This window comes from Myodes glareolus, chromosome 24 (assembly GCF_982192425.1).
Source record: "Myodes glareolus chromosome 24, mMyoGla1.1, whole genome shotgun sequence".
In the NCBI taxonomy this organism is placed as follows: Eukaryota; Metazoa; Chordata; class Mammalia; order Rodentia; family Cricetidae; genus Myodes; species Myodes glareolus.
The window spans coordinates 37,088,747-37,160,835 of NC_142049.1; the positions used below are offsets into that span (position 1 = coordinate 37,088,747).

General features: G+C 37.0%; 1 pseudogene; it reads right to left on the reverse strand.

Annotated features, from left to right (window-relative positions):
- Nucleotides 1-14,553: 14,553 nt before the first annotated feature.
- On the reverse strand, nt 14,554-15,500 carry LOC148118167 (guanosine-3',5'-bis(diphosphate) 3'-pyrophosphohydrolase MESH1-like; annotated as a pseudogene).
- Nucleotides 15,501-72,089: the final 56,589 nt, after the last annotated feature.

Sequence of the window (72,089 nt, forward strand, 5' to 3'; positions counted from 1 at the left end):
GTAAGAGTGGGAGACTTCCACACCCCAGTCTCACTGTTAGATATGTCTGACAGACAGAAAACTAATAGGGAAATAAGACAACTAACAACTTTCTTTTAAATCAAAAGAAAAGAATGTCGGCTCAACAGGTTAAGTAGATGTGCCTGTCACGTTCTCTACTACTTCCTACTGGTTTTTGGACATTGCAGTCTTAGGAGACCTGAGAAAGCTGGGAATTGTTCACATCCTGGGGTAACTTATTGCTTTGCTCCTGTCCTGGATTTGTGATATGGAACTGCTTAGTGTTCTTTTGACCCTGAGGCTGTTGGCAAAGCAGAGGACGTTATTAAGTTTAGGAAGAAAAAACTTTTCTCTAGGTCCTGGTAATTGAGGAAAAGGAGGATGTCAGGACTTGTGAAATAAGCAAGGTGTATATCTGATCTAGTTCTAGAGAGAGAGCTGTATATCTGACTTGTTCAAGGTGAATGCTTCAATTAAAAGTTCCATGGAACGCACAAGAATTCTTTGAGTTTGTACAAACAGCAGCATATTTAGGCCAGAATGACTGTGACTGATGTTTTTGCCCAATGAAAAGTATCTTTAGAAAACGATCAAAGAGAACTTACGATCTTGATAAGACTGTGAAAAACAGCATGAGAGAGAAATTTGATAGCTTGTTTTTGTCCTCAGACCTTTAAAACTTGCAGGTACATACTTTAATAACCTGCATTTGTATATCTTAAAACACCTTTTATTTTGAACATGGTAAGAAACAATACTGAAATTTGTTAGGTGAGATTGTTCTTTAAAACTGGCAAAGTGTTCCATCCATCAAATTGAAACAGAGATCTTTGAGAAGGATAGAAATTTGCTTGATTATTGAATTAAAAATGACCGAGTACTTACTGAATTGACTACCTAGAGCCACGTCTCAGGTTCCTCCATGGTAGTCAAGGGCAGAAGCTTCGGGGTTATATTTGTCTTCTCATGGTGTTGCACCTGCCAGGCTTTAGAAGACCTCATGTATTAGCAAATGCATAGGAAGACAAGTCTACCTTTGCTGAGCAGCTAGGATGTTGATTCTACATAATTTGATCCATTGTCTGGAGATCTTCCAGAGATTAGATGAAAGGCATTGAAATGGTTGAAATGAATCACTGATGGATGTTGTTCTTTGCACAACTGTCTTCTGTCTTCTTTGGAGAAAATGGGGTGCTGCTGCTAGGAGATAACCTCTCTCTCTGTTATGAAATGATTTTTAATGATTAAATATTTAAATACCATATTTCCTAGATCGATGAGAACTCGAGGACTGTTTATTGGGTATGTATTTAAAGTTATGACTACACTATCGAATCTGCCTGGAGAGCTATGTCTAAGCTTGACTGTACTGGATTTTAACTTAACATGAGAGATTTGTCTGAGTCACAGTCCCAATGAAGGATTTACCAGTGGCATGACCCTGACAGATCCCCTGGTGGATGGGAGGCCACAGCAGGTTGGAGGCAAATAGATATGCCATGCAGATAAATCTAGGGTATAAAGTTTATTTAGTAGGTTTTGAAAGGAATATTAGGTTAAGGGAATAATGGAGGAGGAGGTAAAGGAGGAGGAGGAGGAGAAGGAGGGGAAGGAGGAGGAGGAGGAGGAGGGAAAGGAGGAGGAGGAGGAGATAGAGAGAGAGAGAGATACAAGAGGCAAGTTTGTGTTGCTTTGGTGAGCAGAAGAAGTAGGGTGAGTAGAATTTGTCTCTTAAAGGAACAGGGCACGGATTTCAGAGGGATGGTCAGAAGAATTATAACATTTCCATTTTTCTTTTATTATAAAAAGAAATGGAAGTAGGCTCAACAGGTTAAGGCGATGGTGCAATTAATTTTTTGACAATTTCCTGTTGGATTTTGGTCATCGGAGTTTTAGCAGACTTGAGAAAGCTGGGTGTTGGTCACATCCTGGGGTAGCTGATTGCTTTGCTGCAGTCCAGAATTTGTGATGTGGAACTGTTCAGTGTCTCTTTGACCACACTGGATGTTGGCAGAGCAGAGGACAAGATTAAGTTTAGGGAAAAAAATCTCCCCTGGTGTTTGGGAGACCACAGCCAATAAGAGACAGGCAGATTCACCTTGTGGAGAGAGCTTGGGTACACAGTTTATTTAGTGATTATTGGGAAGGATATAAGAGAAAGGGGATTACGAGATAAGAGGAAGAGAGAGAGAGAGAGAGAGAGAGAGAGAGAGAGAGAGAGAGAAGTGGAGAAGAAAGGAGAGGTGAGGAGGCAGATTAACTTGCCTTGGCATGAATGGAGAGATTGAGGGTAGGTGGAGCTTGTCTCTTAATGAGAAAGGGTATTCAGGTGACAGGGAAGGACAGCAGAATTCTGACATTTACTAGCTGTGGGCATCTAACATCTCATGAAATATATGTTTGCACCTTTAAGGGCAAACACATAAATTTGCACATGGTTTCTTGACTTAATGGTAGGTTATAGTCTGTGTTCAATCAATCCTGCCTCACGAACTTGTCCGCAGTCAATTAAACTATCCTTACTAATCATGAAAATCAGAAAAAAAGATTCATTCAATAGAGTTAACATCACCATATCTCTCCTGTACACCACGTGATTGACATAATGACACTGACCAGGGTTTGTTTTTAAAATCAACCAAACTGTGTTCAGGTTTTTGATCATGATTCAGGACCCATCTATTTACTATCCTATAAATTCCAGAGTTATTAGGAACATAGATAAACAGTTTTTAGGAAGAACCATTGACTTGACAATACACTATTTTTTTGTCTTGTCAGGTATAGAACTAGGTTCCCTTTCTATTCGTTTGACTTTAATGTAATGATTACTGCTAGCCCTTAGCATCATCAAAAATTTATGTTTGGAAACTTTTACCTTCTGGAGTAAATTGTTGGTGATTTTGAGTCTACTGATACACAGGCCATGCTTGCCTAAAATTTGCACAATTATTATTTCACAGAATTATTATTCTGTGAAAATAGATTTTCATTCCCTCATTAATCTGAAATGTGTAAATATTTTTTATGAATGTAAATTTACAAAGAAAACCTATAAGGGAAATTGCAACAACAGTATACTTTTAAAAGAATATTCATATGAATATTCACAATCATATAAATACTTAAACACTCATTTTTGCATATGCCCCTTTGAAGACAAGAAGTAATATAAAATATCTCAAGGGTCTATTAAGACAGTTCAAGAAGCACAGGGACTGGGATTTAAACACTTCTCTTCTACTGAACTGAATGCAACTATCAGGACTCAAATGGTAGAATCAGAGAACTTTAACACTTTTTTTCTCATTTCCATGCATTCCAGGAAGCACACTTGTATGTATGGCATGTATGGCAACTCAAACAGAAACAACTGAATAAATGAACAAATACATATTTAGAAAGGTAAAAGTATATTTAAATGGATAAATGGGGTAATCATTGCTACTCAAAAACAAATGTTTTCACATTGCTGTTTAATTATTTGAATATTTTTTATAAACCAAGTATTTTTAAGATTTGATTACTGAACCTTGTGCAGTATCATCATGAACACAGAATATCTGATTACCAGGATCCTGATATCTTTGGTGATGATGATATCATATCTCTTTCCACTTTTTCAGTATCAGTACATAAGTAAAAACTAACACAGAAGCCCTTCTCTCACATTGTCCATTGTTTTGATCTGAAGAGCAGTCACAGTTAGCTCCTTCAACATTCTGTCATTTGGAAGTTGGTACCTTCTCCTCATGGAAGACTAGAGGGTCAAGGACATGATACCCTTAGATTTCAAACTATTTGTTTTTGCTTTGGAATTAAAGACAGGAATGTTTATCACCTTAAATGGATCATGATCACAACGAGCATCACCTCTTCTAAAAAATGACTGATTTAGGAGAAGGGGCGAAAGATGAATTACATATTGTTAAGGCAGAGACAAAGAATTATGAACAAAGTCAAATTACAGGATCATTTCCAAACACCAAAGTGGCTGTACATTCAGTTTTCAGTTTGAGCTTTGACAGGATATTACCAGCAATATTCAGGTTGAATTCTTTTGCACGGTGCAGAAGTGAACAGCATCTAGTAGCTGTGGAAGAAAAGGCAGAAACTGCAGAGTAATACATGGAAGGTTAAAATGCTCAGATATATTTGGAAAGAGTTATGTACCAGAAAGTGACATTAAAACTAGGTGATGATTATGATGATTATGAGGACGATGATGAATTTTGATGATAAGAAAATGAAATTAAGAAAATATAAACTAATTATGAAATCTGTAAGTACTAATCCAGGATTAAACCAGAAAAAAATCAAAACTATTGACAATATTTTGATATCTCAAGACAATTAAAAAATAGAAGGGAACAAAGCTCTCCATATGCTCAATTGACCTAGTTCTGTAGACTTTGAAGTAAAAATGAAAGTATTGAAAGACTCAGACCTTCAACCAGCCCCATGGTCTGGCAGCCATGGAGACCTACAGAAATGACACAGCAAAATGTAGGCCCCTGACTCAGAAGAATGTCCTGAGCCCCAAACCTTGCTCTAATTACCAGAGAGAAACTGTCAGATAGCCACCATCCTGAAGACCTTATCTTGCTGGACCTTGCCTTAATTACTGGGAAGAAACTGCCAGATATTCTCTATCCTGAGGCCCAGGCCTTGCCTGGTTTGCCTTAATAACTGGAAGAAACTTCCAGAGATTGTCCATATGGTAAGGAACCAATCAGAAGTCACAGAAGATAGCTGGCAGGCTCTGGACTTAATTTACTGATAATGGTGGAATCTAGGAACAGTGGTAAGAGACCCAGAATTGGCCTCCAGGCATAGCAACCATTCTGCAGCTGCAACTGACTAATGAACTCAGGACAGGTTTCCTCAGCCCAATCCTGAAACTGTTACTATGCAACTTCCAGACCACGTGTACCCCTTGACTCTATCTCTAATAAGTGCCCAACCCAATGCAGCAAGGGGGTCCCTTGGAATCTACCCTCTGTTTTGGATGACAGAGAACCCAAGTTAACTTGTAGTTCAAACGAGTCTTTGCTTTTCCATTGAATCTGATATATTTTGGTTTTGGGTGGTCCAGTCTCTGAGCACATGAGTAAAGACTAAAGTAGATTTCTTACCAAAGAAGTCATGTCACCATTTATATAAGAATTAATTCTCATTGAATGAACAGAAATCTATTGAAGATATGAGCCTCGGGGGTTAAGACCTTGTCTTGTTCTTATAGAAATTTTTTTCAGGGGAAAATATGCAATCAATATGAAATTAAGAAAAAATCGAGGGGCAAAAGATTAAAAGTGAAAGGAAAGAAAAGTTTTGAGAATTTTATCTAGCAGTTACTTGTTGAAAGACTTGGCAGCATGTTTAAGAACTGAAGAATATTTCCAGATGCTCATTTAAATAGACTCATGATGAGATGAAGGAAAAGAGAGGAAGATCTTCATCACTAACCTTTTCATCATGACCTCACAGTGGGAAACCAATGACTGCACCTTCTATGCCGCTGTCCAGTCTCCCCACTAGACCCCAGGACCTCCGAGTTCCAACACAGCAGCAGAAACACTGAAAACAGGGACCCCCCTCTGCATCTGTCCAGTGCACCTGGTTTCCACATGGTGTCAGGGGCCTTCGACATCCCTGGATATTCAGACCATTCTCACATACACATTAATTTCTCATCTCATAGTGAAATTTCAACTGAATTAAGAGTCATACTGTGGAGATGATTATGATTACTGGTGATGACGATTTTGATGATGAGACAATTGAAGTGAAGAAAATAAAAACTAAAGAAGTAGTTTGTAAGTGCTACTCCAGATTTAAACCAGAGAAATCTCTAAACTATTAACACTGGAATCAACAGTTCAAGAACTTACAAAATAGAGGGGAAAAACTCTCAAAATGATCAAAGGACCTAGTTCTCTTGACATTGAAGTAGATATGAAAGTATTGAAAGGCCCACATCCTCAGCTAGCCTGCCAATTTCTCAGCAATGACAGCCTACACAAAGACTCATCAAGATATAGGGTCCTGACTCAGTAGAATGGAATGGGTCTCCAATTTTGCACTAATTACTGGAGAGAAACTGCCAGACATCCTCTCTCCTGAGGCGCAGAATTTGCCTGACTTTGTCTTATTTGCTGCCAGAAAACTACCAGCCATACTTCTTCTGGTAAGAAACCAATCATAAGTTACAGAAGTTAGCTTGTAGGCTCTGGTTGAATGTAGCAACAGCAATAATAGCCCCAGAAGTGGCATCCAGGTACAGCAACCTTTCTACAGCTGCTAATGACCAATTAACTCATGAGAGGTTCCCCCAGCTCAATCCTGAGTCTGTTACTATGCAACTTCCAGACCAATAGACACATCCCCTGGCTGTAACTTTAATGAATGCCGAACCTCACTGCAGCTAGGGGGTCTCTCCCCTCTACCTGCAGTGTTGGATGCATGGAGCATTTAAATGACTCATAACTTAGTAAACTCTTTGCTTTTCCATTGTATATGGACTCTTGTCGGTTTTGGATGTTCCAGACTCTGACCAGAGCGGTACAATTTGCAGTTGTTTTCTTATCAAAAGGTCATGTCACCACTTACATGAAAAATTATTTCTGCTGAATGAACAGGAATCTGTTCAATATATATGCCTCAGTGATTAAGAACATTTATTTTTCTTGTAGAAAACATGCTGTCCATTCCCATAATCAATATTGAAGCACAAAACTTTCTGTAATTCAGTTACAGAGATCTGACACCCACATCTCAATTCCATGGGAACCAGGCCCACATGTAGTTCAAATAATACACTCAAGCAAAAAATTACACTCATGAGACAAAATAATTAGTCTAAATACAATTTTACATAACAAAACTTGTCAGATAGACATACTCTGTCTTCCTTCATTTCTTCAACATTGGATAACTGGTTGTCCTTACTATACAAAAGTGGTAGCATTCCATAAGTATACTTGGTTAATCTGTCTAGTATTCATTGCCATGAATTGGGTCTATAAAACTTGTGCTTTCTTTTTAAAAATAGAGCTCCACATTTTGACATTTTTTAGATATGCATAGAACGTTACTAAACCTACTGTAATAACTTGGTCAGTTATTTTCATATTTCTATTGACAAATACATGAGTAAGTAAACTCTGTGTTTTAATAAAGTAAAAAAAAAAGTAGAGCACTCATAGAAGAAAACAATGATACCCTGAAATATAAGCAGTTCTATGAGGCAAAAACCAACAGACATCTAATGTGGGTTTTGCACTGGCTGTGCAGAGGAAGAATACAATGGCACAGAAAGAGTTGGCATCACTGTTTCCCCCCATCTTTGGTTTTTGTCATCATTACTTTACTTTTATCCCATAAAGATAGGGTTGTTTACATGGATAACCCTGGAAGAACTTATGGATAACAGATGGTTGAGACAATCAGGGTAGCAGGTCTTAGTGATATGTTTGTTAACATTACCCATTTCATCTTGCTTTCTCAAATACCATTGCAACTCTTCCTTCCTATATCAGATATTTGAGGTAAAATAAAAACTTTTAAAATATTTTAAGACTCATTACTTTTTGTTACACATTCCATTATCTGTTTTGCACATTTAATTTTTTTACAAGATAAAGTATTAACACGGTTCTTCATGGATTTTCTTTAACTTAAAAGATCTTTTTATATTTGTGCAACACAGAGCAAGTGAAGTGAAAAAATATTTATGGAAATATACCACATAATTAATTATATAGAATCAATATGACAGCCAAGATCACCTGAGTGAATGTCACTGACAACTTTGAACTACATATTTGCCTTTTTAACATACTTTTGTTTATCCATTTTATAAACAAAGTAAGTACATCATGTGAGTGTTAACACTCAGAGTTTGTGGAAGAAATGGCAGGAAAAAAAGAGACATGAGGCAAGTATTGGTTCCTTCTTTATAAGGAAGCTTGAATAGGATCCCTCTGCTCCAGGAAGTATCTATTACAATTCTCATTGAAATGAACCTTTAAAACTTCTGATCTACACTGAACACATAATGATTTTCATTTCCCACCCTGTGTTAAGTTCTTCTGTATATATGTTCATTTTATTGGTGAATGAATAAAGAGGCCATGATGGCTTCTGATAGCACAGATTAAAACTAGGCAGGAAAACTAAACTGAATGATGGGAGAAAGAAGGTAGAGCCTGTGAGAGTCCATTTAACCACTGCAGGAGACTGATGTGCAGGAACCTTGCTGGCAGACCAGAATTTCCTTATTGATTTTCAATCACTGTATCTTTATATTGTGCATAATCACAAGATTTGAATGAAGCTTGTATTTTTTCAATAAGTGAAGAATTAGACTTGAAGGATAAGACTTCTTGAATTACACATATCTAAATAACACTCACATATTCTGATTTGAGTCATAAAGAGTGGAGTAAAAGTCAGTTGTTTTGCTCACTCCAAATCTCAAGTTCTTATTATGTTTTCACATTTTTACTTTTTTAAAAAACTTTTTTTTATTGAGCTATATATTTTTTTCACTTTCCTCCCTATTCTCCCCTCCTCATCAGCCCTCTCCATGAGTTCTGTACTCCCAGTTACTCAGGAGATGTCTTTTTCCTAATACCATGAAGATTGAATCCGTGTATACCTCTCCTATGGTCTTTTTTGTTTTGTAGTTACTCTGGAATGTGATTTGTAGGCAGGATATTATTTGCTTTATGTCTAAATGCCAAGTATGAGTGAATACTCTCATTATTACTTCAGTTGTGATGAAGTATATATTTTTATGTCTCTAAATCACAATCCACAGAAGAGCCTTGACACAGTACTATCCTTGGGGTGAAAGAATCATCTCATTTCATATAAGACTGTAGATATGTCATTAAATAAATCTTCCTTGTTAAGACATGAAGAAAAGAAATTCTTAATGACTGTTGGCAATAGCATTATGAATTATTGAAAAATATTAATACAGAATTTTATGTGGGACTTATGAATCTATAAAGCAAAAGCTATCTTGAGAAAAGGATATTTATATAACTCTATTTCAAAATTTATCTCAATATGAGTGCATCAGGAGTTTGTGGTACTTGTATAGAAGGCTGGATGAATCAATTAACTATGTTGTATCAAACAATATATTCAAATGAAGTGTCTACTTATTTTGAAATATTGACAAGGCAATGAATTATAAAAATTCTTTTTTATTTTCCCACAATTATACCTTGGAGAATTAGGTGTACACATAAAAATTCATGTTCATCTCACAGTAAAATTTCAACTGACTTAAGAGTTTATACTCTCAGTGATGATTATGATGATGATGATGATGATGATTTCATCATGAGAAAATAAAGTTAAGAAAATAAAGATTAATTAACAATTATGTAAGTGCTACTTCAGGTTCAAGTCGAAAAAAAACCTATAAATGTTTAACACTAGATTAATAGCATATGAAACTTACAAAATTGAGGGGAAAATTTCTCAAAACGCTAAAGGACTTTGGTGTGTTACCACTGAACAAATATGAAAGAATCAAAAGGCTCACACCCTCACCTAGTCTCCCACTTTGACAGCCATGATTGTCTACTGAAAAGACACAGCAAAATGTAAGACCCTGACTCAGTAGGATGTGCTGAGTCTCTGACCTTACCTGAATCACTGGGGAGAAACTGTCACATAACCTCTATCCTGAGGCCCTGATCTTAACTTGTTTTTCCCTAATACTGTGAAGAAACTGGCAGACATCCTCCTTATGGTAAGGAACCAATCAAAAGTCAGAGAAGTTAGCTTCTGGGCTCAGGAAGTGCTTTCCTGATATTGATCAAATGTAGCAACAGCAGTAGTGGTCTCAGGGATGGTCTCCAGTTTTATTATCCTTTCTACGGCTGTAACTGAGCAATTAACTCATAGCAGGGTCCCCTAGTCAATCTTGATACTGTTACTATGCAAATTCCAGATCACCAGATGCACCCCTGGCTCTTCCTCTAATAAATGCCCAAACCACTGCAGCTAGAGGGTCTGCTCTACTCTACCTGATTTGTTGGATGGGTAGAAAACCGAAGTTAACTTGTAATTAAAAGACTCTTTGCTTTAGCATTTGATCAGGACTCTTGGAGATTTTGGGGATTCCAGACTCTAGGCAAGAGATGACAGACTAATTCTGTTACAGAGATCTAGCATGCACAACATAATTTCATGGGCACAAGGTCCATATATAGTGCAAAAACATACTCTCAAGGACAACACTTATAACACAAAATACATTAATGTAAAAAAGCTTTCAGATAAAAAAGCTCATTAGGTAGAAATACTTTGTCTTCATTTATTTCTTCAACATTGGATAACTGTTTGTCATTACTGTCCTTCAAAATGGTAACATTCCCTACCTGTTCCTAGTAAAATTTTCTAGATCTCATAGCCAAGAATGGGGCCTCTATATTTCCAGCAATATTCTTAATTGTAGATCTCCACTCTTTGACACTTTATTTAGATATGTATAGAATAGAATTAACCACTCAGTAATATCTGTTGTCAGCTTTGAAATAATTGAGAAATGCATGAGTAAGTAAAATCTGTGTTTTAATAAAGCAAAAAAAATTGAGCAATCATAGGAGAACACACTATGATACACTGCAATATTAACACGTATATGAGGAGAAAGCACCAGACACCTAACAAGGGGACAGCTCCGGCTGTCCACTGGTAGGCGTCAATGGCACAAAAAGAGTTTCCCTCACCATGTTTCCTGTCTTTGTCTTTCCTTATTATTACCTTATCTTATCCCATAAAGATAGCATCGTTCACATGGATAACCATGGAAGAACTTACAGACAAATGATAGCTCAGGCAATCAAGGTAGCAGATCTGAGTGATTTATTTGTTAACATCTGCCATTTCATCTTGCCTTCTCCAATAACATTGCAACTCTTCCTTTTTATATCAGATATTTGAGGTAAAATAAAAGCTATTAAAATATATAAGAGTCATTACTTTTTGGTTACACATTCTACCATCTCTTGCACATTTAATATTCTACAAGATTAAGTATTAAGTTAGATCTTCATGAATGCTTTACTTTAAGGTCCTTTTCGGTCTTGTGAACCATAGAGCATCTGAAGAGATAAACGTATTTATGGGAAAATACCACATATGTGATAAACAAGAATAAATATGGTAGCACAAGATCACCTGAATAAATTTCACTGACAACTCTGAACTACATATTTGCCATTTTCATATACTTTAGATCCTCAATTTTGTAAATAATGTAATTACAGCATAATATTATTCATGTGAGTATTATCTCTAACAGAATGTATAAGAAATGGTAGGAAAATATCACAAGGGTAAGCAACCCTTCCTTCTGTATAAGGAAACATGAATTGGATCACTCTACTATAGGAATTATCTATTACAATTCTCCTTGAAAAGAACCTTTAAAACAGCTGATCTACACTGACAAATTTATGTTTTTCATTTCCCACCTGATATGAGAAGTCCTTCTGTATAGGTATTGCTTTTATTGGTGAATGAATATAGAAGCATTGGTGGTCTCAGACAGAACCAAGTAGTGAAAGGCAGGAAAACTAACGGACTTGGAGAAAGAAGTCAGGGAGAGGCCTTTTAGCTACTGCAGGAAACAGATGCACAGGAACCTTGCTGATAAACTGTGAGCTTCATGGTAAAAGATAAAATAACAGCATGGGTTCATTTGAGATATAAGAACTGGCTAGCAATACGCTTAAGCAGTGTTAATATAATACAGTTTCTGTGTGGTTATTATGGGTTAGGGCAGCCAGGAAACAAACAAACATCCCATGGCTGAATCCCTCATGTTTCTTTTCTTTCTTTTTTTCTATCTTTCTTTTTTCATTTCTTTTAGATTCTTGAGATAGTGTTTCTTTGTGTAACCACTGTGGCTGTCCTGTAACTTACTTTGTAGACCATATTGGCCTAGAAAACACAAAGATCCTTCTGCCTCTGCCTCAAAAGAACTGGGATTAAAGGTATGTGGTGTGTGCTAGCACCACCTGGTGTATCCCTTAAGTTTCTTCATTTAATTGAATGGTAGTTCAGTCTTAGAGCACAGGTATCATTGATTACTCAGTGTTAATGGGACATGGGATTCTGAAAAGTGGGAAAGACCTGAAGTTCTACCAGAATTTCCTAATTGATTTTTCAGTCATATTCTTAATATTGTGCACAATCCAAAGATTTAAAGAAATCATGTATTTTCTCAATATGTGAAGGACTAGAATGGAAAGATAAAGCTTCTTGATTTATTTAAATATACACTTACATATTCTGATTTGAGTAGTAAAGGGTGGAGTAAAAGTCAGTTGTCTGCTCACTCCAAATCTCAAGATCATGCTTACTATGTTTTCTTATTTTCACTTTTTAAAAACTGTTTTTATGGAGCTATAAATGCTTTCCTCTCTCCTCCCTTTTTCCCTCTCCCCCTCTACCATCTCCCTGAGTTCCATGCTTCCACTTACTCAGGAGATCTTTTCTTTTTCTACTTCCCATGAGGATTGGATCCATGTATGTCTCTCTTCGGGTCTTCTTTGTTCTCTAGTTTCTCTGGCATTGTTCATTGTATGTAGGATTTTCTTTGCTTTATGTCTAAAAGCCACTTTTGAGTGATTACTCTTTTTTTTTGCTTTTAATGTGATGAGGTATATATCCCTCTGACTCTAAATAACAATTCAGAGAAGAGCCTTGACATAGTGCTACCCTTGGGGTGAAAGTGTCATCTCATTTCAATGACGAGAGTAGATAAAGTAACTGCAAAAAACTTCCATTTATGACACAAAGACTGGAAAATTAATGACTGTTGGCAATAGCATTAGAGATGATTCAAAAAATTAACACAAACACTTATATGGGACCATATGAATTTGCAAAGCACAAAATATCTTGTCAAAAGGATATCTATATAACTTTATTTCAAAATTTATCTCAATGTGAGAGTATCAGAAGGTTTTGGTAGTTGTATAAAGACTGTATGAATCATTTGACTATGTTGTGTCTAACAAATATTCAAATAAAGTGTCAACTTATTTTGAAAGAATGACAAGGCAAGGAATTATAAATTATTTTTTCAATGTGTTCACAAGAATAATTGGAGAATTTGATTTCCACATACAATTTATTTCTTATCTTTCAATGAAATCTTAATGATGATGATGATGATTTTTATGATGAGAAATTGAAGTTAAGAAAATGAAATAAATGAAGAATTCTTAAAATGCTAACACAGGTTCAAACCAGAAATAAAATCAAATCGATTAACACTCTGTTTAATATCTCATGATACTTTTGAAATATAGGGAAAAAACTCTCAAAATGCCCAAGGGATCTAGTTCTGTTGACATTGAAGCAAATATGAAAGCATTGAAAGGCCCATAGCCTCACCAAGCCCCCCACTTTGACAGCCATGACTGCCTACAGAGAAGATACAGCAAGATGTAAGACTCTGACTTCACAGGATGTGGTGAGACTCTGACCTTACCCTAATCACTGGAGAGAGACTGTCACGTAGCCTGTATCCTGAGGGTCTAACCTTTTCTTGTTTTTTCCTTATACTGGGAAGAAACTGCCAGACATCCGCGATGTGGTAAGTAACCAATCAGAAGTCACAGAAGTTAGCTGGCGGCTCTAGATGTACTTTCCTGATTATGGTCAAATGGAGCAAAAGCTTTAGTAGTCCCAGGCATTATCTCCAATTATAGTCAACGTTCTGCAGACATTGCCATATGGTAAGGAACCAATCAGAAGTCACAGAAGTTACCTGGTAGGCTCTAGAGGTACTTTACTGATTATGGTCAAATGCATCAACAGCATTAGCAGTCCCTGTGATTGTTTCCAATTATAGTAAACTTTGTGCAGCTGTAACTGACCAATTAACTCATGACAGATTCCTCCAGCCCAATCTGAGACTGTTACTATGCAACTTTCAGAACCCCAGATGCAACCCCTGACTCCGCCTCTAATGAATGCCTCACCCTACTGTGGCTAGAGAGTCTGTTCAGCTGCACCCGATTTGTTTAATGGATAGAGAACCCAAGTTAACTTGCAATTCAAAAGACTCTTTGCTTTTTCATTGGATCTGGTCTCTTTGGTAAATTTTGGGGTTACAGACTCTAGGTTTGAAAAAAGTAATTCTTTAATGACTGTTGGCAATAGCACTAGGAATGATGGACAAATTAACACAGAAATTTATATGGGATCATATGAATCTACAAAGCATGAATTGTCTTGAGAAAAGCATGTTCATATAACTCTATTTCAAAATACATCTCATCGTGAGGGCATCAGGAAGTTATGGTACTTGTTTAAAAACTCTCTACAAGAATGACTATGTCGTTTCAAATAAATATTAAAATAATGTGCAAACTTAAATTGAAAGATTGAAAAGGCAAAGAATTATAAAGAATATTTTTATTGTCTCATAACTATAGATTGGAGAATATGATTTCCACATCCAAATTTATGTCTCATTTCACACTGAAATTTCAACTGACTTAGGACTTCATAATCTTTTTTTTTTTTAAGTTTTACCCTAAGTTCTTTATTTTCCATGGTTTATAAGCCAAAGCTTACGCGATCCTAAATCCCTGAGGGGCCAGAAGTCCCACCGCGAAAAATAGCAAACAGACCCAAGACTTGAGGAAAGTACACGGAGGGATGGGTAAATCTGATGTCCATATCTGGCGCTCAGCTGAGTTAGAAAATGCAGACGTTTTTAGCCTGGAATGTATGAGCTGAGTGAAGGAATGTTAGAAATGCTGAAGTAAGAATTCCATCGTGCCCGGGCCTCGCTGGAGCCACGCCACAGGATGTCACCAAGCACCTCTCAGAGGGTCAGCCCCCGCTCCTCAAACAGTTGCTTTAGTGCCTCTTCCAGTCGCTGGTTCGTTCCTTGAAGCCCCTTCACCACCTGGGCTGCCCACTCGAAGTATTCCTGGACTCGCTGTTCTGACCACCCTTGAGGAGTGCAGCGATTCAGGTCTCTCAAATTGTATAGTTTGTCTGCCAGTTTCACCAGTTTGGCCCCTGGGCTGCTGTGGGGTGCCTGCTCCACCTGTTGCCGCTTTCTTTCCAGTTTGGGCAGAGTCTTGTCATCTGTCACTTCCTCCACTAAGCGCCGAACCTGGGCTCCAAAGTGCAGCTCTACCTCATCCAGGGTAGTGTCTGTGTCTTCTACTGTATCGTGGAGCAGGGCCGCCTGGGGAGTCCCCCCCCCCCCCCCGTTCAGTCCGGGGGCACTAGCCTACTACCAGTCAAAGGGCACCTATTGTTCTACAGTGTCTCCAATTCCCACACCAGCCTCCTGGCAGAGAAGGGTAAAGTTACCGATGGGGTGGTTGATGTAGGGAGTCCCTTCGGGATCTTTCCGTCGCTGCTGCCGGTGTTTGCGAGCGGCGAAGTCAGCAGCCTCCAGCAGCTGAGCCGCCTCGGAGCCCATCGCGCGGGTGGCGCGGGTGGCGGGGCAGGACTTCATAATCTTGTGCAAAGCAGTGGTTGCACACAACTTTAATCCCAGGAGTGGGGAATCAAAAGGATGTGGATCTCTATGGCTTTGAAGCCAGCCTGATGTAAAGTGCTATTTCCAGTATAGGCTCCAAAAAAAACCAGAAAAACCTTGTCTTGAAAAAAAAAGCCCACAAAACCTAACCCCCAAAAAATGAAAAAAAATCCGCAATAATTTCATAGTACTAAAACTACAGTCTAAAATTACATGCTCTATACCCCATAAGAGAATATACAGAAAGAGATTTTCTTTCTTTGAGTATGGAGTAGACAATACATATTATCTATTACATAACTGACTAAAAATTTATGAGGATGTTCAGGAAATAAACTGTTGTTATGTTAAATATCTTTGATAGGAATAAACATATGTTGCAAGCAATCCAGATACAGGAAATATTTAGGAATATATATGAAAAAAGACATAGTATGTATGTGTGCATGTGTTTTCCCTGTAATATGCTACAATTTAAAATACTGAAGACACAGTCTACACAATGTATAGAAAGAGAAACATGGGATGAAAATTATCCAATTAAAATTGGAAAAGTAATAATAGGAACATTCCCTCAGAGCTCACATGCCTTTGACCCTAGCACTTGGGAGATATAGGCAGGACATTTTCTGTGAGTTCAAGGCCAGCCTGGTCTACAGATCCAGTTCCAGGACTGGATACTTAGGTAATGAGAATCCATGCCTAGAAAATTGAAAAAAAAATATGGCAATTGCAAAGACAGATTTTAAAATGACTTTATTTTATATTTTGCTAGAGTGTAACAGTGTTTGGTTAGATGTATGTGGAACTCACTGTCTCCAGATCATGGGGAGGGCAGCAGAGTCCCACTGATTTCCTGGGACGGGTGTCTCAGATCCATCTCAGCACAGATGTGGGTGCTGTAATTGAACACAGACTCTCTGGAAGAGTATTCAGTGGTTTTAACCACTGAGAAAATCCCAACAGCAAAGGCAGGTTTTTAAGGCCAATATTAATTACTAATATTAACATTAAGCCTCCATTAAGAGCAAAAATGTTCTGAAAGCCTCTATCACCTTGAGAAAATGTTGTAGACTTAACAGTTGTTTCCTCAAGTGGAAGGGTTGAGGGCAAGAGGCCAGAGATATGTAATATTTTCAGTTGATAAGAGAGGTTCTTTCATCATCTTGTGACAAGACACACACTATGGAAAAATGGTGTATGAACCATATTCTAGAGTTCCTGGTTTAGGTAGAAATAACTGAGTGCATAAAGAAAACACAGTAAACAGAGAGAGAGGTCAAATGAACTATGTACCTTAAGTAGCTTGTGAGGGACTCTAAATCTCTCTCCTTGTCCAGAATTAGTGTTATAATTCAAGACACAATGAAGATGAGTTTTGACGTATAATGAAAGATTTAGATGTCAGCCCTTGTTGTAAGGATGAGGACAAAGTTCTTTCACCTAGCTCTACTATTCCCCTGAATCTTTAGTTTGGACTCTTATTTGATTTCAACATATTTACCCACTATTAGTAGAGCACCTGTAGTAGAAATTACCGAGAAAGATAATGTCCAAGGAATCAGGACTTTTAATCTCATTTTTGTATGCTGATATTGAGAAATAGAATAAAACCTACCAAACTGGACAGAATGGTCATAAGATGAGAGGTTATGAAAAATATTACAGTTGCTTATTGGGATGGGATGGCACAGGTGATAGGGAAATAAATTATTAAAAATTATTTAAATAAGTGGAATGGCATTGTCAAACCCCACTAGCATACTAGGTAAGAATGGATAAAGCTCTAGAGATCGATACCTGACAGCATAAGGTTTAGCCTTTTCATGAATATTTTGGGTCAAGTTTCTGTTTGATTTAATGTTTTCTTTGACTGATTAGTATATTTCCTCTATTGTATCTTCAGTGCTTGAGATTCTCTCTTCCATCTCTTGTATTTTGCTGTTCATGCTTGTGTTTGTAGTTCCTGCTTATTTTCTCATGAGTTCTGCTACTATTATTCCCTTGTCTTAAGTTGTCTCTATTTCAGTTTTCATGTGTTGAATAGTTTCAAATGTTTGATTGCTTTTTCCTGGTACTCTTTAAGGAACTTGCTGATGTCTTCCATTTTTTTTTGTTTGTCTTTTCGTCCATATTTCTTTGAGGGAATTTCTCATTTCTTTCTTTTTTTTTTAGTCCATACTAGTTCTTTATTTAAACTTGCCAATCATGTATGAGAAAGAATTTATGCCCTCCCTGTATGACACCAATAAAACTAAGTAAATACTTCAGAATAAATTCTAGTCCAGTAGTTAAATATCGAGTAATTATACATGTAAATTAAAGTCAAACAGTCTGGCTTTCCCAAATAGAGGGTGGTTAACTAAATAATTGTAACAATTACCAAATTAGTAGAAATAAATAACATATTAAAAGATTATTCTGCTTTAGTGCAAGTTTTACAGGTATTTAGACATTTATCATAATAATATATCACAATAAATTTTCCCTCCATGTTGCATAAGATGTAATTACATAAACCTGTATTCAGCTATTTTTGTTTTTTTTGAAAGTAATTTTATTAAGTTATAAAAGTTTCCATTTCTGCCCCTCTTCCCAACACCCTCCCACTCCCCCCACTCCCTCTCCTCCTCCCTCTTCATCCCTTAGGGCAGTCAGGGTTTCCTGCCCTGTGGGAAGTTCCAGTTCCTCCCCCCTCCCTCCAGGTCCAGGAAGGTGAGTATCCAAACAGACTGGATCCCCAAAATCCAGTATATGCAGAGGAAACAAGTCCCATTGTCATAGTCAATGACTTTTCAAAAAGACTTCGGGCCAGCCACATTCAGAGAATCCGGCCAAATTCCGAGAATCTGGTTAGATCACGTCCTCGTTCAGTCCCAGTCCAACTGGCTTTGGTAAACTCTCATTAGATCCATCCCCTTGTATCAGTGGGTGATAGCATTTCTTTATGTGTTCAAACATTGTCCAGAATTTATTTTTTGGATCATTTTTGTGCTTCATCTATATTTGTTCAAGTCTTACTATTATAGAGTCTTTTGCTTTTACTCGTGTTGTGTTGCTCTTTGTGGTGTTGCCTGTGTTCTTACCTTTTCCATGCATCTTTTCCTTTAATAGGTGTGGTTGGGGCTTTCTGTGATTCTGTTGATTAATCTTCTAGGCTCCAGTGAATCCAAAGCTCAGATGATTGTTCCTCATGGTACAATCAATGCCACAATACTAGTTGTTGGGGTCATGGTTTGTCTTCACAGAAATAGAATCCCTAACAAAGAAAAAGCTGACACCAGGGACTGGGGTATTGCTGTGAAAGGCCTGCCCATATTTAGTTTAGAGTAATATGGACTTTGGGAGTTTATATTAGGAAAGCAAGGGGATGCTTTAAGTGTGATCTCCCTGGGCAATTCTAGTAGGATCATGGAAGACAGTGGTGCTGAATGCAATTAGATGAATTCGGGGGATCAAGAGGTTTCAGAGCATATGAAAATTAGCATGTTCTGGAAACTGATCTTGTAATATCTTGGTGAAAAATGTAGCTTTTTTGCCCTTGTTTGAAGAATCTGCCTGAGGCTAAATTAATGAGTTTTGGATTAATTCCATTGGCAGAGGAATTATCAAAGGGCTTACTATTGACCCTATAGTCTGGTTATTAGTGGTAACTCTAAGTAAGATTTATGATGAAAAGGAACAAGTTGAGCAGGGTCAATTACAGAATGTGAATTTTAAGAGAAAAAGAGAAGCAAGAACTAGAATGGAGCAAAATCCTGTGTTCAAGAAGATTAACAGTTTAAGAAATGTAATTTTGGGAGTGGTGAACTCAGAAGCAAGATCCCACTCAGCTAAGTTTCCAACTTGTGAAAAGGAACTAAGGAAAAGCTAGAATCAGTGTGAACAGGCACACCTTTAGACCTAGCACTTAGAAGGTTGAGTCTACCGAATCTCTGAGTTTAAGGCCTACATGGTCTATGGAGCAAGTCTGAGCAGAACCAAGCCTGGCCAGTGAACAAAACTATGAAACAGAGAGAGGGTGAAAACATAACTGAATGAGAGCAGCATGTTCTATCCCTGACAAGCAGCAGAATTTGACAGCTTTGGGCACATAGTTCATGTTTTAGGGTTTATCATAGATAAATGAGTCTATGCAGTTTGTGTCCACACCTAAGGAAAATGCTGAGGTTGAGCGTAGATCAGGAGGTCAAGAGATATCATTTTGTGAAGCTGTGACATTGAAACCTGGAGTGCCCTGGAAAGCCCAAGATGTTAGAAATGTCAGAATAATAGGATATATGCTGAGAATAGATGCTAACAGGGAATATAACCAGCCTTAGAGAAAGAAGTGTGGTGCAGTCAACAGAGCTGAATAAAGATGAAGACATAAAGAGGGTTTTGACATCAGACAAGGAGAAGGTGTTTGAAGCTTTCCCAGATGACTCATACAGTGAGCCACCCCAATTAAATGACTTCCTTATAAGAGGTACCATGGTCATGGTTCTTTTTCATAGCAATAAAAACCTTAACTAAAACACTGGAGGATTTCAAACAAAATCAAAACATTCATTCTTCAGTTTCACCAGGAAAAAATTAGAAATAAGGTAAGTGGAATGATAGCAAATTTTCTCCTTGAATAAATTAAATCCAGCAGCTGGAAAAATCTATATTTTGTCTACATTTAGATGTACCGAAAAACTTACAGCATCATGACGCTCGCAGGTCCCCTGGTGAATGGGAGGCCATAGTGGGTTGGAGGCAGACAGATATGGCATGCAGAGAGAGATTTGGTACATGGTATATTTAGTGGGTATGGTGAAGCATATAAGGTTTAAGCAATTATGGTAAGAAGAGAAAAACAGAGTGAGACAGAGAGAGAGGGAGAGAGAGAGAGAGAGAGAGAGAGAGAGAGAGAGAGAGAGAGAGAGAAGGAAGATAGGATTAGCTTTCATGGTGAGCTGGGGGAGATTGAGTGAGGGTGGGGGAATTTGTCTCTTAAAGGAACAGGGTACCCATGTCACAGGGAAGTTGAGAAGAAGTATAACATTTCCATTTTTTGTTTTTACAATAAAAAGGTAAGTAGATAGGCTTAAAAGGTTGAGCGGATGGAGCTTTCAAGTTCTCTACTACTTCCTAATGGTTTGTGTACATTGCAGTCTTAGGAGACCTGTGAAAGCTGGGTATTCCTCACACCCTGGGGTAGCTGATTGCTTTGCTCCTGTTCAGGATTTGTGATGTGGAACTGTTCAGTGCCTCTTTGACCAGGCAGGCTGTTGACAGAGTGGAGGACAAGGTTAATTTAAGGAAGAAAAACTTTTCTCTAGGTCCTGGTAATTGAGGAAAAGAAGAGTGTCAGGATCAGAGAAATGAGAGAGAAGTATGTCTGACCTGTTTCAGGTAAGAGAGCTGTGTATCAGACTTGTTTAAGGTGAATGTTTTAATTAGAGTCCATAGATTCACAAGAATTCTTTAGTTTGTACAAAAGGCAACATATTTAGGCCACAATGACTGTGATTGATATTTTTGCCCAATGAGAAGTATCTTTAGAAAATGACCAAAAAGAACTTAAAATCTTGATAAAACTATGAAAGGCACCAAGCAACATGAGAGAGAAATCTGATAACTTATTTTGGTCCTTAGACCTTTATAACTTGCAGATACACATTTTAATAACCTGCATTTGTATATCTTAAAACACCTTTAATTTAGAACATGGTAAGACAATATACTGAAAATTGTTAGGTAACATTGTCCTTTTAAACTTGCAAAGCATCTCTCCCATCAAATTGCATCAGAGATCTTTGAGAAGGATAGAATTTTAATTGAATATTGAATTAAAAATGACAAAGAACTTACTCAATTGACTACCTAAAGCCAAGTCTCAGATTCCTCCATTGTCATCAAGGGCAGGAGCTTCAGGGCTGTAATTGTCTTCTGACAATGCAGGGTCTCCCAGGCTTTTTAAGACCTTGTGTATTGGCAAATATGTAGGAGGACAAGCATACCTTGGCTGAGCAGCTAGGCTGTTGATTCTAGTTAATATCTTCCATTGTCTTGAGATCTTCAAGTGATTAGATGAGAGGCGATTTCACTTGTTGAAGCTAATTTCAGATGGATGTTGTTCTGTGGCTATCTGTCTTCTGTCTTCTTTGGAGGAAATAGGGTGCTGCTGCTAGGTGCCAACCTGCCTCTCTGTTATGAAATGACTTTCAGTAATGAAACTTTTAAATGCCATATTTCCCAGATCTCTGAGAGCTCGAAGACTGTTTATGGGGTATGTATTTAAAGTTATGACTACAGTATAGAATCTGCCTAGAGACCTGTGTCCAAGCTTGACTGTACTGGATTTTAACTAAAAATGTGAGATTAGGTGAGGTTGTCCTTGTAAACTGGGAAAACCACTCAGCCATCAAATTGCATCAGAGATCTTTGAGAAGGATAGAACTTTACTTGGTTATTGAATTAAAAAGACAAGAGAACTTACTCGACTGTTGACCTAGAGCCACGTCTCAATTTCCTCTGTGGTCATCATGGCCAGAAGCATCAGGGTTGTATTTGTTTTCTGTTGGTGCAGGGCCTGCCAGGCTCTAGAAGACCACATGGATTAGGAAATCTATCAGAATACAACCCTACTAGCCCTGAGCAGCTAGACTGTCTATTCTAGTCAATCAGATTCACTGTCTGGAGATCTTCAGGAGTTTAGATGAAAGACAGTTCGACCCAGTGGTTAGTACTTTTGCTTGATGAAGCAAATTGTGGATAGACGTTGTTCTGTGCCCATCTATCTACTGTATTCTTTGGAAGAAATGGGGTGCTGCTGCCAGGAGCCAAACTCTCTCTGTGTTATGAAAAGCCTTAAAATAATTAAACATTTTAATTTCATATTCCCCATGATCTCTGAGAGGTGAGGGCTGTTTATCTGGTATATATTTAATGTTATGAGTACAGTATAGAATCTGCCTGCAGATCCCTGTCCAAGCTTGACTGTCCTGGTTTTTAACTTAACATGTGAGATTTTTCTTAGTCACAGCACCAGTAAAATATTTACCATCGGCACGACCCTGGAAGGACCCCTGGTGGTTGGGAGACCACAGCGAATGGTAGACAGGCAGAAACACCTTGAAGAAAGATTGGGTACACAGTTTATTTAGTGGCTATTGTAAAGGATATAAGAGTGAGGGAAGGGGAAATGAAGAGACAGAGAGACAGAGAAAGAGGAGAATGGGGAAAGCAGAAAGGGAGAGGCAGTGTTTATCTCTTCAGAAGAAAAATTGGGAGAGAGAGAGAGAGAGAGAGAGAGAGAGAGAGAGAGAGAGAGGAGGTGAGGAGGCATATTAGCTTGCCTTGGCATAAAGGGGGAGATTGAAGGAGGGTGGAGCTTCTCTCATAAAGGACAGGGTATTCAGGTGACAAGGAAGACCAGAAGAATTCTGACATTATTAGCTGTGGACATCTATCATCTCATTAAATCTATGTTTGCTCCTTTTAAGAACAAACACACAAATTTCCACATTGTTTCTTGACTTAGTGGTTGGTTATAATCTATGTCCAATCAATCCAGCCTCAAGAATTTGTCCTCAGTCAATTAACATATCCTAATTAATCATGATATTTAAAAAAAGTTTCATTCAATAGAATTAACATCACCATATCTAACCTGTACACTACATGATTGACACAATGACACTGAGAAGGGTTTGTTTTTAAGATCAACCAATCTGTGTTCAGGTTCTTGGTCCTGATTTAGAACCCATGTATGTGCTACCCTATAAAATCCAGAGTTATTAGGAACATAGGTAAACAACTTTAGGAAGAACCACATACTTGACAATACACTAACTTTCTATTCTCCAGGGTATAGCTCTCGGTTTCCTTCTTTTTCATTTGAGTTTAATGTAATGATTACTGCCAGCATGTAGGAACACCAAAAATTTCTGTTAGCAATCTTTTATCTTTTGGAGTAAAATTTTGGTCAGTTTGAGTCTACTGATACCCAGGCCATGCTTCCCTAAAATTTGTACTAGACCACCCTGTGAAAATATGGTTCTTATTCTCCCATAAATCAGAAATCTTTAAAATTTGTTTGAGAGAATGCAAATTTACAAAGAAAACCTCTAAGAGAAAATAGCAACAAACGTAAACCGTTAATAGAATATTTGTGGGAATATTCCAATCACACATATACACCCTCACACACTCATGTATGCATGTGTCCACTTTGAAGGACAAGAAGCAATATAAAATATCTCAAATGGGTCTATTAAAACAGTTCAAGAAGCAAAGGGACTGGGCTTTAAGCACTTCTCTTCTACTGAACTAAATTCAATTACCAGGACTAAATAGTAGAAACAGGGAACTGTGAAGCACAAGTTTTTTTTTCTTCATGTTTGCATATGCCCAGATGCATACAAGTATGTATGGCTAGTATGGAATGTACCAACATAAACAAATGAATAAATAAAGAATAAGTATGCAGAAATGAGTAAACATGGTAGTCATTGGTACTCAAAGAACATATGTTTTAACATTGCTATTTAAGTATTTAAATATTTCACATATACTAAGTGATTGATAAGATTCACTGACTGAACCTTGTTAAGTATGGTGATGCACACAGAATACCCGACTATCAGGATCCCGATAGCTTTGATAATGGTAATGTCATGTCTCTCGTCACTTTTTTCAGTATCAATACATGAAGAAATCTAACACAGAAGCCCTTCTGTCTCCTTGTCTTATGTTTCTGTTCTGAAGAGCAGCCAGCAGTTAGTTCCTTCAAGATTCTATCATTTGGAAGTTGATACCTTCACCTCATCAAGAGTATATAGTCAAGGACATGATACCCTTAGCCCTTAGACTTCAAAAGATTTTTTTTTGCTCTTGAAATAAAAGCAGAAATCTTTATCACCTTAAAGGGACAATGATGACAACAAGTATCAACTGATCTAAAGAATATCTGATTTAGGGGATGGGACAAAAGAAGAATTACATATTGTTATGATGATGATGATTGATTATGAGAAAATGAAGTTAAGAAAACTAAACTAATGAAGAAGTCTGTAAGTGCTAAACCAGGATCAAACCAGAAAAAAATCAGAACTATTAACACTATGATTAATAGCTCATGAAATTTAAAAACAGAGCAGGAATAACTCTCCAAATGCCCAGAGTACCTCTGTTGGTAATGAAGTAAAAACGAAAGCATTGAAAGACCTAGACCCTCAAACAACCCCTTGGTTTAGCAGCCATGAAGACCTACAGAATAGATAAAGCAAGATGTAGGCCCCTGACTCAGCAGAATGTGCTGAGCCCTAAACCTTGCCCTAATTACCTGGGGGAGAAACTGCCAGATAGACTTTATCTTGAGAGCCAGATCTTGCCTGGTTTGACTTAATAACTGGGAAGAAACTGCCAGACATCGTCCATATGGTAAGGAACCAATCAGAAGTCACAGAAGTTAGCTGGCAGGCTCTGGACTTAATTTACTGATAATGGTGGAATTCAGAAACAGAAGTAAGAGCCCCAGGATTGTCCTCCAGATATAGCAACCACTCTGCAGCTGCAACTGACCAATTAACTCAGGACAGCCAATCCTGAGACTGTTACTATGCAACTTCCAGGCCACCAGATGCTCCCCCTGGCTAATGAATGCCTCACCCCACTGCAGATTGAAGGTCCCTCCTCCTTCACCCACTGTTTTGTATGGATAGAGAACCCAAGTTAAATTGCATTTCAAAGACTTTTGCTTATTCATTGGATCTGGTCTCTTGATGGTTTTGGGTGGTCCCAACTTTGGGCAAATGAGTAGAGACTAAAGTTGATTTCTTACCAAAGAAGTCATGTCACCATTTATATGAAAAATTAAGTTTCATTGAATGAACAGAATCTATTGAAAGATCTATGACTCAGTGGTTAAGAGCTTCTCTTGTTCTTATAGAAACCATGCCTTCCTTTACCAGAATCAATATTTTTGAATAAAACTTTCTGTAAATCTGTTACAGAGATCTAATACCCACTTTAATTCCACAGGCACCAGGCCCCCATGCGGAGTAAAATCATACACTGAAGCAAAAACAATTACACTCATAAGAAAAAATATATTAATCTAAATAAGATTTTAGATAAGAATGTTGTTCAGGTAGAAATGTTTTGTCTTCATTTATTTCTTCAACATTGGATAACTGGTTGTCCTTACTATACTGTAAAATGCAAACATTACCTACTTGTATCTGGTAAATCTGTCAAGTATTCATTTCCAAGACTGTGGCCTCTAAAATTCTTGCTTTCTTTTTAAAAGTTGAGGTTCATCCTTTACAGATTTTTGTTTAGATATATATAGAATGCTATTAAACACACAGCAATAACTGGTCATATATGAAAATATTGACACATGCTCAAGTAAGTAAACTTCATACTTTAATAAAGTAAAATGATGATACACTGCAATATATGAGGCCTATGAGGAGAAAGCGACAGACATCTAATGTGAGTACTGCACTGGCTGTCTGGTGATAGGAATCATAGGCACAGAAGGGTTTACATCACAATTTCCCCTGTTTTTCTTTTTTGTCATCAGTAGCTTATTTTCATTCCATGAAGATATGGTAGTTTCCAGAGAAAACCATGTTAGAATTTACAGACAAATAATAGCTAAGATAATCAGGGTAGCAGGTCTTAGTGATTTGTTTGTTAACTTCTGCCATTTTATATTGCCTTCTCAAATTCTTTGCAATATTTCCTTCCTATGTGAGATATTTAAAGTAAAAAAAAAGGTCTAAAAATATTATAAGAGTCACTATGTTGGGGTCACACATTCCACCAAGTGTTCTGAACGAATAAGGCTCTGCAAGATTAAGTACTAACTTGGTTCTTTAATGACTACATTGGTAAACAATGATTTAATGGAAAACATTCAGGCTTTCTCTAACTAATCCATTCAGATGTTATCTCCCATTGTTTTCCTTATCCAGCTCATAAAAATCAATGTCACACATTAATTGACCTACTTATTAAGGAACCCTATGTATCTAAAACACGTCAAACTCCAAATGACAATGTTCAGTTCACACATTTCTCAAAAATGTAAAAATATGCAAACCTTTATTGCAACAGAATTGGCAAAAAGAAAGAACAAACTAGGAGCTAATATTCAAAACGATTAGAAAAGGAGAGATTATCTTAAGTCAGTACACACAGCTCTTAAGCTTCCATAATTGTTTCAAAAATGGGACAAAAGTTCTTTGAAACTAGGATAATTTTTAAGTGCTATTATAAAACAATAGCAAGCATTTGAAACAATAAAGAATGTTTGATATCAAACCAACAAATCTTATATTGAGCTAGATTGTTGGTCAATTAGAAAATAAAGAATGCAGTAAATAAAGAAAAGAAGAATGTAAAGCACATTACAGAATCAAAAAGAGGACACAGATATTACTTATAATATGCAAAGATTTTAGAATTAGACACCAGAGATATATGAAAATTTTCAATACTGTAGAGTTTAGATAAAAAATTAATTCAGTATGTTATTATTTTACAGAAACTAGATAGTGCTTTAAACAACAAATACTAAATATTTTTAGGGAAAATATGTAACCAATATAAAATTTTAAAAAATTCAGGAGCAAAAGATTAAAACTGACAGAAAGAAAATTGTGAACCTGTTCACTAGCAGTTAAATGTTGAAAGACTTGGCAGCATGTTTAAGACCTGAAGGAAATGCCCAGATGCTCATTTAAATAGACCCAGGGTGAGATGAAGGAAAAGAGAGAGATCTTCATCATTAACTTTCTCATCATGACCTCACAGTGGGAAACCAATGATGGCACCTTCTATGAAGTTTTCTAATCGCACCACTAGACCCCAGGACCTCCAATGTCCAACACAGCAGCAGTAACATTGAAAACGGGGCTTCCCCCTCTGCATTTGTCTAGTGCACCTGGTTTCCAAAGGGTGTCAGGGGCTTTCCTGGATATTTAGACCTCTTTCTCACATACACATTTATCTCATCTTATTGTGAAATTTCAACTGACTTAAAAGTTCATATTTTGGAGATGATAATGATTATTGTGATGATGATTCTGATGATGAGATAATTAAAGTTAAGTAAATAAAACCTAAAGAAGTAGTTTGTAAGTGCTACTCCATGCTCAAACCAGAGAAAAGCTCTAAACTACTAATTCTGTGATTAATAACTCAAAAAAAACTAACAAAATAGAGGGGGGAAACTCTCAAAATGCTCAAAGAACCTGGTTCTCTTGACATTGCAGCAAATATGAAAGTATTGAAAGGCCCAAACCCTCAACCAGTCCCCCACTTGGTCAGCCATGAAGACCTATAGATAAGACTCAGCAAGATATAGGCCCCTGAGTCAGAAGACTGTAATGGGTCTCTGACTTTGCCCTAATTACTGGGGATAAACTGCCAGACATCTTCAATACTAAATCCCAGACCTTGCCTGACTTTGCCCTAATTACTGGCAAGAAAATTCCAGACATACTCCATAGGAACATATCAGAAGTTACAGAAGTTAGCTTGCAGGCTCTGGACCTGTTTTACTGCTAATGGTTGGATGCAGCAACAGCAATAATAGCTCCAGAAATGGCCTCCCGTTATAACAGCCTTTCTACAGCAGTTACTGACCAGGGTGAGATGAAGGAAAACAGAGAGAGATCTTCATCACTAACCTTCTTATCATGACCTCACAGTGAGAAACCAATGATGGCACCTTCTGTGAAGTTTTCTAATCTCCCCACTAGACCCCAGGACCTCCATTGTCCAACACAGCAGCAGAAACATTGAAAACGGGGCTTCTCCTTGTTCATTTGTCCAGTGCACCTGGTTTCCACAGGGTGTCAGGGGGCTGCGGCTTTCCTGGATATTCAGACCTCTTTCTCACATACACATTTATGAGAGATTCTCCCATACACTTATGAGAGATTCTTCCAGCCCAATCCTGAGACTGTTCCTATGCAACTTCCAGACCACCAAATGCACCCACTGGCTGTACCCCTAATAATTGTCCCACCCCACTGCACCTAGGCGGTCCCTCCCATCTACCCTCTGTGTTGGATGGATGGAGTATCTGAAGTAATTAGTAATTTAATAAACTCTTTGCTTTTTCATTGCATATGTACTCTTGGTGGTTTTAGATGACCCAGATTCTGGACCCAAAAGTGTAATTTAAAGTTGTTTTCTTATCAAAAAGGCACATCACCAATTACGTGAGGAATTAATTCTGGTGAATGAACAGGAATCTATTCAAAACCTATGCCTCAGTGATTAAGAACTTTTATTTCTCTTGTAGAAAACATGCTTTTCTTTCCCAGAACCAATTGTGGCACAAAACTTTCTGTAATTCTGTTACAGAGATCTAACACCCACATCTTAATTCCATTGGCACAATGCTCACATGTAGTGCAAAAACATACACTCAAGTAAAAGAATTACTCTCATAAGACAAAAAAAAGTAATCTAAATATGATTTCAGATAACGAACCTTGTCAGGTAGAAATACTTCTTGTTTCTTTATTTCTTCAACAGTGGACAATTTATTGCCCTTACTATCCTACAAAATTATAGAATTCCCTACCTATAATTGATTAATTTGTGTAGTATTCCTTTCCATGAATGTGGTGCATAATCCTGCCTTGTTCTTAAAAGTAGAGCACCATCCTTTGACCTTTTTGTTTAGATATGTATAGAATTCTATGAGACATACAGTAATAACTTGGTCAGATATGCAATATTAATAAGTGCATGAGTAAGTAAACTCCGTATTTTAATAAAATAAAAAATACAACACTCATAGAACACACAATGACGCACTGCAATATAAGCATGTCTATGAGGAGAAAGGACCAAACATCTAATGTGGGGACTGCTCTGGCTGTCCAGTGGTAGGAGTCAATGGCAAAAGAAAGTGTTTCCATAACTATTTTATCCCTATCTTTCTATGTTACCACCATTAGCTTATTTTTATAGCATAAATGTAGGATAGTTTACGTGGATAACCATGGAAGAATTTACATACAAATGATAACTCAGACAATCATGGTGGCAGGACTTAGTGATTTGTTTGTAAACTTCTGCCCTTTCACCCTTTCTTCTCCAATGCATTCCAACATTTCTTTCCTAAGTCGAATATTTGAGGCAAAAAAAACTTTAAAAATATTTTGAGTCATTACTTTGGAATTCAATATTCTACTATCTGCTTTGCATGTTTATGTTTCTACATGATTATGTATGTACTTGGTTCTTCAATGTCTATATAGGCAAATAACACTTTAAAGGAAATCATTCAGGCTTTCTCTAAATAATCTATTCAGATGGTATTTATCATTGTTTTCCTGATCTAGCTAATAAAGACCAATGTCACATATTAATCAAACTACTTACTAAGTAACTATTTATAACTAAAAGTATGTCAAACTCCAAATGACAATTTTCAGTTCATATATTTCTAAGAAATGAAAAAGATTCATACCATTTCGATTGACAAAATGGAAGAAGTCATTAGAAGCAGATTCACAAAAATTACAAAAGAATAAATTACCTTAAATCAGTTCATGAAGCTCTGATACTTCCATAATTGTTAAGAAAAATGGAGCAAAAGTTCTTTGAAAGTAGGATAATTTTTAAATACTGTTTTAGTAGGAGTGTTTGAGAAAATGGAGATTTTTGATATTGAGCCAACAAATCTTATATTAATCTAGTTTGTTGGAAAATTAGAAAATAAAAGATATAGTAGATAAACAAAAGAAGAATAAAAAGCAAAATACAATATCAAAAATGAATGCACAGATATTACTCATAGTGTTTTAGTTTTTGATTAAAACATTATAGATACATAAAAATTTTCAGTATTGAAAAGGCAGTATACTAAATTGTTTCATTATAATTCTACAGAAATTAAATAGTGCTTTAGAAACCAAGTACTACATGTTTTTTCAGGTGAAATTTTGCAATCAATAGGAAATTAAGAAAAAATTTAAAAGCAAAAGACCAAAACTTCCAGGAGGAAAATGCAGTGTCCATTTTCACTGGGCGATAGATGTTGAAAGCCTTGACATTGTATATGTCCTGTGGGGAATTACCAGAAACCTTTTTAAAGTGACTCAAGATGAGAGAATGGAAAACAAAGGGAGGTAGTCACGACTACTCTTCTCATCATGGCCTCAAAGTAGAAAACCAAAGATGGAGCCTTCTCTTCCCTTTTACATCCTTTCCAGCAGGCCCCAGAATCTTCATCTTCTCATCAGGATGGCAGAAAGATTGAAAATGTTGCTTCCCACTTCTGCATTGTCCAGTCAAATTGCTTTCACTAGGATGTCCGGTTGTCAAACAATACATGGAGACTCAATAACTATTCAGACTACTCTATGACATCATGGCACTTGAAAACACATGACAGCTTTAACTTAAGAAACCTTTTTAGTTTTGTGAACCATAGAACAACTGAAGAGAAAAAATATTTATGGGAATATACCACATACCTGATGATCAAGAATAAATATTGCATCACAAGTCATCTGTGTGAATTTCAGGGACAACTCTGAACTACATATATACTTTTGTTAATGCACTTTTGTTCTTCCATAGTGTAAATAAAGTAAATACAGCCTAATAGTAATCATTTGAGTGTTAGCACTCAGAGTATATGTAAGAAATGGCAGGAAAAGGTACCATGAGCAAGTTCTCTCTCTCTCTCTCTCTCTCTCTCTCTCTCTCTCTCTCTCTCTCTCTCTCTCTTCTTTCTAAGGAGGCATGAATTAGATCCTTCTACATCAGGAATTTCTTATTGCATTTCTTATTGAAAAAATATTTAAAATTTATGATCTACTGAACACAGAATTTTTTTCCTTATCCAGCATCTTTCTTTTCATCACTTTTGAACGACGTTTCCTTAAGCTCCTGCCTTTCATTGGATGGTAAGTGACACTCTGTGCACAGGGGTCACTGATTCTGTAAAGCACAATGGACCCTGGGGTTCTAAAATGTGGGAGAAGCTTGATGTTCTACCAGAATTACCTAGTTTGTTTTCAATCACTATACCTTCATCTTATGCAGAATCAAAAAATTTATTGTAAACTTGCATTTTCTCAGTGATTGAAAGTTAATGTGGAAGGTTGAGAGGGTTTCTTGAATTACACATATCTAAATAAACACTTACATATTCTGATTTAAGTAATAAATAGTGGAGTGAAATCACTTGTTTTGCTCACTACAAATCTCAAGCTCATGCTTATTCCATTTTCTCATTGTTATTTTTAATGTGGCAAGGCATATAATCCTATGACCCTAATTCGTAAGCCACAGAAGAGAAATAGTGGCTATCCTCAGGGTGGAAATGGTATCTCATTATAGAGGGTTTTGTAAATGTAGTCACTGTGTATGTCTTCCATGTTATGACACACAAAAAATCCATAATGACTGCTGGCAATAGCATTAGGAATGATTGACAAATTCATATGTGAAATCTATATGGGATCATATGAATGTACAAAACACAAAACTGCCATGAGAAAAGAATTTTCATGTAACACTACTTCAAAATTTATCTCATCATGACAGCATGAGAAGGTTGTGGTACTTGAATATAGACTATATGAAAAAAGGGACTGTGTTCTTTCACGCAAATGTTTAAATAAAATGTCAACTTATTTTGAAAGATTAACAAGGCAACTTTTTTCTCCTAAGTATAGCTTGGGGAATTTGATGTACATATACAGATTTATTTCTCATCTCAGAGTAACATTTCAATGGACTTAATCAGTCATACTCTAGGCGGTGATTATGATGATGATGAGAAAATGAAGTTAAAAAATAAAAATTAATGAAGTAGTCTGTAAATGCTACTTCAGGTTCAAACCAGAAAAAAACTCTAAATGATTAACACTGTGATTAATAGCTCAGGCAATTTGCAACATAAAAGGGAAATCTCTCAAAATGTTCAAAGGACATAGTTATGTTGACACTGAAACAAATATGAAAGTATTGAAAGGCCCACACCCTCACCAAGCCCCCAACTTTGACAGCCATGACTGCTTATAGAGAAGACACAGCAAGATGTAAGGCTCTGACTCAGCAGGATGTGGTGAGTCTCTGACCTTATCGTAATCACTGGGGAGAAACTGTCACATAGCCTCTATCCTGAGGCCCTGATCTTTTCTTGCTTTTTCCTAATACGGGGAAGAAACTGCCAGACATTGCCATATGGTAAGGAACCAATCAGAAGTCACAGAAGTTACCTGGTAGGCTCTAGAGGTACTTTACTGATTATGGTCAAATGCATCAACAGCATTAGCAGTCCCTGTGATTGTCTCCAATTATAGTAAACTTTGTGCAGCTGTAACTGACCAATTAACTCATGGCGGATTCCCCCAGTCCGATCCCGAGACTGTTACTATGCAACTTTTAGACCCCAGATATACCCCCTGACTGTACCTCTAATAAATGTCCCACCCCACTGCAGCTGGGAAGTCTGCTCTACTCCACCTGCTTTGTTGGATGGATAGAAAACCCAAGTTAACTTGTAATTCAAAGCACTATTTTTATTTTTATTGGATCTGGTCTCTTGGTGTTATTGGGGGTTCCAGATTCCAGGCATGAGATTATAGACTAAAGTTGTTTTGTAAGAAAAGAAGACATGTCACCATTTATATGTAGAGGTAAATCTGGTTTAATGAAAAAGAATATATTCAAGATCTATGTTTTCCTTCTTCAGAGCCTTAACTGTCCTTAAAGAAATTTTGCATTCATGTCCCAGAAGCAATACTGTAGCCTAAACCTTTCTGTAATTCTATTACAGAGATAACACCCACATTTAATTCAGTGGGCACCAGGCCCACATGTAGTGCATAAAACATACATTCAAGCAAAACACTTACAGTCACAAGACAATATTGAATAATCCATTTTTTATATCAAAGCAAGTCAGGTAGAAATACTTTGTGTTCCTTTATCTCTTCAACAGTGGATAACTGGTTGTCTTACTATTCTACAAAATGGTAGCATTTCTACCTACTCTCGGGAAATCTGTCTAGTTTTCATAGCCAAGAATAGGGCCACTAGAGTTCCTGCATTGTTCTTAAATGTAGCTCTCCACTCTTTGACATTTTATTTAGATATGTATAGAATAGTATTAACCACTCAGTAATAACTGATGTTAGATATGAAAAATTGAGAAATGCACTAGTAAGTAAAATCTTTGTTTTAATAAAGTAAAAAAAAAAATAGAGCACTCATAGAATAGCACATAATGATACACTGTAATATTCACATGTCTATGAGGAAAAAACCCCAGACATCTAATGTGGGTACTGCTCTGGCTGTCCAGTGGTAGAATTCAACGGTACAGAAAGAGTTTCCATTCCTGTTTTCCCCTATCTTTTTTGGTCATTATTAGCTTATTTTATCCCCTAAAGATAGCATAGTTCACATGGAACATACATACACCATGGAACAATGCATAGACAAATTATAGCTCAGACAGTCACGGTAGTAGGTGTCAGTTATTTGTTTGTTGAATTCAGCCACTTAATCTTGCCTTCTCAAAAACCATTGCAACTTTTTCTTCCTATGTCAGATATTTGAGGTAAAATAAAAGCTATTTAAATAATATAAGAATCATTACTTTTGGTTACACCTTCTACCATCTGTTTTGCACATTTAATTTTCTACAAAATTAAGTATTAATTGGTTCTTCACAGATGCTTTAACTTAAGGGACCTTTTTATTCTTGTGAACTATAGAGCAACTGAAGATAAAAACTATTTATGGGAATATACCACAAACTTGATAAAGTAAAGTAAGTAGAACATAATAGTATTCATGTAACTGTTAGTATTCACAGTATGTATAAAAAGGGCAGGAAAAGAATACATAGGCAAATATTCCTTTCTTTTTTATAAGGAAACGTGAATAGGATCCCTCTACTCCAGGAATTATCTATTACAATTCTCATTGATATGAACCTTTAAAACTTTTGATGTACACTGAAGATATTAATTTTTTTTATTTCCTACCTGGTGTGAGAAGTCCTTCTGAATGTGCATTGCTTTTATTTGTTAATGAATAAAGAAGCCACGATGGTCTCTGATAGGACATAGTAGAGCAAGGCAGTAAAACTAAACAGAATGCTGGGAGAAAGAAGGTGGAGTCATTGATAGGCCATTTAGCCACTGCAGGAGATAGATGCACTGTAACCTTGCTGATAAAATGTGAGTCCCTTGGTAAAATATAAAATAATGCGATTAGGTATATTTGTGATATTAGAGCTGGCTAGCTATATGCTTAAGCTATTGGCCAACCAGTGATGAAATAATACAGCTTCTGTGTGGATATTTTGGGTCAGGGTAGCTGGGAAACAAATGAACAAGCTATAGCTACATCAATTATCTCTCTTTTCTCTTTCTTTCTTTCTTTCTTTCTTTCTTTCTTTCTTTCTTTCTTTCTTTCTCTCCTTTTTTTAGCTTCTTGAGACAGGGTTTTTCTGTGGAACCGGTGTGGTTTTCCTGGAACTCACATTGTAGATCAGGTTGGTCTTGAGCACACAAAGATCCCATCTGCCTCTATCTCCCATGAACTGGGATTAAAAGTGTGTGGTGTGTGCCAGCACCACCCGCTCTATCCTTCTTTTCATGTGTTTTAAATAACCTTTCCTTAAGTGCCTTCATTTCATTGGATGGCAGCTGGAACTGTGAGTACAGGAGTCACTGATTCCCCAGTTTTCATGCGCCATAGGATTCTGAATTGTGGGATAGACCTGTAGGTAGATCAGAATTTTCTAATTGATTTTCAATCACTATATTTTTATATTTTGCTTAATCAAAAGATTTAATGAAAGCTTGTATTTTTCTCACGAAGTGAAGGATTAGACTGGAACGATAAGGTTTCTTGATTTACACATATCTAAATAAACACTTACATACTCTGATTTGAGTAGTAAAGAATGGAGTAAAAGTTAGTTGTTTTGTTCACTACAAATGTCAAGATCAAACTTATGTTTTCTCATTGTTACTTTTTTTGAAAAACTGTTTTTAATGTGCTATATATTTTTTCAACTCCACTCCCTTCTTCTCTCCTTCTTGTCTACCCTCTCCCATGATATCCATGCTTCCAATTTACTCAGTAGATCTTGTCTTTTTTAATTCCCATGTAGATTAGATCCATGTATGTCTTCCCTAGGGTCTTTTTTATTGTCTAGTTTCTATGGGTTGTGAATTGTAGGCAGGATTTTCATTGCTGTATGCTTAAAAGCCACTTATAGGTGAATATTCTCATTGTTACTTTTATTGTGATATGGTATATATTCTGATGACTCTAAATCACAATTCACATGAAAGCCTTGACATTGACATGAAGAAAGGAAATCCAAAATTATTGTTGGCAATCCCATTTTTTGACAAATTACACCGATATGGGACCGTATGAATCTACAAAGCATAACCTGTCTTCAGAATAGCATATTTATATTACTCTATTTCAAAATGTATCTCAATGTGAGAGCATCAGGAGGTTGTGGTACTTGTATAAAGACTCTATGAAGCAAGAGGCTATGTTGTTTCAAACAAATATTTAAATAATGTGTCAATTTATTTTGAAAGATTCACAGGCAATAAATTATAAAAGATTCTTTTTATTTTCTCATGACTATAGCTTGGAGAATTTGCTGTCCACATACAAATTTACTACCTATCTCACAGCGAAATTTCAGCAGATTTAAGAGCTCATACTCTAGGTGATGATTATACTGATGATTTTCATCATGAGAAAGTGAAGTTAAGAAAGTAAAAATTAATGAAGAAGTCTGTAAGTGCTACTCCAGGTTCAAACCAGAAAATACTCTAAATGATTAACACCATGATTCATAGTTTATAAAACTTAAGAAATATTGGGGGGGGGAATTCTCAAAATGCCCAAAGGACCTAGTTCTGTTGACATTGAAACAAATATGAAAATATTGAAAGGCCCCTACCTTCACATGATCCCCAGTTTGGAGGCCATGACTGCCTATAGAGAAGACACAGCAAGATGTAAGGCCCTGACACAGTAGGATGTGTTGAGTCTCTGACCTTACCTGAATCACTGGGGAGAAAGTATCACGTAGCCTCTATCCTAAGGGACTGACCTTTTCTTGTTTTTTTCAAATACCGTGAAGAAACTGCCAGACATCCTGCATATGGAAAGGAACCAATCAGAAGTCACAGAAGTTAGCTCACTGGCTCTGGACATTCTTTCCTGATAAGGGTCAAAGGCAGCAGCAGCAGTAACTGCCCAGGAATGGCATTCAGTTACAGCAACCTTTCTACAGCTGAAACTGACCAATTATCTTGTGACAAGTTCCCCCAGCCCAATCCTGAGACTGTTACTATGCAATTTACAGAGCACCAGATGTATTCCCTGGCTCTATCTCTAAAGAATGCCCCACCCCACTGCAGCTAGAGTGTCTGCTATACTCCAAGAGCTCTGTTAGATGGATAGAGAATCCAAGTTAACTCGTAATTTAAAAGCCTCTTTGCTTTTGCATTGGGTCTGGTCTTCTGGTGGTATTGGGGGATTCCCGACTCTAGGCAGTAAAAGTCAGTTGTTTTGCTCACTCCAAATGTCAAGATAAAGCTTACTTTGTTTTCTCATTGTTACTTATCTTTTTTAAAAAGAAAAACTTTTTATTGAACTATATATTTTTCCTGCTTCATTTCCTTCTTCTCTCCTCCCCATCTACACTTTTCCATGATTTCCACAATCTCAGTGACACGAAGAAGGAATTCCATAATGAATGTTGTTAATAGCATTAGAATTGTTTGATAAATTATAATAAAAATTTATACCGGACCATTTAATTATACAAAGCACAAACTTTCTTGAGAATAGGATATTCATATAACTCTATTTCAAAATATATCTCAGTGTGGGAGCATCAGGAGGTTGTGGTACCTGTGTAAATAAAGACTCTATGAAATAAGTGACTATGTTGTTTCAAACAAATATTCAAATAACTTGTCAACTTATTTTGAAAGACTGACAAGGCAATGAATTACAAAAGATTCTTTTTATTTTCTCACGACTATAGCTTGGAGAATTTGATGTTCACATTCAAATTTATTTCACATCTCACCATAAAATTTCAACGGATTTAAGAGTTCATAGTCCTATGCCAAGTAATAGTGATACACACCTTTAATCCCAGCAGTGGGGAGACAAAGGAAGGTGGATCTCTATGACTTTGAAGCGAGCCTGGTCTAAAGGAGTTAGTTCCAGGACAGGCCCCAAACGTACAGAGAAACCCTATCTTAAAAAAAAAATAAAATAAAAATAAAAAATAAATAAAAACAAAAATCCATTAAAAAATAAGATATTCAGAGTCCTAAAATTATAGTCTAAAATTATATACCCTTTTTGCATGAAGGAATACAGAAAAATATTTTCTTTCATTGAATATAGAGTAGACAACACATCTTATTTATTGCATAACTGACTCAAAAATTATGAGATTGTTCAGGAAATATATACCTTTTTTAGATTAAATATCTTTGATTGGAATAAAAGTGTATTGCATACAATCCAGACGCAAGAAATATTTAGGAATATACATGGAAAAAGATGCAGTGTGTGTGTGTGTGTGTGTGTGTGTGTGTGTGTTTTCCCTCCAATATATTACAATTTAAAATACTAAATATACAGACTACACAACGTCTACAAAGAAACATAAGATGAAAATTATCCAAAGACATTGGAAAAGTAATGATAGGATCATTCTGTCAGAGTGCATTAGATAGCACTGTGGCAGAAGCTATAAGAGAGATTCTTCCTTAAAAGTGTGATACTAAATTCCTATATCTGCCTCAACTTTACTAGAAATTTTTCTAAATAGTTCGAATTTATTTTACAAATATGGAAATTGTCTCGGGGCAGTGGTGGCATGTGCCTTTGATCCCAGCACTCAGGAGGCAGAGGAAGGAAGTTCTCTGTGAGTTCAAGAACAGCTTGGTCTACCGAGGAGTTCCAACTGATTCCATAGATACTGAGAAACCATTTCTAGATAACTCCAAAATATGTCAATGGTATGTGGTATGTTTGTGGTAGTGTGTATCAGCATTTAGATAGATGTATGTGTAATTCGCTGTCAGCACTGTCCCACTGATCCCCTGGGACTGGTGTCTCAGATCCTTCTCAGCACAAATGTGGGATGTAAATTGAACATAGTGTCTCTGGAAGAGTATTCAGTGGTTTTAACCACTGAGAAATTCTCCAGGGCAATGGCAGGTTTCTTAGGGCCAATATTAATTACTAGCATTAACACTCAGCCCCCTTAAGAGAAAAACATGTTCTGAATGCCTCTATCACTTTGAGAAGATGTTGTAGACTAAACTGTTGTTTGCACAAGTGGAAGGTTGAGGGCAAGAGGCCTGAGATATGTAATATTTTCAGTTGGTAAGAGAGGTTCTTTCATTATCTGGTGACAAGACACACAACTATGGAAAAATGGTGTGTGAACCATGTTCTAGAGTTCCTGGTTTAGGTAGAAATATCTGATAGCATAAAGAAAACACAGTATACAGAGAGAGAGGTCAAATGAACTACTGACCTTAGGTAGCTTGTCCAGGTCTCTAAATGTCTCTCCTATTCCCGAAGTAGTGTTATAATTTACAGACACAATGAAGATGAGTTATGACATATAATGAGAGTTTTAGCTGTCAGCTCTTGTTATTAGGCTGGGGACAAAATTCTTTCTTCCACCTCCATAATTCACCTGGCTCTTACATTTGACCACTTTATCTGATTTCAACATATTTTACCACCATGAGTAGAGCACCTGTTTTAGAAATTACAGTGAAAGATAATGTTCAAGGAATTAGGACTTTTAATTTCACCTTGCTATGCTAATGTTGAGAACCAGAGTAAAACCTACCAAATGGAACAGAACAGTCATAAAATGAGTGAAGTAATGAAAAATATTACTGATGTTCATTGGACAAGAATGGCATAGGTGACAGAGGAATATATTATTAAAATGACTTGAATTATTGGAATAACATTGTCAAACACTACTAGAGAACTTGGCAAGCATGGATAAACCTCTATAGATCAATACCTGACAGCATAAGGTAGACCAAGTACAACAAAAATTGCAAGAAAAATTACAACAACAAAACAAACACACTTAAACCTCCTAAAAATGACATTCTTTCTTTCCTTAATCAAATTTCATCCAGTATTATTTTTCCTTATTTTAATATATCTGTACACTTTCACAACAAAATTCTCTCTTAACAAGAACTGCACTGATTATTGATTCATCAGCCTGCACATCTGAGTATGTTTCTCATCCCTTACCATTTTCAAGATGATGTCTTATAATTTTGATCATTCTTGAGCCAGTCTTTCTTAATGCTCAATAATTTCCCATGCTCCGGTCCTTCACCTGTTTCTTGGCTATAAATGAATTCCCAAGACCCTATGATTTGCTCTGACATAACCTTCATCTCGGTAACAGGAAGGCTGTGCTAAAGATTCTTTTCTTCTCAAAATAAAGAATTTTACAGACAGTTCAAAAAGAATGTTATTTTAAAAAATAACACACAATTGTTCAAAGTAAACAAGACCACACACATGCGTGGGCGCACACATGCACACACACACACACACACACACACACACACACACGCACACACACACACACGGCTTGATACTTGAAGATGAATTATTTGTCATTGAAGCAACTATCTCTTATGAAACTTTGCCCCTCACTTTTCTGTTTAGAGATGTACTAACATTATAACAGAATAGTTGAATTAAATCACTTCACGTGCTAGATGTCCACACTGTATAAAAGAAATCACATCTAAAGGAAGGAAAGAAGGAAGGAAGGAAGGACTGAAGGGAGGGAGGGATGGAGGGAGGGAGGGAGGGAGGGAAGGAAGGAAGGAAGGGAAGCCCCCAACTTGGCATCCACATTGTATTTAAGGAATCAAATCGGAAAGAAGGAAAGAAGGGAGGGAGGAAAGGAGGGAGGGAGGGAGGGAGGGAGGGAGGACAGAAAAAAAGAATAAAGGAAAAGAAGCCCACACTCTTGCTGAAAATTTCATGCAGCAATTCCATATTATAACTAGAACATCGACTGACAAATAAGATGACCTCTCTATACCCAGAATTTAGGCTGAAAGTTTCATTTCGTTATTAATAGCATGAAAACTTCTTTTTGAATGCATTTATAAATCTGTATCTAAATACAACAAACTTAACAGCAAGGCAGTGACTTGTAAAACTTGAAAACGAAGGAAGAAATACGCTCAACGTGACTCTCCAACAAAACAAAAAGTAAAGAAAACAAAACTAAACTGGGGTTTGTTTCTTCTATGCGGCGCTAGGGGAAATTGCAAACCAAAAAGAACTTTGGTACTTGTAGTTTTTCACGATTCTTTTCTCACAGGCTGGTCTGTTGTCTGCTTCTGTGATGTAATTTCTGTCGCCCTTCTTCCCAGGTCTGACTCTGCCATAGGCTTTTTGGGGAGATATACATTATAAAAGGAAAAGGCTGTGATTAGCCTTAATATAGGATTTTCTTTTTTTTTTTCCCCTGTCGATATGGCCTAGGAAGTATCTTTCATGATTTGCCGGATTTCTGAATCTAGTCCTCAGAACAGTGTAGGGATAAAATTTTAAAAATAGTTGTACGAACTAAACAAGACAGCTAAGGTAAAGCACTCGTTCAAGAAGTAGTTCATTTAGAAGCAATTAAGTCACTGGTGGAGAAAAAAATTGATATATGAAGTGTAACAATAGATTTTTAATGACGTTTGTTTTGATATTTCAATTAAATATTGAGACCATAAATACTTTCTGAACAATTATCCCAGTATTATTTCAGCCTTTAACAAATATTGCTGGATGATTTAATTCTATCACTGAGAGGCTGGAAGGGATTTTATTTCTGTGATGGGATCTTTTGTGTCTTTAATTTTACCCCCTTCCCCGGATAAGCTGAAGGCGGTGGACTCTTCTTAGGGGAAATATTAGTTAATGGAAAAAATCCAAGTTACACAAAGCTCATGACTGTAGCCCATTCCCGTTCCTGTAGTCATACGGAAAAAATGTTGACCACATAACTTCCCTTATCAGCTGAATAATGATGGACCAACCAGACAGGATTCCAAACAGCCCCTGCATTTAGCAAAGGATCAGCAGATGTCCTGAGGTCATGACCAGGGGGCAGCTGCTATCCCCCCTTAGATAATAATGGGCTATCAGGAACTAACAGCTAACCTTTTTAGCCAGTTGTGACACAGAATAAGCAATTTTGGACTTTGAAACTGTGACTGTCTTGCGGTTTTTGTCCTTATAAATCCCTTTCAATAGTAGATGGGTTCCTTCTCCCTCCATCTGCTGTGTCAGACTGTGAAGCATAGGACCTGTGCTAGCCCCTACATAATAAATGGAACTTTGTTTTGCATTTGGAAGCATGTGGCTCCATGGTCATTTTCTTGGGGGTCTCAGGACTCAGGCACAACAATTATAATTCTACATTCTACTTAATACATACAGAAAATAAAACTAATTTTATGAAGGAAAAATATTAATTCTTTTGTCATCTTAGGTGTTGTCATGGCTAAGCTACAGTTCTACCCCTGAACTATACTTTGAAACACACATACATTTTAATGCTTAAATTTGAGTGGAAAGGCCCCGATTAGTATGTTGTTAAGTAGTAACAACATGAATCATAAGTGGTGGGAAATCTTTTTCATGAATTATCTTTTTCTGAAAAATTAACCTGCATACCCCAAGACAACCCAGAAATACATAGATTTGTGTTTGCATGTGGGTTGTGTGTGCCTGTGTATATGTGTGTGCACATGTGTGTAGGTGTATGTGTATGCATGCATATGTGTGTGTGCATTTGTGTGTTATGTGTGTGTTCACGTGTGTGCATGTGTGTGTATACAACAGAAGCAATGGTATGAGTAGGAAATTCCTAACATTTTCAGTAGTTTTTATGTTATCTTTTCCCTCTAAGCATTTAATATTGGTCAGTACTGTATTAGTCAAGTTCCATATTCTGTGCTCCATGCCATTGTGTTCAGATGGATTTTTATGACTTTGCTAGTATTCTACACTTCTAAACTTTTTATCATTCTAGGTTTCACCCTTCATAATTATTGTCTATAAATTTGAGATTTTTGGTGGCATTTGACAATGCAAGATTACAATCTTAGGTACATGCACGTGTGAGGAATTTAGGTCACAGTATCTAGACCTGTGTACCATAGAGCAACATTAAGGCTCTAGACTGCAAGTTGGTGAAACCGTGCGTCAAACAAGAATAGGATTTAAAAGTACAACTGACAAATGGTTTTCAGATATTTGTGCTAGGTCAGAAATTAGTAACAGCATTGGAGTCTGTTAAAGGAATGGAGTAAAGGATAGGAGGACTTTAGAAAGCAGTGGTGTACAAGGGTGTGACAGATTAATGGTGCAGACTGGTTTACCTGGTGAGGGGAACAGAGGTTAAGGGAGAGGAGTGAATATGAGGAAGGAAAAACATTGAAGTCATTTGAAAACGTCCTATGGAAAGATATTATATAACGATGTCTTATTATATATGTACTATTAAAATACTTCTTAAATGTTCAAAGTGTGCATTTTATAAATAATGCTGCACTGGACAGGGATGATCCTGTGATCTATGACTGCTTCTGTGAGCAGGGTTATAGTTTTGGGAATATTGTGTTCTAAGAAAAACAAAACTTTGAGCCTAACATGGTTGAAAAAGTAATTGGAGTAATTTGAAAAACAATTTTGTAACTAAATAATACAATGTAAGTTTCAGAGTATTTCTATGGTTTTGTGAAATTCAAAACATATATGGCAATACTTGTAATTAGTTCACCATTACGCATTTTTTAATTAAAATGTAGTATCTTGTAGTGGTCTATATAAAATTCAGTAAATGTTTGATTTTGAAAGCTCTACAATTTCTGGGAAAAAGTTTTGACTGAAAATCAACAAGATAGGAAAACACTTATCCAAACTACTCAAAAGACAGAGAGAGAACATCCAAATTAACGAAATCAGAAATGGAAAGGGGGACCTAAAAACAGACACTGAGGAAATCCAGAGAATTATTAGATCATACTACAAAAAACCTGTACTCCACAAAATTGGAAACAAATAAAAGAAATGGACAATTTTCTGGGCAGGTACCAACAAACAAAATTAAGTCAAGACCAGGTGAACAATTTAAAATAAGCCTACAAATTGCAAGGAAACAGATTCAGTTTTCTATCCACATTGTTCTTAGTCATTTGAACGCGCTCATGGCCAACACTCTGGTTGGCATCAGCTTCTAGGGCGGGTAGGAGCACTTCCCTCTCCTTGGAGTTTGAGGCAAATAGATAAAGCCACTCTCACTCTGCATGTAGGTTATAAAAAGCAACAAGCTACCAAACATCAACCAATAAAATTCTGTTTGTTACATGAATTTTTACTGATACAAAATTTGTGGAGAAGAAAATGCACCCACACAGAATCAACCATAAATATCACATACACAATGGTCAGACTCGTTATTTCTAGATTCGAATCTGCACTAAGTGTGCGCCACTGCCAATATTTCTCTTGACTCATCTTTTATAGAGTCAGCCTTGAAGAGTTCTCATTGATCTTTAACCTTTGTCTGATTTGTGTACGGTGTGACCGCTAACAGAGTCCTGCATAATTACCCTCTGTGTCTCTGCGTGGGAACCGACAATAAATAACCCCTGTAGAAATCAGGCAATAGGTTTTGACCCTCAGACGACTTTTTTAATCCTTTAGAAAAGGCGGGAGGAGAGGTGAGAGGAAGAACTGTGATTGTATGTTAAATCAAATTACAAAATAATAAAGTAGAAAAGAAAAAAAACACAGTCATTTCCTAATATTCTTTTTAGAACTTCTTGTAGGTTTCCATCGTCCTTCTCATTCCGATGATCGCTAGATGGCGCTCTGAGCACATAGATCACTTCTCCCTCAAACAGAGCTCCGCACGTGGTTCTCAAGGGCAAGATTAGCTAGATGGCGCTCTGAGCACGTAGATCACTTCTCCCTCAAACAGAGCTCCGCACGTGGTTCTCAAGGGCAAGATTCAAATCTTCATTTATCACGACTTGTCACATTCCCGTAGTAAAGGTGTATTCTAAAGTAGTTTCACTTAATTTTTGGTGATGAATTTACATTTTTTTAAAAATACATTTATAGACTACCAGGAAGTAAAATTACTTAGTATCCCCATGTGATGTATGCTGGAAATACTGTGGCTTTTTTGTTTGCTATTGTTTCTCTCTGAATACTAATCCTTCTATTGTCTTCCCTACCTCTAATTTCCATGGCTTCCACCTATTTATCTTTGTTTTTCAATTATAATTTGCTTCATCTAATGACTCCTTAGTGACCATTCAAATGCTGGTTTTCTTTAAAGAAAAGGTCACATCCTCATTCATCAGGGATATGCACATCAAAACCACTGTGGGGTTTCATCTCACTAATTAGAATGGGCAAGAACAGTAAGAAAATTGGCAGCACTTGCTAGTGAAGATATGGAGAAGGAAGAGTCCTTGTTCATTGCTGGGAGAAATGCAAATTACATAGGCACTGTTGAAATCAGTGTTGGGGGCCCGTGGAAAACTGAAAAGAGATCTACTTCATTATCAAGATGCACCATTATTCATCAAATATCAGAAATGCTCTGCATCCTATTACAGAGACACCTGCTTCATTCTTCTATGTCAGAAATAGGAAACATCCTGGATGTCCATATATGGGTAATGAACATGGAGTATATTTGCACAAGGAAATATAACTCAGAGCTCCCATAGTTCAGTTGAAGAGTGGGATGTGTGAGAATATGAGCAAAGAGGTCAAGACCATGATGGAGACACCCACTGAATCAGTTTTCCTGAGCAAATGGGAGCTCACCCATTCCAGCCAGACAATGAAGGAACTAGCAGAGGACCAAACTAAGCACTCTGAATGTTGTATGGCTTGTGCAGACTGCAAGACCACTGGCAGTGGGACCAGAATTTATTCCTACTGCTTGTACTGACTTTTTGGAACCCATTTGCTTTGAATGGATACCTTGCTCAGTGTAGATATAGTAGGTAGGTCCTTTGTCGTTGTTCAAAGCCATGTGCCTTACCCTATCTGAGGAGTGGATGGGGGGATGTGTTGGGGGAAAGTGGATGGAATGGTATGAGGGAGGTAGTGGGAACTGGGATTCGTATGTAAATGAAAAAATATAGCTTTGTTTTCTTAAAAATAAAGTAAAAAATAAAAAACCTCAGATATTAAAAAGCTATGGAAGAGTGAAACTCATATGTAGATACATGTAGCAAGAAAAACGTCATCCTTAGTGGGTTACTCAGTAACCAAACATAAATATAGTATGTAATGTCTTCAATTTATCCAAACTAAGCATTTAATCGTTACAAAGGCATGTAATAATTCTTAAATCCACAGATTTAAGGTGAGGAGTCAGAGACTAAGAGGCAGGGAAACTTTTCTGAGAAAGGGAAAGTAGTTCAATAACTTTGGATCACACTGGAGAAGATACTGAAAGGGAATAATTGATGAAGAGGGGAAAGAAGTGGGGCATAGGGAGAAAATCCCAGGAGGGATACCTGAAACTAAGGACCATTTGCAAATTGTTAAAGAAACCGCCTCCAGTAGACTTCTTAGTGGGCACGATATAAAGGAAAGAAACGTCAGTGAAACCGTCATGGAACCGAAACAGAAAGCCTCACAGAGATGGCTCTTCCTACCAAATGAAACCTCCAGTGTCAGGTGGGAAATATATTTAATAGATTTCGTTGACAAAAGTTTACTGGTGTTATCCCTCAAGTAATTCAGACCATTTTAGAGGCTAATGTTTATTTTACACAAACAAATAGTAAGGTCCTATGTCTAAGGGCCAACGGCTATAGATCTGACAGAACATGGAGAATTTGAGTTGGTTTCTTCATTGCTCCTGGGTAGTGCTCCTCATATTGCCAGATATTATTCATGTTCCCAAGGAGACATTTAACCGCAACCCAGCTCTTAATCCTTTGAAGTAAAACACGGACTTGCCTGCATGTTACTGAAAGACCTGGATAAATCCAGATCCCCCTAGCAGGAAAATAGAGCCAAAAATCTAGCAGGAAGAGAAAAATCAGAAATCTAGGATTAGCCAGTTTCAGGGTTTCAGCAACTAGCTGAAGATAAAGGTAGATTGTAATCTTGAGAGTAATCTTGAGAAACAGGGAGATTCCCCCTAGTAATTATCACTCCCAAGTAATTATCATTGATACTTTTAGAATAGGAACTAGCTGATTATGACCTTGAGAATGATCTTGAGAGGCAGGGAGTTGCCCCCTTGTAATCATCACTGGAATTTTCGGGATTTTCTGTGACACCCTCCCTGCCCCCCTTTCGGATTACTGGGCTGTGTGGTTTCTTCCTATAAAAACTACTTCTCCCGGTCACTCGAGTTTGAACTCTTCCCCTGCATGGGTTATGAGTCTCGGCCCCAGTGTACTGGTTCCTGTCTTGTCATCTTGTCATTAAACCTCGTGTGATTACAGCAAGGAAGGTCTCTCCTGAGTTACTGGGGGGGGGGGGGGGTCGCGTTATCCCGTGGCTTGAGTGAGCGTCTTCCAATATCGGGGGTCTTTCATTACATTGTTGTAACAGTGGCACAAATGCTGTGGGAGTAAAAAACCATTATTTGATTGGATTTAAGACCCGTTCCATGATACGGAACACATTCTTGACGTTGCTCTTGTTGTCAAGTACATGAGCTTAAAAAGGACATGAACATAGGAGAAAGACAAACACCATTGTTTTGCTGAAGAATGAAACAGTACAACGGATCTTAATGGTAATGGTTTCCAACAACCAAATGACCAATGTTCTGGCAGAATGGTTAGCCAGCCCAGGCCCTGGAACTTCTTGGTTCCATGGCTGCACATGCGTCATTAAGTGTTCAGGTAACTTACACAGCCACCTAGGGTCCTCAAGCCCTACATGATCTATGCGCGTCTTGGTTTTGTGATCTATGAGTGACGGCCTGTGCTAACAACAGACTTATTTCCATGAGCTGCTTTCACCCCTTGATAATAGTTCTACAGAGTCAGTATCCCATGGTTCTGGGATCTCTAACATTTTGTGGTGTGCAAAGTAATTCAGGCTTCATCTTCACAGCTTAATGAAATGGTCTCTCTAGGCCTCCACTCAAAGGAAACCCTGACACGTGCCTGGCGTCAGCATTTTTCCCGTAGGAAGGGAGGCAAAATCCATAACCACGTTTTTTATATCTTTGATTCTAAAGCTGGAACCATGTGGCCAAATCTGCCAGTTTCTGCTGCTTGCTGAGGCTGGAACATGGCTCCATCATTCAATTACATCTTCACCAACTTTCTGTTTACAGAAGTTTTCATTTTACTGCCTGAACTTGGCTGTCTTTGAAATTCCTCAGTAGACAAAATGGTCTCAAACTCAGAGAACTGCCTTCCTCTACCTTCTGAGTACTGGGATTAAGAGTATGAAGCATCACACCTGTCCCTAAGCTTTTCTTTAATCCCTTTTCACACGGTGGAAATTTAGGTGCGTGGGACTTTGCCCTGAGGTCACTACTTCCTTTATTCCATTTTTAAATCCGTTTATCTATCCTGGAACACAGGATCTGTGGTTACTTCACTCTGTGGTAACTTTTTTTTCTCAATCTGTACATTTTGTATTTTTTGTTCAGTTTGCTCATTCAAACTGTATGTCTTCATTAGCATTACCAGTTATAAATCATATACCAGAGTCTGTACTAGGATGTCTTGATATTTATACTGCAAAGGGAATTAATTCAGAACTCTTCAGGCTTTAGATAAGGGCAATGGGCAGCCACTTTCGTCACCAAAATATCACACGAATCATCTCTAGGAAACATAAGAAAATTCTTATCCTTTGAAAACCCCAGCCCAGCGTTCCAATAAATCTTAGCACCACTGTCTTCCATATTCCTACTAGTCTGGTCCATTAAGCAACACTTAAAGCCTTGAACTATTTTTCTATTCCACAGTCTCAGGGTCTATCTTCCTTAAAGAAAAAGCATCGTCACACTTATCACAGTAATATCTAAGCCTCTGATAACAACTTCTGTGTTAGTTAGAGTTTCTATTGCTGTGAAGAGACTCCATGCCAATGACAACTCTGACAAGGAAAACATTTAATTGGTTAGCAATTCAAAGATCAGTCTATTATCATCATGGAAGGACATGGTAGAATACAAGCAACATTGTGCTGGCTAGGTAGCTGAGAGTTGTACATTCTCCAGGGAATGGGACATGGTCTGAGACATTGAGTGGTATCTTAAGCCTATATGTGACCTCAAAGCCAACCTCTTCAGTGACATACTTGCACCAAAAGGACCACACTTATTCCAACAGGGCCACACCTACTAATAAAACCACACTCTTTGAGTGCCATTTTCTTTTAAATCACCAAAATAGCAGAGCTATAATCTGTAGAAGCACAGACATTCAGTTTAGAATAAGGTACTATATGTGACAGATTTCCATAGGAAAGAGAGAAAAGATAGTTTCATATGGATTAATGGGATAGGGGCTGAGAGGGGAGAAACAAATCAGGTGTGTCAGGGTAGAAGTGGGCAGAAAAGGGAATACAGGGAAAGACTAAAAAATTAAGGAACATTTAGGGCTAATAGGGAAGCATAAAGAGTAATAGGCTCCTAACATAGATACATGTATGAATTATATTGAAATAAAATAGCAAAGTAATAGGAAGATTGAAGTCCCACTGGAGATCTCCCATCACCACATTATTTTTCCAGTACCAAGATTTGATGACATCTACGGAACTGATTGCCAATGGAGAAATAGTGCAGGTGCCTACATAGAGCTTTTCCCTCCACCCATGTCCTAGCGACTGTAATAGAGGGACTCTGTAAACTACCAAAAGAGAAACACAAAGATGAACCATCCACAAAGTCTTTGATCTATCATAGTGTCCTGCCAGAAAGGTATGCTCCTGCAACAATTAACAAAGATTGTGAAAATGAAAAATAAAAACTATTTCTTAATTGATTTAGACACACTCTCTGAGATGTTGCCCAAACTGGATACTTTTGTATAATGGAGAACCTGAGAGCGCATTATCTAAAAACCTGTACAAACATATGTTATCGTTCTAAACACACACATATGCACAAACACACACACACAAATGCACACATGCATACATACATACACATCAACCCACCTTCTTTATTCCTGAATTCAGTTTCGTTCTCCCACCTCCCTATATTCTGTCCTGCCATAGGCCAAAACAGATTATTTATTAACCAAAGGTAAGAAAACATTTTCATTGCTTACAGATGGAAATCCCACATCAGGAACACGCAGTTCTAAATGGGAAATTCCCTATATGCTCCCTTCACTGTTCAGATAATGCTATAGCTAAGGAGGCAGGGAGAGTGTAAAGGCCAGAATGGGTGGAGCATATCAGGAAAAGAAGGATCTCTGCATAAACTGAGGTGGGCTCATACAAGCTCACAGACACGGAAGCAGCAAGCGCAGACTGTACACTATCTGAACAGGGTCCTCTGCATATAGACTATAACTTTCAGCTTAGTGTTTTTATGGGCTTCCAGAACTTGATAAAATGGGTCTCTGCTTTTTGTGCCTGCTCTTATGGCACTTTCCCTTCTGTGGGTTGCCTTCTGCAGCATCATTATGACGGCTCTTGTTTTATCTTATATATCATTTTATCATGTTTGATTGTTATCTCTTAGATGTCTTGACCTTTCTTTTCTTTCCCTTCTTTCCTTCCTTCCTTCCTTCCTTCCTTTGTTCCTTCCTTCCTTTCTTTCTCTCATTTTTAACATAATATTTCTATTTATCATTTGGAAATTCCACGTCATGCACCCTGATCACATTAACTTCACAGTCCTCCCATGTTAGCCTCCACACCCTTGTGACCTCCCACACAAAGAAAAAAATAAATTCCAACTAGTTTTGCCTATTTACAGACTGGAGCATTGTCAAACGCCCAGTAGCCAACCCCTTAAATAAAACAGAGTCCTTCTCCACCTGAACCCTCACCAAAAACCCTCATCTGTTTAGAGCTGCACTTCAATACCTTTATCACTATTTTTATGAAATCTCTTAGTTTTCTGTATAAGTTGTTATTTGGTGAGGGAGGAGGGGTGGGTGGTGGTGTCGGGCTTGTCACTGACGTCTACAATGTTCCACTTTTTTCAACTCTGGGTATGCATTCATGGGAGCTACTGCAAAAGAAGCTTATGTGTCCTTTACAGCTATTTGGAGCATGGATTGTGGACTTCTATAGGGTTCCTGAAGATAGCACAGGATATGGGCTTGCACATGGTCTCTTGTCATGGAAGACAGAAAAGGAGTTGATCTGGAAGGGAGGTGATGTAGGTAGGAGCTGGGAGATGTAGAAAAAAGGGAAACTCTAAGCATGAGAAATTGTGTGATAAAATAATCAATTTTGAATAAAAGAAAAAATTAAATTAATAAACCACATGGAATTAAAATTTATTAAAAAACAAATGAATAAACAACAGACAAAACACTCCCCTGTGTATTTGTTTGCTAGAGAATACCTAGAGAAATTGTTCATGCCATTTGCATACGTTATGAACTTCACCAAAATAGGGATCAGAGCAGAGTGAAAGAGATGATATAGTTAAACTAATATTTTCCCAAACTATCAGTTTGTTGACAAACTCTGATAACACTCCCAATAAGTAAGTAAACTAAAAGTGACACCATAGCATGTTGACAATGTTCATACTGGATCACATTACAAGATCACAGAAAAAAGCTTCAAAACTGGACTACTGTATGAGAAAGACACCTGAGTTGCACATTTGGGCATTTTGCTGACACAATTACTCTTAGCTTCTTAGGCTTATGTGTAACACATGCAAACACACACACACACACACACACACACACACACACACACACATTGATTCACTCTCTACCGCTTTTATCTTGGTAACATCGGAAATCATACACACCTGATCCTCTTAACCATTCAGAGACTGGCAGGTGCAATCCGCTATGGCCTGTGCACTGTCACCCCGCTGCTCATGTGAATGCTAACTCTCAAGTGCTTCCATCCCTTCACATCCTTCCGTGTATGACAGACAATTAGCTGTGATTAAGAATGTTATCTCTGTATGACATCCCTACACCAGAACAGATGTTCAGTTTTGATTGGTCACTTCCTTTACTTCCTTGCAGCAATAAACTAAAATACTGCCTGGGCTTTGAAATGTTATTGTTCACCCTGGAAAAGAACGGAGATAAAGTGACAGGATGAACTAAAGGAACAAGGAGAGGGCCCCAATGCAGCCAAAACAACACAGGACAGGGCAAAGGAAGCCAGGTCCTTTTCTGATAGTTTTCTGATCTGGTTCTTCAGAGTCAAAGATGTGAGATCTATAGGATAATGTTCTCATCTCAACATATTTGCAATACCTATGGTGAAAAAAGTAATTTTAACTTATGAAAGATATAACAGGGCCCAGAGGGAACTGATCTTGGTTGCTGCATTGTCTTGCTGACCATTCCTTAGGTAGATGTGACAGGCATCTGTGGCTTTCTCTCCTCTGCGTAGGACATGCTGCTGAATTGGCTTGGCTCATCACACTTCCAATGCCCAGCCCATACTAGTGAGCCAGCCCAATCCTGCAATCATGCATGCATGCATGTTTGCCATGCATCAGGGTCTAGAGATTTTCTTCTGAACTCAATGGCATAAGACAGATGCCTATTAGATTTGAAGTTTATTATAGCTTGTATGAAAAAGGAAAGTCTTTCAAAACACCCTACATAAGTTGTTTAGAAACAAATTCAAGATGTTTCTGTAGATAATACAGCCTATAAAATCTTAATTTATATTCCCCTTTAAATCACTATATACAGTAGGGAAAGGCTTCTTAGGCAAAAACATAGCTCAAACTAGAGAAGGTACAAAAAGTCTAGACCCTTGGAGCTCTGGCAGGAGAAATCACTAATATTTAAAGGATGTTATATTAAAAAACATTCTACATTAAACAGTTTGTACATGAATATTTTATGTTTATTTTATTTTTCTTTATTCTTAAAATTCCAAGTGACTTCAGGTAGTGTGGAACCCTTACCATGATAATAATAATTGCTTCAGTAAAAGTGTTGGGTTATCATTCAGTGACTGGGCTTATTTATTCATGTTTTCAAAAGTACTTGCTATGATGTGACTTATTTATTTACTTATTTATTTATTTATCTTTAAGATGGGGTCTTGTTCTTGAGAGCTTCCTGGACTGGGAAGTCAGTTTGTCAACCAGGGTAGGTTTAAACTCACAGAAATCCACCAGAGTCTGTGTGTTGAGTGGTGGAAATGAAGGCATGTGTCACCATGATTAGCTAGATTTTATTTTTTTAATAATGTACATATGTATTTCTTTCATCATCCCCCTGTGTGGTTGTGTGTGCTTGTGTGCTCCTGTAAATATACATGTAGATTTATGAATGTAGAACAGCAGCTTTGTAGAGATGTGCAAAGGATGCCTCCAGATGTGCAGTTGCATGTAGTTATGACATTCCTGACACAGGAGCTGGAATCTGGACTCCAGCACATTTACAGAGCAGCATTTGCTTTTAACAATTGAACCATCTCTCTAGCTCTGCTATTCACTTTTATGCCTTGGTAAGTTAGATCCCTACTGAACAAGCAAACAAACAACTGAGCAAAATCTAAATAAACTCTTAAATTTTATATATACATATATTCCATTCTTCCCATAAATGTAACTGTTATGTTGATCTAATAATATACCTGTCTGTGGGCCAAAGACTGCATGGGAAATGGAAATACATATTGATTTGACAAATGTACTTTGGAATTTGAAAATCCACAGTGTACAATATAACATAATGGAAGTCACAGATCTGCAAAATTTAAAAAATGGTTTTAAAAAATTTATATTTTCCATTAGTAATTTTGAATACTTCAAACAGACCTAGGGTACTCCATTAGAAGTATCGTCCCCAACAAGGTTTATCTGTCCAGTTTAAAGAGGAAGAAGAAGAAAGTATAAAGGAAAATTTTCAGAGAATCTTGCATTGCTGATAGATAGAGTAAACAATGCCTTAGTCTTTGCTTTATTCATCTCCCCCTTTCCACCTAATACTTTCAGGAAGAGAGCCTCTAAGAACCCCATCATGCTGTGTCTGTGGACATAGGGGAAGGAGACAGAAAGAGCAGTTACTGTAACAGCCAAGTGAAGAAGAGCTGCCATTCCCCTAGGTCAAAGGTGAACAAGCTCTTACAATCTACACTTAAGCAGGAGGGCAGCTGTCTCAGCTCCTGTGCTTGCATGCCCGGCTCCCTATCTCCTGGCAGCACTATCAGGAGCTGTCCCAGTGTGGCGGAATTTACTGCATTGTAGTAATGAGCAGATAAGGATGCTCCTATCTCAACTCGTCCAAAGCTGTGAGGAGGGGATGAGCTCCCTGAAACCTGCTGTGCTCCTGCTGTACAGTCAGTCCCTCTGCAGCTAGAGTCAGATTTTTGAAAACTTTAATAAATGCTGAAAAAATACTCCTCAAATCTTGCAATCTCAATATAGTTTTCAAATATTGATTCCTAACATGAGATATCTAGGTAAACTACAGTGCAGTAGACCTGTCTTCGTCAAAATTAAACTCTCTGAACAATTCTTTACAGAAGTTGAAAGAACAATACTGAACTTCATACAGAAAATCAAAAAACCCAGGATAGTTAAAACAATCCTGCACCGTTTTGGTATAGAGTTTATTTAGTAGGTATTGTGAAGGATATGGAGGGAAGAGAGAAAGAGAAGTAGAGAGAAGGGGGAAAGGTAGAGGCAGTGGTTAACTCTTTAGAAAAAAACAGGAAGAGAGAGCAGGGGAAAGAGGAGAGACTACAGGCAAGAGACAAAATTAGCTTTCATTGGAGAGCAGGGGGAGATTGAGGGTGGGTGGAATTTGTCTCTTAAAGGGACAGGGCACACAGGGGACAGGGAGGTGATGTGGGAGTCCCCCATCTGTGCTGTTATCATCATTAATGAATGAAAAACTGCCTTGGCCTGTGGATAAGGCAGAACTTAATTAGGCAAAGAAAACTGGACTGAATGGTGGGAGAAGGAAGGCAGAGTCAGGGGAAGCCATGGCCAGGATGAACATGTGGCCTGCTTGCAACAGCGAAGGCAAGCAGAATTATACCTTTCTATTATACTAAAAAGACAAGGAGTTAGGCTTGACAGGTTAAGGGTATGGGGCCATTTATTTCCTGACTACATCCTGCTGGTTTGTAGATATCGGAATCTTAGGAGACCTGAGAAAACTGGGTGTTGGTCTTGTCCTGGGGTAGCTGATAGCTTTGCTCCTGTCCAGGATTTGTGATGTGAAACTGTTCAGTGTCCCTTTGACCCAACAGGGTTTTGGCAGAGCAAAGGACAAGATTAAGTTTAGGAAGAAAAAAAATTGTTAGTTCATGGTAATTGAAGAGGAGGAGAGTACCAGGACCAGGCAATTGAAAGAGGGGTATATCTGACCTGTTTAAGGTGAGAGAGTAGTGTATATGACCTATTGCACGTAAATGTTTCAATTAGAATCCATGGAAATCAGAAGAATTCTTTGAGTTTGTACAAACAGCACCATATTCATGCTAGAATGACTGTGAGTGATGTTTTTGCCCAATGAAAAGGATTTTAGAAAAAGACCAAAGAGAATTTAAAATTTTGATAAGACTATGAAAGGCAGCATAAGGGAGTAGTTTGATAGCTAGTATTTGTCTTGGACTTTTATAACTATTAAACACAATTTAATAACCTGCATTTGTATATTAAAAAACCCTTTTATTTGGACTATGACAAGAAGGTATACTGTAATTTTTTAGGTGAGATTGTTCTTTTAAACTGGCAAAACCTCTCAGCCATCAAATTGCATCAGAGATCTTTGAGAAGGATACAATTCTACTTGATTATTGGATTAAAAACGACAGAGAACTTACTCAATTGACTATCTAGAGCCACTCCTCAGGTTCCTCCATGGTTGTCAAGGGCAGGAGCATCAAGGTTGTATTTGTCTTCTGATGGTGCAGGACCTGCCAGGCTTTAGAAGACCCTGTGGATTAAGAAATCTGTAGAAATGAAAGCCTACCTTGCCCTGAGCAGCTAGACAGTCGATTCTAATCAGTTTGGTCCACTGTAGTATGGAGATCTTCAGGAGTTTAAATGATAGGCAGTTCAACCAAGTGATTAGCACTTTCACTTGATGAAGCGAATTGAAGATGGATGTTGTTCTGTGCCCATCTGTCTTCTGTCTTCTTTGGAGGTAATGGGGTGCTGCTGCTAGGAGCCAACCTCTCTGTTAAGAAAAGGCTTTTAATAATTAGACATTTAAATGTCATCTTCCCCATGATATTTGAGAGCTCAAGGGCTGATTATTGGATATATATTGAAATTTATGACTACAGTATAGAATCTGCCTGGAGTTCTGGGTCCAAGCTTGACTGTACTTGTTTTTAACTTAACCCGTGAGATTTATCTGAGTCACAGCACTAATGAAAGATTTACAGGCGGCATGACCCTGGCAGGTACTCTGGTGGCTGGGAGACCACAGTGAGTGGGAGACATGAAGATACACCTTGTGGAGAGAGCTTGGGTATACAGTTTATTTAATGGTTATTGTGAAGTATATAAGAGTAAGGGGATTATGGATAGAAGATGGAAATAAAGAGAGAGATATATAGAGAGAAAGATTGACCTGACACTGACAAGGGTTTGTGTTTAAGATCAACCAAACTATGTCTGGTTCTTTATCCTGATTCAGGACCATCTATGTGCTACCCTATAAAATCCAGAGTTATTAGGAACATAGGTAAACAATTTTCGGAAGAACCACAGACTTTAAAATATTCTCATTTCCGGTCTTCCATGGTATACAGCAGGCTTCCCTTTCTTTTCATTTGACTTTAATGTAATGAGTACTGGCAGCATGTAGCATCACCAAATATTCCAGTAGGAAACTTTAACCTTCTGGTGTAAATTGTTGGTCAGTTTGAGTCTACTAATACCCAGACCATGCTTGCCTAAAATTTGCACAGGACCACCCTGTGAAAATATGATTTTTATTCCCCCACTAATTTGAAATGTTTAAATTTTTGTTTCAATGAGTGTAAATTTAAAAAGAAAACCTATAAGGGAAAAACCAACAAAGGTAAAGCATTACTAATTCTAGTATGTGGGAAAATCACAATCATACATATACACACTCACACACTCATGTATGCATGCATCTACATTGAAGGACAAGAAGTAATAAAAGATATCTCAAATGAGTCTATTAAGACTGTTCAAGAAGCACAGGGACTAATCTTTAAGCCCTTCTTTTCTACTGAAATGAACTCAGTTACCAGGACTCAAATGGTAGAACAGAACTGTGAAGCTCACGTTTGTTTTCTCATTTTCATACATGCCAGGATGCACACAGGTGTGTATGGCATGCATGCTACCCACCAACATAAACAAAGGAATGAATACATATTAAGAAAGTTAAAAGTATATATTAAAGGTAAACAAGATAATCAATGGTACGCAAAAAATAAATGTTTTCACATTGATATTTAAGTATTTAAATATTTTGCATATACTAAGTGATTTATAAGATATACTGAATGAACCTTGTTAAGTATGGTAATGTACATAGAATATGTAATTATCAGGATCCTGATATCTTTGGTGATGGTGATGTCATGTCTCTTGCCATTTTTTTTCAGTACTAATACATGAAAAACTAACACAGAAGCCCTTGTGTCACGTTGTCCTGTGTTTTTGTTCTGAAGAGCAGCCAATTCTTAGCTCCTTCAAGATTCTATTCTTTGGAAGTTGGTACCTTAACCTCATGGAAGACTAGATGGTCAAGGACATGATCCAATTAGACTTCAATCTTTTTCTTTCTTTTGGAATCAAAGACTGGAATGCTTATCATCTTAAAGGGATCAAGGCGACAACAAATATCATCGGTTCTAAAGAACAACTGATTTAGAAGATAGGGCAAAGGAAGTATTATATATTGTTGATATGAGGGCCTCCACTGTGTGCTGTGATTACCATTAATGAATAAAGAAGTTGCTTTGGACCTATAGCAACGTAAAACTTAGGGAGGCAGGGAAAGCTAGGCTGAATGCTGGGAAAAAGACAGGCAGAGTCAGAGAGAAGCTATGGAGCTGTCTGAGATAGACGCTGGGAACTTTTGCTGGTTTACCAGTGCCAATAGGTAATACACAGATTAATGTAGATGTGTTAAAATAATATATGAGTTAGCCAATAAGAATCTAGAGCTAATGGGCCCAGCAGTGATTTAATTAATACAATTTCTCTGTAAATACTTTGGAACTAGGCCAGCCAGGCAGCTGCAAACCAACGAGCAGCTTGCTCCTTCTCCTAAATATTGTATAGGTATAGGAAAGAAATTCTGACCAAAGTCAAATTACAGGAAACTTTTCAAAGACAAAAATGGCTGTACATTCATTTTTGCCTTTGAGCTTTGACAGGATATTACTGGCTATATTCAGGTTGAATTCTTTCCAGGGCCTGTGTGAAGGAGTGGAGAGCATCTAGTAGCTAAAGAAAAGGCAGAAATTGTAGACTACTGCATGGAATGTTAAAATGTTTGGATATATTTGGAAAGAGCTCTGTCCCAGCAGGTGACAGTAAAACTAGCTGATGATTATGATCATTGTGACAGGATGATGATTTTGATGATGAGAAAATAAAGTTAGGAAAATATGGACTAATAAAGAAGTTTGAAAGTGCTAATCCAGAATTAAACCAGAAAAAGAAATCAAAACTATTAACACTCTGCTTAATAACTCAAGAAACTTCAAAAAGCAGAGGGGAAAAAAGCTCTCAAAATACACAAAGGACCTACTTCTGTTGGCATTGAAGTAAAAATGAAAGTATGAAAGACCCAGACCCTCACATAGCCTCCTGGTTTGGCAGCCATGAAGACCTACAGAAAAGACACAGCAAGATGTAAGCCCCTGACTCAGCAGAATGTGCTGAGCCCCATAATTGCCCTATTATCAGGGAGAAACTGACAGATAGCCTCCATCCTGAGGACCTGATATTGCCTGGTTTTGCCTTTATTACTTGGGAGATACTGCCAGATAGTCTTTATCCTGAGGTCAGATCTTGCCTGGTTTGCCTTAATTACTGGGAAGAAACTACCAGACATTGCCCACATAATAAGGAACCAATCAGAAGTTACAGAAGTTAGCTGTCAGGCCCTGGACTTAATTTACTGATAATGGTGGAATCCAGAAACAGCAGTAAGATCCCCAGGATTGGCCTCCAGTTATAGCAACCATTCTGCAGCTGTAACTGACCAATTAACTCATGACAGGTTCCCTAGCCAAATCCCGAGAGTGTTACTATGCAACTTCCAGACCACCAGATGTACCCTCTGCTTGTACCCCTAATAAATGCCCTACCCCACTGCAGTTAGGGGTCCCTCTTACTCCACCCACTGTTTTGGATGGATAGAGAACTCAAGTTAAATTATAATTCAAAAGACTCTTTCCTTTTTCTTTGGCTATGGACTCTTGGTGGTTTTGGGTAGTACTGACTCTGGGCACATGAGTAGAGGCTAAAGCTGATTTCTTACCAAAGAAGAGTCAAGTTACCATGTATATGAATAATTAATTCCCATTGAATGAACAGGAGTCTATTCAAGATCTATGACTCAATGGTTAAGAGCTTCTCTTGCTCTTATAGGAAACATGCCTTCCTTTACCAGAATCAATATTTTGGAATAAAACTTTCTGTAATATTGTTAAAGAGATCTAACACCCACATCTTAATTCCACAGGCACCAGGGACACATGTAGTGCACACGCATACACTCAAGGAAAACACTTATACTCATAAGACAAAATAAATTAGTCTAAATAAGATTTTATATAATAAAGCTCATCAGGTTGAAATACTTTGTCTTCCTGTATTTCTTCAACAGTGGATAACTAGTTGTCCTTACTATAATAAAAAATGGAAACATTACCGACTTGTGTTTGGTAAATCTGTCAAGTACTCATCGCCAAGAATGTTGTCTCTAAAATGCCTGCTTTGTTTTTAATGGTTGAGCTCAATTCTTTAAACACACAGTAATAACTGGACATATATAAAAATATTGACAAATGCTCAAGTAAGTCAACTCCATATTTAATAAAGTAAAAAGAATAGATCACTCATAGCTGAACACACAATGATAACTGCATTTTACCAGGTCTGTGAGCAGAAAGCACCAGACATCTTACGTGAGTACTGCACTGACTGTCCAGTGGTAGGAATCATAGGTACAGAAAAAGTTTCCATCGCTATGTTCCCCATCTTTATTTTTGTCATCATTAGCTTATTTTCATTCCATAAAGATATGGTGGTTTGCAGGAATAACCATGGAAGAATTTACAGACAAATGATAGCTCAGACAATCTGAATAGAAGGTCTTAGTAATTTGTTTTGTTAACTTCTGTCATTTCATCTTTCCTTCTCCAATTCATTATTACATTTCCTTCCTAAGTCAGATATGTGAGGGGAAATAAAAGCCCATAAAATATTATGAATCACTATTTTAGGATCATGCATTCTACCATCTGTTTTGTATGTGTATTCTGCAAGATTAACTACTAACTTGGTTCTTCAATGCCTACATTGGTAAATAACAATTTAATGGAAATAATACAGGTTTTCTCTAACAACTCATTCTGATGTTATCTTTCTCTGTTTTCCTGACCTAACTCATAACAGTCAATGACACACATTAACTGAACTACATACTAAGGAACCCTTTGTAACTAAAAACATGCCAAACTCCAAATGGCAATGTTCAGCTCATAAATTTCTAAGAAATGAAATATGTACAAACCTTTATTGCAACAGAATGAGCAAAATGAAAGAACCAAATAACAGCTAAGATTCTAAACAATTACAAAAGGACCTTAAGTAGAAAACATGCTTTCCTTTCCCAGAGCCAATATTGTGACAGAAAACATTCTGTAATTCTGTTACAGAGATCTAACACCCACATCTTAATTACATGGGCACCAGGCTTACATACAGTATAAAAACATACACTCAGGCAAAACAATTACACTCATAGTGTAACATAAATTAATCTAAATAAGACTACTCTTAGGAATGGAGAGGGAGGAGGAGAGGGAGTGGGGGAAGTGGGAGGGTGTTGGGAGGAGGGACGGAAATGGAAACTTTTATAATTTAATAAACTTTAAAAAAAAGATTTTAGATAACAAAGCTTGCCAGGTAGAAATACTTTGTCTTCATTTCTTCAGTAGTGGATAACTGGTTGTCCTTACTATAATACAAAAAGGTAGCATTACCTAACTATACTTGGTTAATCTTTCTAGTATTCATTGCCATGAATGTGGTCTATAACATTCCTTCTTCCTTCATAAAAGTAGAGCTTCCCATTTGATTTTTTTTTTTTGCTCAGAAAAGTATAGAATGCTACGAAACATACAGTAATAACTTGGTCAGAAAGGAAATATTGACAAATGCATTAGTAAGTAAATGCCATCTTTTAGAAAGTAAAAATAATAGACCACTCACAAAAGAATAAACAATGATACATTGCAATATAAGCGTGTCTATGAGGAGAAAGCACCAGAAATCCAGTGTGGACACTGCGCTGGCTGTCCAGTGGTAGGAATCATAGGCACAAGGAAGTGTTTCCACCACCATCTTCCCTTTATCTTTCGTTGGTGCCACCACTAGCTTATTTTTATATCGTAAAGATAGGGAAATTTACATGACTTACCATGGAAGAATTTCCAGACAAATAATAGCTCAAACAATCAGGGTAGCAGGTATTAATCATTTGCTTGTTAACTTCTGCCAATTTATTTTGCCTTCTCCAATACGTTGTGACATTTCATTCCAATATCAGATATTTGAGGTAAAAAAAAAGCTCTTAAAGTATTATGAGTCATTAATTTGTGTTAAACATTCTACTATCTGATTTGCATGATTAAGGTTCCACATGATTAATTATTAACTTGTTTCTTCAATGCCTAAATTGTCAAATAACAATTTAAAGGAAATCATTAAGTCTTTTTGTAACTAATCCATTCATCATTGTTTCCTGATCTAGCTCCTAAACACATTTCAATTGACAATATGAAAGAAGCAATTATGAGTGAAGCTTCACAAATATTGCAAAAAGATAGATTACCTTAAGTCAGTACATGAAGCTCTGATACTTCCATAATTGTTTCCAAAATGCCCCACCCTACAGCAGCTAGAGACTCTGCTCTACTCCACCTGCACTTTTGGATGGATAAAGAACCCAGGTTAACTTGTAATTCAAAAGACTCTTTTCTTTGGCATTGGATCTGGTCTTCTGGTTGTTTCATGTGTTCTAGAATCTAGGCATAATAGTTTAATGAACAGAAATCTATTCAAGACCTATGATATAATAGAATTTGGTATATTGAGATATAAGATATATAAGAGCTGGCTAGCAATACACCTAAGCTTTTGGCCAAGCAGCATTGTAATAATAGTTTCTTTGGGTCAGCACAGCTGGGAAACAAATGAACAGGCTTTGGCTACAGCTATCATCTTTTATTTTCCTTCCTTCCTTCCTTCCTTCCTTCCTTCCTTCCTTCCTTCCTTCCTTCCTTCCTTCCTTTCTTTCTTACTTTTTTCTTCCTTTTTAGATTCTTGAGACACCTTGTAACCAGGGTGGGTATCCTGGGACCCACTTTATAGACCAGTTTTGCCTTGAAAACACAAAGATCCTTCTGCCTTTGCCTCACAAGTACTGGGATTAAAGATGTGTGTTTTGTGCCAGCACCACCCGGTCTATCCTTCTTTTCATATATTTTAAACGCCCTTAAGCTCCTTCATTTCATTGGATGGCAGGGGGAACTGTGAGCACAGGAGTCACTGCTTCCCCAGAATTTCCTAATTGATTTTCAATCACAATATCTTTATATAGTGCATAATCAAAAGATTTTAAGGAAGCATGTATTTTATCAATATGTGAAGGACTAGACTGGAAGGAAAAGGCTTCTTGTTTACACATGTCTAAATAAACACTTATGTATTCTGATTTGAGTAGCAAAAAGTGGAGTAAAAGTCAGTTGTTTTGCTCACTCCAAATCTCAAAATCAAGCTTACTATGTTTTTTATTGTCACTTTTTAAAAACTGCTTTTATGGAGCTATATATTTTCCCAATCCCTTTCCTTTTTCCCACTCCTCATCTACCCTCTCCCATGATTTCCATGCTCCCAATTTACTCAGGAGATCTTGTCTTTTTCTGCTTCCCATGTAGACTGGATCCATGTATGTCTCTCATATGGTCTTTTTTGTTCTCTAGTTTCTCTGGGGTTGTGAACTTTATGCAGAATTATTTTTGCTTTATGTCGAAAGCCACCATTGAATGAGTACTCTCATTGCTATTTTAATGTGATGAGGTATATATATATATATATATATATATATATATATATATATATATTCTTATGACTCTAAATCACTGTCCACAGAATAGCCTTGACTGAGTGCTATCCTTCGGGTAAAAGAACCATCTCATTTCATAGATGACTGTAGATATAGCAACTGCATAAATCTTCCATGTTATGACACAAAGAAAGGAAATCCATAATGATTGTGGGCAACAGCATTAGGAATGATTGAAAAAATTAACACATAAATCTATATGGGACCATATGAATCTCCAAAGCACAAACTGTCTTGAGAAAAGGCTTCATTTAACTCTATTTCAATTTTCTCTCAACATGAGAATATTAGGAAGTTGTGGCATTGTATAAAGACTGTATAAATCATGTGACTATGTTGTGTCAAGCAAATATTCAAATAATTTGTCAACTAAATTTGAAAGAATGACAAGGCAATAAATTATAAAATATGCATTTTCGTTTTTTACAACTATAGCTTGGAGAATTTGATGTCCACATACAAATTTATTTCTCACCTCACAGTGAAACTTCAAAGGACTTTACAGTTAAAACTCTAGGTGATGATTGTGAAGATTAAAAAATAAAGTTAATAAGATAAAAATTAATGAAGTAGCCTGTAAATGTTACTCCAAGTTCAAACCAGAAAAAAACTGTAAATGATTAACAATGTGATTAATAGCTCATGAAACTTACAAAATAGAGGGGGAAAAACTCTCAAAATGCCCATAGGACCTAGTTCTGTTGACACTGAAGCAGATATGAAAATATTGAAAGACCACACCCTCACCAAGCCTTCCACTTGGACATCCATGACTACCTACCAAAAAGACATAAAAAAAGACATCAGCAAGATATAAGGCCCTGACTGAGGATGTGCTGAGTCTCTGACCATACCCTAATCTCTGGGGAGAAACTGTCATATAGCCTGAGGCCCTGACCTTTTCTTGTTTTTACATAATACTAGGAAGAAACTGCCAGACATCCTCCATATGGTAACGAACCAATCAGAAGTCACAGAGTTAGCTGGCGGGTTTAGATGTACTTTACTGATAATGGTCAAACATGGCAACAGCAGTAACAGTCCCAGGGATTTCCTCCAATTATAGTAACCTTTCTACAGTTGTAACTGCTCAATTGACTCATGCCAGGTTTCCCCAACACAATCCTGAGACTGTTACTATGCAACTTCTAGACCACCAGATGTAACCCCTGGCTCTACCTTTAATATGCTCCACCCCAGTGAGCTAGGGAGTCTGCTCTACTCCACCCAATTTTTTGGATGGATAGAGAAACCAAGTTAAATTGTAATCGAAAGAATTTGCTTTTCCATTGGATCTAGTCTCTTTGTAGTTTTGGGGGATTCCAGACTCTAGACATGATATTATAGACTAAAATTGTTTTCTAACCAAAGAATACATGTCATCATTTTTACGAAGAATTAATTCAGGTTGAATGAACAGGAATCTATTTAAGATCTATGTTTCCCTTGTTTAGAGATTTTATTGTCCTTAAAGAAAACTTGCATTCATGTCCCAGAGCCAATATTGTGGCATAAAACTTTCTATAATTCTGTTACAGAAATCTAACACCCATATTTAACTCAATGGGCTACAGGCCCACACTCATGTAGTGCAAAACCATACACTCAAGCAAAACATTTATACTGATAGGATGAATAAATTTATCCAAAAATATTTTAGATAGCAAAGCTATTCAGGTAGAAATACTTTGTCTTTCTTTATTTCTTCAACAGTGGATAACTGGTTGTTACTATACTACAAAGTGGTAGCATTATCTACCAGTTCTTGGTAAATATGGTAAATCTTTCTAGTTTACATAGCCAGAAATGTGGCCTTTATAATTACTACATTGTTCTTAAATGTAGGTCTCCACTCTTTGACATTTTGTATTTGATATTATATATGTACATATATATATATATATATATATATATATATATATATATATATATATAAAACCACTCAGCAATAACCATGGTCAGCTATAAAAAATTGAGAAATGTATGTGTAAGTCAAGTATGAATCTTAATAAAGTAAAAAAAAATAGAGCACTCATAGAAGAACACACCATAATACACAACAATATAATCATGTTTAAGAGGAGAAAGCAACAGACATCTAATGTGGTTATTGCTCTGGCTTTTCAGTGGGAGGAGTCAATGACACAGAAAGAATTTCCATCACTCTTTCCCCCCTGTCTTTTCTTGTAATTAGCTTATTTTATCCGATAAAATTATTATAGTTCACATGTAAAACATGGAAGAATTTACAGACAAATGATAGCTCAGAAAATCAGGGTAGTCAGTCTTAGTAATTTTCTTGTTAACTTCTACCATTTCATTTTGCCTTCTCTAATACCATTGCAACTTTTCCTTCCTATATCAGAAATTTGAGGTAAAATAAAAGCTATTAAAAATATATGAGTCATTACTTTTTGGTTACACATTCTTTTAACAGTTTTGCACATTTAATTTTCTATAACATTAAGTATTATCTTGATTCTTCACAAATGTTTTAACTTAAGGGACCTTTTGAGTCTTGTGTACCAGAGAGCACCTGAAGAGAGAAAATATTTATGGGAATATACCACAAACTTGATGATCAAGAATAAATATGGGAACACAAGAAAAGGGAAATTCAATGACAACTCTGAACTATATATTTGCCTTTGTTAATATACTTCTGTTTCTCCATTTTGTAAATAAAGTCAGTAGAGCATAATGCCAATCATGTGAGTTATAGCACTCACAGTGTATGTGCAAGAAATGGCAGGAAAAGATGACACAGACAAGTATTATTTCCTTCTTTATAAGGAAGAATAAATAGGATCCCTCTACTCCACGAATTACCTATTACAATTCTCATTGATGTGAACCTTTCAAACTGCTGATTTATACTGAACACATTAAGTTTTTCATTTCCTACCTGGTGTGAGAAGTTTTTCTGTATATGTGTTGCATTTCTTGGTGAATGAATAAAGAAGCCATGATGACCTCTGATAGGACAGAGTAGCAGAAGGCAGGAAAACTAAATGGAGTGCTTTGAGAAAGAAAGAGGAGTCTGTGAGTGTCCATAGAGCCACTGCAGAAGACAGATGCCCTGGAACCTTGCTGATAAACTCTGCACCTTGTGGTAAAAGATTTAATAATAGAATTGGGTTTGAGATATAAGAGCTGGCTAGCAGTACGCTTCAGCTATTGGCCAAGCAGTGTTGTTATAATACATTTTCTGTGTGGTTATTTTGGATCAGGGCTGCCTGGAAACAAATAATCAGGCTATGGCTACAGCCATCATCTTTCTTTTTTTCTTTTTCTTTCTTTCTTTTTAATATTTTTAGCTTTTTGAGACAGGATTTCACTTGGTAGACCAGGTTGGCTTGGAAAACACAAAGATCCTTCTGCTTTGCCTACCAAGAATTGGGTTTAAAAGTGTGTGGTGTATTCCAGCACCACCCAGTCTATCCTTCTTTTCATATGTTTTAAATGGCCTTTTCTTAGCTTCTTCATTTCACTGGATGATAGGAACTCTGAGCACAGGAGTCACTGATTTCTCAGCGTTAATTGGCTATGGGTTTCTGATGTAGGAGATCCCTGTAGTTCTATCAGAGTTTCCTAATTGATTTTCAGTCACTATATCTTTATATTGTGAATTTAAAAAAAAGATTTAAAGGATTGCACTGGAAGTATAGGGCTTCTTGAAATACACATATCTGAATAAGCACTTACAATTCTGATTTAAGAAGTGAACTGGGACTGAACGAGGAGGTGATCTAACCAGATTCTCGGAATTTGGCCGGATTCTCTGAATGTGGCTGGCACGGAGTCTTTCTGAAAAGCCATTGACTATGATACTGGGACCTGTTTCCTCTGCATATACTGGATTTTGGGGATCTAGTCTGTTTGGACACTCACCTTCCTGGACCTGGAGGGAGGGGGGAGGAACTGGAACTTCCCACAGGGCAGGAAACCCTGACTGCCCTAAGGGACGAAGAGGGAGGAGGAGAGGGAGTGGGGGGAGTGGGAGGGTGTTGGGAAGAGGGGCATAAATGGAAACTTTTATAATTTAATAAAATTTACTTTAAAAAAAAGAAGTGAAGACTGGAATGAAAGTCAGTTGTTTTGCTCACTCTAAATATCAAGAATAAGTTTATTATGTTTCCTTATTGTTACTTTAAAAAAAATAAACTGTTTTTATTGAGCTGTATTTTTTCCACTCCGTCCCTTCCTCACCCATCCCTGTCTACCCTCTTTCATGATTTCCATGCTCCCAATTTACTCTGGAGATCTTGTCTTTTTCTACTTCCCATGTAGACTGGATCACATATATTTCTTTTAGGGTCTTCTTTTTTCTCTAGTTTCTCTAGCGTTGTGAATTGTATGTATGGTTATTTTGGCTTTATGTCTAAAAGCCCTTTTTGAGTGAGTACTCTTATTGTTACTTTTAACGTGATGAGGTGTATATTCCTATGACTATATATCACAAGCCAAAGAAGAGCCTTGACATAGTGCCATCCTTCAGGTAAAGAGCCACCTCATTTTATAGATGACTGTAGGTATAGACACTGCATATATCTTCCATGTTATGACATGAAGAAAGGAAATCATTAATGACTGTTGGCAATAGCATTAGGAATGGTTGACAAGTTAACACCAAAATTTACATGGGACCGTATAAATCTACAAAGCACAAACTGTCTTGAGAATAGCATATTCATATAACTCTATATTAAAATTTATCTGAACATAAGAGCATCAGGAGGTTATGGTACTTGTATAAAGACCATATGAAATAAGTGACTATGTTGTTTCAAAGAAGTATTTAAATAACATGTCAACTTATTTTGAAAGATTGACAAAGCAATGAATTATAAATGATTCTTTTTATTTTCTCACAACTATAGCTTGGAGAATTTGATGTGCCCATGCAAATTTATTTCTCATCTCACAGTGAAATTTCAACTGACTTAAGAGTCCATATTCCAATGCCAATCAGTGGTGACAAATGTCTTCAATCCCGGAGGTGAAGAATCAAAAGGACGTGAATCTCTATGACTTTGAGACCAGCCTGATGTAAAAGAGCAAGTTCCATGACAGGCTCCAAGGAAACAGAGAAACCCTGTCTTGAAAATGTAAAACAATCAATAAAACAAACAAAGAACTCCAAGAATTACATAGTCCTAAAAGTACAGTCTAAAATTACAGACTCTCTACCCCATAAAAGAATACCAAGAAAGAAATTTTCTTTCATTGAATATAGAGTAGGCAACACTTCTTATTCATTACATAACTGACTCAAAAATTATGAGGATTTTCAGGAAATATGAACTTTTGTTAGGTTAAATATCTTTGATAGAAATAAAGGTGTATTGCCTACAATCCAAATATAGGAAATATTATAAATATAAGTGGAAAAAGACAGTGTGTGTGTGTATGTGTGCTTTTGCTCCAATATACTACAATTAAAAATACTGAAAATACAGACTACACAATGTATAGAAAGAGAAACCTGAGATGAAAATTATTCAAAAGAAATTGGAAACGTAATGATAGGAACATTCCCTCAGAGCTCATTACATAATTCTGTGACAGAAGCATTGAGAAAGAATCCTTCCTTAAGGGTATGATAGTAAATTCCAACATCTAACTATTTTACTAAGAAATTTTCTAATAGACTAAATTTACTTTACAAATATGGTAATTGCTGCCGGGCAGGGTAGCACATGCATTTGATCCCAGCACTCAAGAGGCAGAAGCAGTGTGTTATCTGTGAGTTCAAGGCCAGCCTGGTCTACAGAGCATGTTCCAGGACTGGATCTGTAGCTATTGAGAAACCATGTCTAGAAAATCTAAAAACATATGTCAATTGCAAAAACAGATTTTAAAAAGACTTTATTGTATTTTCTGTTAGTGTGTATCAATCAATGTTTGGATAGATGTATATGGAACTGACTGCAGATGGTGGGGAGGGCATCAGAGTGCTTCTGATCCCCTGGGACTCAAGTCTCAGATCCTTCTCAGCACAAATGTGGGTGTTAATTGAACACAGACTCTCTGGAAGAGTATTCAGTGGCTTTAATCACTGAGAAAATCTCCAGGGAAATGGCAGGTTTCTTAAGGCCAATATTAATTACTAGTATTAACACTCAGCCTCCATTAAGAGCAAAACATGTTCTGAAAGATTCTATCAAATTGAGAAGATGTTGCATTGTAGACTAAACAGTTGTTTCCACAAGTGGAGGGTCAAGGGCAAGAGGCCAGAGATATGTAATATTTTCAGTTGATAAGTGAGGTTCTTTCATCATCTGGTGACAAGACACTCAACTATGCAAAAAATAATATATGAACCATGTTCTAGAGTTCCTGGTTTAGGTAGAAATAATTGATAGCATAAAGAAAAACACAATGTACCAACAGAAAAGTCAAATGAACTATTTATATTCAGGCAACTTGTGAGTGATTCTAATAATTTATAGACATAATGAAGATGAGTTATGACATATAATGAGAGATTTAGCTGTCAGCTCTTGTTATGAGGATGGGGGACAAAGTTCTTTCACCCACCTCCACAATTCCCCTCTCTAGTTTGGAGACATTTTTTATCTCAACCTATTTAACCTCCATGAGAAGAGCATCTGTTCTAGAAATTACAGTGAAAGATAATGTTCAAGGAATTAGAACATTTAATTTCATTTTTCTATGCTGACATTGAGAACAAGAGTAATATATAGCAAATTTGTCACAATAGTAAGGTGAAAAAAGAAGTTATGAAAAATATTACAGTGACTTATTGGAAAAGGATGGCATAAGTGCTGGGGAATATATCATTAAAAAATTACTTGAATTACTGGAATGACATTGTCAAATACCACTGGAGTACTTGGTAAGCACGGATAAAGCTCTAGAGATGGATACCTGACAGCATAAGGGATAACAAGTACAGCAAAAATTACAATAAAAATAACAAGAACCCAAAAAAGCACTACACTTAAGGCTCCTAAAAATGACAATCTTTCTTTCCTGAATCAAATTTCATTCAGAATCGTAGAGACTTATGCCTTATTTTAGTGCATCTGTATTCCTTCAAATGGCTTGATATTTGAAGGTGAATTATATGGCATTGAAGCAAATATCTTTTATAAAACTTTGTCCCTCACTTTCCTGTTAGAGATATAGTGGTAGAATTTTAACAGAATGGTAAATTCAATCAGTTCGTGTGTTAGACTTCCGCATTGTATTTATGGACTCACATCTAAATTAACGTGGAAGGAAAAAGGGAGGAAAATAGAAAGGAAAAAGGAGGGAATAAAAGAAGGCCACAAACTTGCTGAAAATTTCACGCAACAATTTCATAACTGGAACGTCGACTGACAAATAAGATGACCTCTCCAACCCCAGAATCGACTCTGAACGTTTCATTTCATTATTAATAAGATCAAAATTTCTTTTAGAACGTATTTAAAAATTTGTATCCAAAGACAACAAACTTAACAGAACAAGGGGGACATGAAAAACTTAAAAATGAAGGAAGAAACGCACTCGATGTGACTCTACAGCAAAACAAAACAAAATAACAAAAGCTTAACCGGAGTTTTGCAGCTTCTGTGTGGCGCTTGGGGAAGTTGTAAACCGGAAAGAACTTTGGTCCTTGTAGTTTATCTCGGTTCCTTTTCTCACAGGCTGGTTCGCTGCCTGGGTCCGTGACGTAATTCCTGTCGCCCATCTTTCCAGGCCGCTGGACTCTGCTGTAGGCTTTTTTTTTTTTTTTTTTCCTGAGACAAGGTCTCTTTGTAGCTTTGGAGCGTTTCCTGGAACGATCTCTTGTAGACCAGGCTGGATTGGAACTCACAAAGATCCGCCCGCCTCTATCTCCTGATTTCTGGGATTAAAGGCGTGCGCCATCACCACCCCGCCCGTTTGTAGACTTTTAAGGGCGGTAGAGAGGATGAAAGGGAAGGGCTGTGATCGGCCTTAATGGTTTTATTCCCCCATCAATATTGCCTAGGAAGCATCTTTCACGATTTGCTGAATTTCTGAATCTAGTACTAAGAACAGTGTAGGAATAAAATTTAAAAATAATTGTAGCAACAAAACAGCTAAGGCAAAGCACCTGTTCAATAAGTAGTTCATTCAGAAGTAATCAAATCACTGGAGGAGTAAAAAAAAAATGATATCTGAAGTGTAACAGTAGAATTTTTAAATGACGTTTGTTTTGATATTTCAGTTAAATAACTGAGATTATAAATATTTTATGAACAATTAACCAAATATTATTAATTTTATGAAGGAAAAATATTAATTCTTTTGTCATCTTAGGTGTAGTCATGGCTAGGCCACAGTTCTACCCCTGAACTATACTTTGAAACACATGTACATTTTAATGCTTAAATTTGGATGAAAAGATCCTAATTAGTATGTTGTTAAATAGTAACTACATGAATCAAAGTGTTGGGAAATCTTTTTCATGAATTATTTTTTTTCTGAAAAATTAACCTCTGCACCACAAGACAACCCAGAAATAAATAGATTTGTGTTTGCATGTGGGTGGTGTGTGCCTGTGTATGTGTGTATGTGTGTATACCAGAAATGATGATATGAGTAGAAGATTCTTAATATTTTCAGTATGTTATCTCTGCATCTATTGATTTACTATTTCCCAGTACTATATTTGGCAAGTTCCATATCTTTGTGCTCCCTGCCTCTGCATTCATATGGATTTTTGTGACTTTGCCATTATTGTACACTTTTAAAGTTTTTATCATTCTAGTATTAACCCTCCATATTAATCACATAGAAATTTGAGAATTTAGTGGCATTTGACAATGCAGGATTACAATCCCAGGCACATGCATGTGTGAGGAAATTAGGGCACAGCATCTAGACCTGTGCACCACAAAGCACCATCAAGGCTGTTGACTGCAATTTGGTAAAACCGTGTGTCAAACAAGAAACTGATTCAAGGGTAAACTGACAAATGAATTTCAGAT